This window comes from Epargyreus clarus, unplaced genomic scaffold, assembly GCF_041222505.1.
Source record: "Epargyreus clarus isolate Ecla_fem2 unplaced genomic scaffold, WU_Ecla_fem_2.2 ptg000016l, whole genome shotgun sequence".
In the NCBI taxonomy this organism is placed as follows: Eukaryota; Metazoa; Arthropoda; class Insecta; order Lepidoptera; family Hesperiidae; genus Epargyreus; species Epargyreus clarus.
The window spans coordinates 502429-556943 of NW_027332224.1; the positions used below are offsets into that span (position 1 = coordinate 502429).

A 54515-nucleotide genomic window follows, 5' to 3' on the forward strand; every position below is an offset into this window, starting at 1 on the left:
GATATGTATATTAAATCTTTTGCATTTTTTATATTAAATAGTGTGATTGGTTGAACTCAGAATGACGATGTTTAAACGATAAATGTTGCTATAAAAATTGTATGTAGAAATATTGAGATGGACGTTCGACTCATGTGGCACCACCGCCACACCTATTTCTGTTATAACAGTAGTGTTAAGCGCTGCTGTGTTCTGGTTTGAAGTGTGGTAAGAGAGACATACTTATCCGAGTCGTTCCAGCATAGCTCAGTTGTAGTATATGTAGCCAATTTCAGATATAAATCCAATTCTATCTGAGATCTATTACTGATGTCGGCGACCACTCGAGTCTATTATTAATACTTAATCTATCCATATTTTGCCTGCCAAAAAGCGAAATGACAATTTTAAATATCTCTCTGTGGTAGGCAAAGCTAGGATTGATTATTAATAACGGGCCTTTAAAGACAGCTACAGTAGTGACATCTATCGTATAAACATGACAATTTGAATAAAACTGAATATCAGTGTAAATGTACCTAATAGATTAAATAAATAATATTTTTTGAACGCACTTGTAGCATAGATAAATGAATATATCAAAAAATAATAATTAGGTTAGGTTAATTATAAGATTATTCAATAAATGTAGTACATATTGTTTCTTAAGATTTTGCGGGTACCTCCATGAGTTTTTTGAGTGTCAGTATCTTTTAAATTTCAAGTCTATATATCATAATGCCTGAGATACACACTACGGTGCACCGGACAGGCCAGGACAGGTGAACAGGTTCAGGTATACCTGTGCAGGTACACCGGACTGTGTGTGGGAATAGACCTGTGCAGTTCTTTGAACCTGTTCAGGCGACCGGCGCAAGATCAATTCTTTCGTGTAAGGCCGTATGTCCACCGTCACAGTCACCGAGCCGATGACGAGAACGAAATTATTCCGGGCCGATTTTAATATGACGTGACGGCGATAGTTTGTCCACTGCGATCGATATCGGTTTATTTTGTTCTAGCTGTCACGCGTGTGACAGCAGTGTTTAGACAAGATCCAACGTGTTTTATATTGCCGGCATATCGGCCCGTCAAGATCTCGGTGCCGATCTAGCGGTCACGCCGATCTACCCAAAATATCGGCGGTTGGGATGACTGTGCTCGGGTGACGGACGTGCGGTGGACAAGCGGCTATAGTAAATGTATGTACGCTACTTCGGCGCCGTCATTATTTATCGGTATCGGTTCGGTGATGTCTGTGGTCGATAGGCGGTGGACAAACGGCGTAACACCGTACGGCGCGTCACTGTCTTCAATCGATGACATCGCTACAGAACTGAACACCGTACGGTACACCGGAACGTCCCCGGTTACACCCTATCGACGTGCGGTTGACCTGTACGGGAAAACCTGCGCAGGTAGCCTGTCCGATAGACCGTAGCGTGTATGGCTTACATAGAAAGTTACAGAAACTTATTTAAACGCAAATTTTCGTAATAGTTGTGTCATTAAATATTTATTGGAATCCTCTTGAGAAAAGTTTGGTGATTGGGGAACTCTTGATAAATTGGACAGTCTTCCATTCTATTTTTATACATTTAATTCTATTATTGAGTTTTCATGATATCTATGCATTAAAATTTTATTTTCATTTTCAAAGAAGTTTTTATATGTGAAAGTCAAAAATATTCAAAAATATCCTCGAGAGTACTCTATTTATTTTTGTAAAACTTTTTCATTATTCATCTTCAACTGAAATTAAGGATATTCATCAGAGCTTGAAAATACTCTAGAGGAGTGGTGGCCGATCGATAGCGATCTAATCCTATCTAGGATTCATTGTCATGTCCATGGACGGCAGTGGCCACTTAGCAGGTGGACTGCATACTCGTCTGCTACTCCTATATTACAAAAAGAAACTGACCTCTTTTTTGTTGATCGAAATTCTTAGGGGCGGCAAAATAAATTTGCAATTGGTTAATATCACAGAGTTTAAGTAGTAAATAGATGTTGGGTATGATAAAGTTGGCTACTCTCCTCTAGAGAATAAGGTATGCTTCTATCAGCTACGAATCTACACATAAACATGTTTAGAAGTGATGCTTCTGGATGCTTCCTGACTATTTTAAGGACAGTGAAACGGTCATGCACAAATATCATTGCATTTATTTCAGACATCGTACATGTCCAACAAATAAATAACATTTAATGCAATACACTGTATAAGCGTATTTATATCTTCCGTAGCGCGACCGTACAGACAAGTGCCGTGTCAGTCAAAATATTGTATAAAAATATTTTGTCTGACGCGACACGTTCTATGCCTGTAGATAAATGGAGCCTTATCAAATTCTGTTGGTATTATATGCACAATTGCATTGTTGTATTTCGAAGTTTATGGGACCGAGTATTTTAATTTGTTGTACTGATAATTGTGTAGTTTTTGTTATTATTAGATGGTATGAAAAGTGTCTGTAATGTTTTAAAAATATTGTTTAAAATTAAACGTGCATATTTAATTCAATAAAGATTATATTTCAAAATGACGCAGTTATTTTTACCTCTCACTCGCTCTGTATAATGTGTGAGGGAGACAAATACATAAAAGGCGTTATTTGAATTAAATTTTTATTGAATTACGTTTATACAAAACATATTGAAATGTAACCAAAAGAAAATTTAACTAAATATGTATAGTATAATAATGAATGCCATTGCCAATTTATGTGTAATAATGTATATGTATAATGTATGATGTGTGTAGAGTAGATGTTAATGTGTGTGTGTAGATATGTAGTGTGTTTCCGATTGTGTGTCAGATGCCTTGTATTTTGAGTTTATTAAAAAATATTCCATAATTTTGTTTTATTATTTAGTATAAATAATTAATATTTTTACTGAGCACGACCCGATATAGCTATTTACGTAGAAGCTCGGAGTAAAAATATTCTTTGCCGCCCTTTCAGACGAGTTATGCCGCCCCGGGCAGATTTGTATTTGTGTCTATGGAGTAGGTCGGCAGCAAATAAATATACCATCCGAAGGTGGTAGAACCCTTTGTGGTTCGACTCCAGCGGCACCACCGCCACACCTATTTCTACCTAATAACAGCAGTGTTAGGCGCTGCTGTGTTCCGGTTTGAAGGGTGTGGTGTGGAAGGGAGGCAAGACTTCCGAGGCGTTCCAGCTTAGTCCTCAGGGGTAGCGGCGCATCTGTGGTCGACCTCAGGTAGGAATATCTAATCCTATGTGGGGTTGATGGGATGGGGGCATAAACTCCGTAATAGTGGTAGCTAATATTTTCCAAAAAATAAAACACATTTTTCCATTACATTTTATTAAATATCTACACATTAAAATATACAACGAAATGCAGGTAGTAATACAAATAATTTACAACGTACAATGCACATTTGTACTACAATTTAGTTGACATTTTGACAAAAATCAAGTTCAAGCTTATCTAATCTATCACATTTCCACTGAAAGTGGCTAAAATATTATATATTAACATAACTCAAAATATTATAAAATAACAAAGTTTTTAATATACATCTTAATATATAAAAATGGATGTTAAGTTCAAGTTATATAAACTCCGATATTGGTGAACCGATAATCATGAAAGTTGGTTGCCGTCCATTGCTGTCCCACTGCTGGGCACGGGTGAGTGGGATTGAAGACATAGTCCTCTATGCTTATTAAGGGCGAGTTGGTAGACACATTTTGAAGTAATTTTTTAAGAATTTACAAGCATGTATGTTGGTGATATTTTCCTTCGCCGTTTAATCAAATATGAATTTCTAATACACACATATTCGAAAATTCAAAAGATTTTTGAAGCCTAAGGTTAGAGTTCTAGGGAGCCAGGGAATCGAACCTAGGTTTTAAATGCTATCTTCTTGACAACGTCCCTAGATGGAACTGTAACCTCGATGGACGACCCGCGTAGCGGAGCTGTCACCATACCGGTCTGACGCGCAAAGGGTCCCGGGTTCGATCCCCGGCCAGACAGATATCTGAATGACGAATTTAGATTTCTGGGTCTGGGTGTTTGTGTATTTGTCTATGTGTGTGTCCATGGCACCCACGATACAGGGAATGCTAGTGTGGGGCTGTGAGTGTAGAATGCGTTTGTTTGTTTGTAACCTAATCTTTGAAACTTTCAACAAATCGCCATAAAAATTAGTAAACTTAAATTTATCGAAAATATTTTTATCCATTTATAGATTACATGAGGCTGCTCGAACCAGAGGCCTAAGTGCATTTTAATGATTTTTGACCTATCTGTATTCCTACCTATCTGTTTTCGTAATTTAAAATGCTAGTCCACTCTGAATATAGAAATGAATCGTGTCGCCATAGTAAATTGTATGACTACACCTCCTCGCAACAACTTCAGAGCGGACTATATACTTTTACTTTTCTCCATGGTGTAAATCTTTTTTGTAGTTAGACTACTCTGGTTGTAACAGCCTCAAATAGAGACTATGGCGACATACAACAGATGGCGTTAGAAGTGTTCTGAATCACGCTATCGAAGTTTTCTAAACATCTTGCATATATACAACCTCTAAGCTGAAACCAAGCATGAACTAACCTGTTAGATTTCCCTTTAAGAATCAGACCATTCATTTTTATATATACAGTAGTATATATATATACAGGCAGGACAACTGCCAGGTGTTGTTATATATAAGATATGCTCCTATTTGTGATATAAGCAAATACTTAGTCAAATGCATTCGGCAATGGAGGTTATGTGTCAATATGTCTTTATATAACTGAAGTAGGGCATATACAGTCCATCTGATAGTATGCAAAGGTTGCAGGAAGCACTTCATTATTAATCCATTACTGTCCCACTGCTGGGCACGGGTCTCCTCTCAGAATGAGAAGGATTAGGCCATAGTCCACCGCGCTGGCCAAGTGTGTATTGGTAGACTTCACATACCTTTGAGAATCATTATTTATGATCTCTCAGGTATGCACTTCCTCACAATGTTTTCGTTCACTGTTTAAGCAAGTGATAATTTATAATAGGCCCATAACTTTGAAAAATCTGATGTGTGTGCCTGGGATTTGAACCTCAGACCTCTTGAGGTCACGTTTCCACCCCTAGGCGTTCACTTCTTACAAGCACTGCAGTTAACTAATATTAAATGGGCACTACTGAAAACAGACATCTGTAGTCCTCTGAGGCAACACTGGCCGACATCACATAGAACTAACCCAATCTGGGATTGAATATTGATGTCCATATCGTCTTACCATCAGGTGGACTGCATGCTCATTTACTTCAATACAAAAAAGGCAGATCTCATTCTAATTAAACTTTCATTTTTCAAACTTATAATCAATTTTTCTTTTTCAACTTCTTGGTTATAATATCAATTTTATTTATATACATATTGAAGTAATTTTATGTAGGAATCTATCGCAGGTTTTCAATAACAAGTTTGTCCGTTCTAAACATATCTCCAATCACCACCTGTAACATAATTATAATAATATCTGAAGGTGGTAGATCCCATTGTGGTTCAACTCCGGCGGCACCACCGCCACACCTATTTCTGCCTCATAACAGCAACGTTAAGCACTGCTAGGACACAGCAGTGCTTAACGTTGCGGTTTGAAGGGTGTCATAAGGGAGACATACTTTTCAGAGGCGTTCCACCTTAGTCCTCAGGGATAGCGGTGCGTCTGTGGCCAACCTCAGTTAGGAATATCTAATTATATCTGGGGTTGATTATCAATGTCCATGGACGGCAGGAGCCACCTACCATTAGGTGAACTGCATGCTCATCTGGTACTCCTATATTATAAAAATAATAAGGGTGTTAGAACCTTCTGTAGTTCAGTTGTGGAAGAACCATTGCAGTGGTGTAACTATAGGGTGGCACGACTGGCAAATGCCACTGACCCTCGGCCTTACAGGGCCTGAGAGGCTGCGAGATCGAAAGTGGCCAAAAAATGTGTAGAAATCAGCGAAAAACAGGTCGCCAGGAGCAAACAATCACTAAAGTACGTATTTGCAAGCTAACTGTTCTTAAGGCCCCATGCAACGAATACGCCACGGGTTTTCTACGGTATAGTTAGGTTAGGAGACTGGACCATTGCCACAAATGGTCAAGCAAAGTGGGCGTCCTACTCTGTGGCCTGAGGGGGGCCTCCAGGAGTGGGGTGTACGGGTCTCGAGGTCTCCCTCTTTACCCGGGCAATTCTCAAGGGGTCGACTGCCCCCGGTGCTATGTTCCGCCGTTAGGCGAACTTTCGGAAATAATTGTGGGGGGGGGGGGTTGGAGTGTCTTCGCGCTGCCCCGAGTGAGGGTTGACGGACTCCCCTGGATGGTCTGGGGATCCTAGCCCATGAGCTCCCTAGGGAGCGCAAATGGTCAAGCGCTGCTGTATTCTGCTTTGAGTGTGGTTAGAGATATACTAATAAGAGGCCTTAAATGATTAAAATACACAGATCACTCCTAACAAGAAAGTGTTACCAGTTTTGGGAATTAAAATTGTTGCACAAATAAAATGTTGCCACATCTCCATGCTAAAAAGTCCCTAAAATGTTTCAAATACTTATTTATTTATTACGCAAATTACGTGGTAGTAGTTATTCATACATTTTCTCTCAAAATGTTTTTTATTTGTCAAGAATAATCCAATCCATCCAATTTCAAAGTGGTGAAGTATTTTTCTATTTTACTTATCAAAGTCCGAGGCGATCCAACTTACTTCTCAAGAGTAACAATTTAAGTGGCACAAATCTAGATTTAGGTCAAACAAAAAAAGCACAAACCTGTCGTTTGATCAAAGCAAAGTTCTGTTGAGCGAATTCAAACTCCTTTTTAATTATTTTGGGGTCTGTTAATGTCTTGCTTGCCTTGAACGCATCTTTGATTCGTCTCAGTGCATATGCTCTGAAAGTATGTAACACAGTTTTATTAAAATAAAATCAATTGATACTTATAATATGTGTCCGAAGGTATAACCTTTCGTGGTTCTCTGGCGACACCACCACCACACCTATTTCTGTTATAACAGCAGTGTTAAGCGTCGCTGTGTTTTGGTTTGAAGGGTGTAAGGGAGACATACTTTTCCGAGGCGTTCCAGCTTAGTTCTCAGGGGTAGCGGTGCATCTCTGGCCAACCTTAGGTAGTAATCTAATCCTATCTGAGGTTGATTACAGGTATCCATGGGTTGCAGTAGCCACTTACCATGCAGATATAAAAGACAACTATTTCTAGAATCATATAGTTTCTGTATTTTGCACGGTAAATGGACGGCATGCTTCTTATCTGCTTTAATTTTATAAAAATAACCCAGTTTTTTTAATGATTACATCTGGTTATAAAGCAGACGGACTACTTCATGGAATATTGTCGGCAATACATCGCCGGCTTTGGAAAATTACCGAGGAGACGTCTTCCAAAAAAATACCGCATCATTTCTATTTATTAAAAATTAAAACTCAAACTTAAGATAGAGGAAGAGATATTTATTGTTTAATAATTACTATATTATGGGGGGTAATTAGCAATCTAACCTCAGAATGGTCTTATCAATCAACATTTTAAAATCTTATCTCATGTTTATTTTATTGATTTACAAAACCAAATTTTAAGGTTATGTAAGTGATTATTTTCCCAAAAATAAATGTACATACCTGAAATTATAGTTGGGAAACTTTTGAGATTCTCGTAACATCGATTTGTATAGCGCTAGCACTTGATTTTTCGTTATATTAGCAGCCATTATTCCTATTTCACAAGAATTTCGTTCGCTTCAAATTCAATTCATCAAATAGAAATAAAATTAAAAATGTAAATAAAATAGAAAACGTTCCGTTTCACGCAAGCACGTTATGGCTTAAAACGATATTATAGTCAGAAATGTGTATTAAAATAATCACTTATATAATGTCCCATAAAATCACTAATATATCATAAACATAAAAATGAGTAATATTTAAATAATAGTAAAAAATAAAGTACGAAAGTATTTTTCATGAAAAAGTTTCATAGTCATCAAAGTTTTGTGCTTCAAAAGGAACGTTTTTTGTGATACCAACGTTTAAATTTTTACTGATTCCACGGGTATACAGAATGTCAGTTTAATCATTAGATAATTATTTAGGATTTTGAAATTATATAATAAAGTTTATAATCAAAATAGCAGTAGGGTTTTCTTCAAGTATATAATTAGTCAATACAGGTAAAATGCTATGTCACTTGTGTCCTAGCTTATAGTTTTCACAAACCAAAACTATATGCTTTTACAATTTACTAAATCTAAAAATCAAGTTAAAATTTGCATTAATTGAATTCGTCCTACTTGGATTTTCCGCCAATATTTTTTCTATTCTCGTCATATTTTCATGTTCAGCAGAACCGAATAAAGATAATTATCGATTTTATTTATCTTTTAGAGAATTTTAAATTATGTGAGCCATTATAAAAAATATATTCAATGTAGTGATGTCGCAGGCAGGTTCTTAGTTAAAGGCGTGTTGATGAGTTGATAGCTTTATTATGCTTTGCTTGCTTTGCTTTTTGTGATACTAACTTAATACTACTCTAAACCTATTTTATATTATAACGCCTTAGCACCACACTACATCAATTTCAAAATATTGCAAAAATGTATTTGTCATTTCCGGGTATTTTAGTTCTCCCACGCATAGTGGTAACCCTAAAATGGCTGCAGCCCGCAACATTTATCGAGCGGGCACTTTTCATATTTCGTTGTAAATATTTCTTATTAATTTAATTAGAATCTCATAGAATACTTCGAGTAATGAATTAAAGTTCAGTGTCAAGTTCTAACGTACTTTGGATCGTGTCGAGAAACAAGTGAGTTACTATTGACATTTAATATTACCTTGTTTTTATTTTGAATCGCTGCATCGTACTCTATTTGAGACTTTGTACGTGCAAGAAGTGAATTTAAAGCGTTCTTTATTCAAAATTGCATAGGTAATATAATTTATTACAGATAAAAAACAAGTTTTCATGGATTGTGTAACAGTCGGGTCACGGATGTATGTTTGTAAATATAGTTATTGCGTGTGTGCGAAAAAATTCAAACAGACTACCATTTATTTTTTATTTGAATTTGGAATTAGAATACACATCTTTCGATGGCTTCTGTGCCATAATATTCTACGCAGTTCAAATATTTTTTTTATTTACAGAATATAAATTAGCAGGATAATGTGAAGATGCTTTATATAAAAGTAACTTTCTAATTTTTGTTTACATATTAACAAATCCGTTTTGAAGTGAATCTTCAAGCACTATATAACACTGTTGTGGCATTAATATACACTAGCTTTAGAAGAGGAAAGTCATAAAAAAGCAGCCAATTTATTAAATAAAATACACAAGTAAATTTCTAAGAATCATGATCATCAACCTACTTTCTTATTGGTGGGAATATTCCGAGGCATTACAATGTCCTGACATTGTATACAAAATATTAGCATTGAAATCCTACTTGAGGTCGGCCACAACTTTGCTCCCTCTATCATAGATTACCTAGTAAAGATTACCACTCCTAACAAGAAAATGTACCCAGTTTTGAGAATTGAAATAGTTGCGTAAAAAAGTTTTGCCACGTCTCCGTGCTAAAATGTCCCTAAAATATTTGAAATAATTATTTATTTATTATGTAAATTATGCAGTATTAGTTATTTATTCGTAAATTTTCTCTAAAAATGTTTTTATTTGTCAATAATTCAAAAAGAGAACTTACTAATAAGCCGTTTGTGGCTTCATTCAATTTCAAGGCGGCGAAGTATCTTTACTAATCTATGCTCTGGTATGAAGGGATTCAAACCTCGAACTCCAGATTGAGAGGCAGAATTTCGAAACACAACTCTACCATTATGTACTTCTATCAACTACTACTTTTCTACTTGATATCAAGAAACTTGTAACAACCTCATAATTATTTATATCAGGTGTGAGTCGTTTTACTTGAGTCATTGTTTTATGAGCCAGGCTGCATAAATACTGCATATGTGTTGAAAATATTAAATTGAAGACATCATTTTTAAAATCTATTATACTTAGTTTTACTTTTATGTGTTGCCAAGAATAATATATGTAACATGTCATAAAGTTATAGTTTGAAGGTGGTAGAATCCTTTGTGGTTTGACTCCAGCGGCACCACCACCACACCTATTTCTGCCTCATAACAGCAGTGTTAAGCGCTGCTGTGTTCTGGTTTGAAGGGTGTGGTAAGGGAGACATACTTTCCGGAGCTTTTCAGCCTAGTCCGCGGGTAGCGGCGCATCAGCGGCCGAGTTAGGAATATTTAATCTTATCTGGGGTTGATTACAGATATCCATGTGCGGCAGTAGCCACTTACCATCAGATGGACTGCATGCTCGTCTGCTACTCCTGTATTATATAAAAAAAGGGAGACACTTTCTGGAGCGTTCCAGCCTAGTCCTCAGGGGTAGCGTTGCATTTGTAAGCGATCTCAGGTAGGAATCTAATCTTATCTGGGGTTGATTACAGATGTCCATGGGCGGCAATAGCGTAACATACCAGGTGGATGGCATGCCCGTCTGCTACTCTTATATTATTAAACTAGCCGACCCGGCAAACTTTGTACCGCCTCAAAATCTATTTATCAAATATATTTCATATAAAATATAGCCTATGTTACTCGGGGATAATGTAGCTTTCGAATGGTGAAAGAATTTTTAAAATCGGTCCAGTAGATTCATTACAATCAAACAAACAAACAATGTTTTCTATATCTTTACTAATATTATATCTTTTATAATATTAGTATAGAAAAAGTTATGTTTTCCAAACGCGCCAACTAGTATTACTTAAAAAAATACTTAAAGGAACTGAAAACTCACAAATTTTATTATGTGTTACATCGGCGCCCACAAAATCGTCCCACGCTATATATACACTCTGATCTGTCCTCCAAAACACGCTAAGTAGGTATTACTTTAATAACTGGCTAAGTGCGAATCGAACGCACACTGACGGTTCCGTAGCAAATTTCCATTTCTTTTTTATTTACCATATTACGGTTGTTATAGTGCGCGCCAGACTTCTAGCCCGCTCTGAAGTGATTGGGAGTAGGTGTAGTCATAAAATTTGCTATGACGACGCGATTTATTTATATATTCAAAGCGGACTAGCAGTTTTACGCGGACTATACCTGTTACGATACTATATAAAAAGCAAAATTCGCAAATAAATAGCGGCTTCTTGTATGACGACCGCCATTTATTTTCAAGCTATTTTTATTATTATTTTTAGTATTTGTTATAGCGGCCACCATTATACATTTTCTCTAAATTCAAGTGCCTATTAAGTTCAGAAATTGAGCCCTGTGACAGACGAACAGGCAGCGAAGACTTAGTATAGTGCGCCAAACTACTAGTCCGCTCTGAAGTTGTTGCGAGCAGGTGTAGTCGTACAATTTGTTATGGCGACGTAATATTTCTATATTCAGAGCGGACTAGCAGTTTTACGCGGACTTATAATAGGGTTCCGTTTTTACCTTTCGCGTACGGAACCCTAAAAAGTATAACAAAACTTGATTATATGCAAAATATTGAATATATTTAGGCGCAGTGACATCTTTGATTCGTTTTAACATAACGTGCTACGTGGATCTGAATCATAGAGTTATTTATATGGCCGTGAATAAATTAGTATTACAATATCTGATAAAACAAGGTCAGGCGCGGTTAAAACTTAGATGGGTGACCGGTTCCTTGCATTTTGTATAGGAGTAGCAAACGTAAAGTGAAGGTGATAGAACTCTGTGGTTCGACTCCGGCGGCACCACCGCCACACCTGTTTCTGTTATAACAGCAGAGTAGCGCTGCTGTGTTCTGGTTTGAAGGGTGTGGTAAGGGAGATATACTTTTTCGAGGCGCTCCAGCTTAGTCCTCAGGTGTAGCGGCGCATTTGTAGCCGACCTTAGTTAGGAATATCTGATCCTATGTGGGGTTGATTACAGATGTCTATGGCCGACCGTAGCCAACTTACCATCAGGTGGACTATATGCTCGTCTGTTACTTATATTATAAAAAAATTGGCAATGGAGACTCCGGAGTGGAACCACGAAAGGTCATACCTTCAAAACCGTCCCGAAGTAGTGTCCTGTTTTTTTGTTTACAAGGGGGAAAACTTCAAAAGGTACCCGGTGCCGTGGGAGCGACACAGGGTTATGTGGGATTCTTACCGCACTAAAACCCCTCCGGTGGCCGTCCTTGGCGCTGCTCAGAGGGCTCCGGGATCTCCAAAGGCACGCAACCGGAGGCAACCTCTTAGCGCGTTGCTCCGTCGGGCTCTGCCCAGGTGAGCTTGGCGCTCGCCACACTGTCTGGTGCGTACGACGGTATGCGACCACACATACCGCCGTCCTTCCCAGGGGCGTTGGCTGGACGGTTCGAGCTCCCACTCTTGCCGCCCGCAACCCCGGAAGTCTCCTTTTAGTCGCCTCTTACGACAGGCAGGGGATACTGTAGCCCTATTCTGGTCCCGAAACTACAGGGACACCCGAAGTAGTGTCCAAATATGGGTTAAGGGCATCATGACATAACATAATTCGAAGGGCATTTCGAATAAGTCGCCCCGGTTATCAGCATTTTACTTAGAAGGCCTTATAGATAACATTTGACACAAATTAAGTTTTACAAGACAGATTGAGATTAGGTAATGGTGTTTTAAAAACAAATTATATTTAATATCACTTATTATACATCATCATTAGCAGCTGGAGCGTATTAGAAATTAATTATCAATTGCTTCAATGTTATAGAAAAACATTGTGAGATAATCTACTCTCCTGGGAGCATAGATTAGTAAAGATTACTCACTCCTAACAAGAAAATGTACCCAGTTTTGAGAATTGAAATAGTTGCGTAAAAAAGTTTTGCCACGTCTCCGTGCTAAAATGTCCCTAAAATATTTGAAATAATTATTTATTTATTACGTAAATTACGCAGTATTAGTTATTTATTCGTAAATTTTCTCTAAAAATGTTTTTATTTGTCAAGAATTCAAAAAAAGAACTTACTAAAATAAGCCGTCTGTGGCTTCATTCAATTTCAAGGCGGCGAAGTATCTTTACTAATCTATGCCTGGGAGTTAAAAATAACTCTAAAAATGTGAAGTCTTATCATCAATTCATTACTATGTCCACCTGTGTCCTGACCTGAGAGGAGAGGTGTCCAGTAGACACAGGTCTCTCAGAATAAGAAGGATTAGGCCATAGTCCACTGCGCTGCCCAAGTGCGTATTGGTAGACTTCATGATTTTTTTCATTCAGATGTCCATGGGCGGCATTAACCACTTACCATCAGGTGGAGTGCATGCTCGTCTGCTACTCCTATATTATATAAAAAAAATATAATACGCACATTACTCAAAAATCAGAGGTTGATTTGGATTTGAACCTCGGACCCCTTGATTGAGAGGTCGCGTTTCAATCACTACGCCATCACTTGTAGGTGGTAGAACTCTTTGTAGTTCGACTCCGGGGGCACCACTGCCACACATATTTCTGTTATAACTGCAGGGTTAGGCGCTGCTGTGTTCTGGTTCGAGGTGTGATAAGGGAGACATACTTGTCCGAGGTGTTCCAGCTTAGTAGCCGACCTCAGGTAGGAATATCTAATCCTATCTAGTCGATTACATGTGTCCATGGGCTGCAGCAGCCACTTACCATCAGGTGGACTGAATGCTCGTCTGCTACTCTTATATTATAAAAAAGTACTTCCAGTTAGATGCAGTATAAAAAAATCATATTCGAGTACAGAATAGCGTGGTTGCAATATAACTAGTAAAATAGCAGGAAGTTGCTAATTTAGCGATTGCACCAATTGTTCCACTTGAAGATTAATTATTACGCGTTGGTATAGGAGACCTTGAGTCTAGATAGATCACAGACTTACAGCGTTCCAACTAGACCTCAGGGCAGTGGACTAAGGTCGGAGACCCAGGGTGGAAAGTTGGGCCCGCAATCTAAGCTCAATCAAGCTGATCTAATTTTACAAGCTTTTTTTTATAATATAAGAGCACCTGGTGGCTACTGCCGCCCATGGACATCTGTAACGAACCCCAGATAGGATTAGATATTCCTACTTGAGGTCGGCCACAGATGCGCCGCTACCCCTGAGGACTAAGCTGGAACGCCTCGGAAAAGTCTGTCTCCCTTACCACAACCGGAACACAGCAGCGCCTAACACTGCTGTTATTAGGTAGAAATACGTGTGGCGGTGGTGCCGCCGGAGTTGAACCACAAAGGGTTCTACCACCTTACCACTCCCAGGACCAGCGGCCTGTGGACCACTCGTCCCCCATCCCGTAATCTCACGTGAGATTTTCCAAAATATTATGCGTTGCGTAAATGCGTTAAAATGAGTGATGCGTTGAATTGAATGCGTTGATGATTGATGCATTATTGAATTTACTAGTAACTATTTACTCGCAATTTTATTTTGTCTATTGGTAAAAAAATTTCGTGATATTTGTCGAGACCCCCACTCCCCAAAGCAAAATAAGATGAGATTTGGCTCGACCCCCTCCCCTCTTAATGCTTCATCAAAATAAACTCCCAGATAATTTGCTTAACGGCGAAGGAAAACATCGTGAGGAAACCTGCATACCTACGAAAACAAAAAAAATCTCAAAGGTATGTGAAGTCCACCAATACGCACTTGGCCAGCGCGGTGGACTATGGCCTAATCCTTCTCATTCTGAGAGGAGACCCGTGCCCAGCATGGGACAATAATGAATTGATGATGATGATGATGTGGTAAGGGAGATCTACTAATCCGTGGCGTTCCAATAGTCCTGAGGGTAGCAACGCAACCGACCTCTGGTAGGACAACGCTATCTAAATTTGATAAGATAAAATAATATGGTCATGAGCGGTGACCGCTGCCGTCCGGTGGATAACATAATCGCTAGCTACTACATTAAAACTATGTAGCCTTAACCCGCGACTTCACTCAAAGGTTATTAGCTTGACCTGTATCTACCTATGAAAATATCGATATATCGATATAAATTAAAATATCGATATCCGCGTCGATATATCGAGGAAGAAATATCCATATATCGATAATCGGTAAAATTTTCAAAGTATTTGGCGGTTTTAAAATCAATAATATCAATAGCTTTTTATACAATATATCTATATATAGTAAATTATTTGAATTTACAATTTATTCCTTTTTAATAGGCAAACTTCTAAAATTTCAAAATATAAGAAGACTGCTGGAATAAAAAATATATTGTTTTTATATAATTTTCGATATTGGGTATTTTGTATCGATATATCTGATCAAAATATATCGGCCAAAACATCCAACATCCCTAGTACGTATGTTACGAAATATTTTAATTCAATTTTTAGTCGTTGCGAACGTTCCATTTAATTTAAAATTTTGAACACTTATCAAGAACCAATGATAACATACGAGTACGAGTAAAATAATTTTGTCCCGTTCTCCTCATCAGGATCGTCAGGATTTACGATTTTATATGTGCAATTTTAACGTGGTTTTTAGTTCTTAAATTATAATTATTTTTCGGGATAAAACAACTTAATTAATACTAATAAGCACATAACATTGCAAAATTAGAGGTATGTGCCTGGGACTTGAACCTCGGACTCCTTGATCGAGAAGCGAATTTCGACCACTAGGCTATCACTGCTGAGTTAGATAGAATAAAAGGTGGTAGAATCCTCTGTGGTTCGACTCCGGCGGCACCACCGCCACACCTATTTCTGTTATAACAGCAGTGTTAAGCGCTGCGGTGTGGTTTGAAGGGTGTGGTAAGGGAGACTTCCTTTCCGACGCATTCCAACGTCCTCAGGAGAAGCGGCACATATGTAGGCGACCTCTAATAGGAACGAATTTGGGGTTGATTACAGATGTCCATACGGTGGTTACCATCAGGTGGACTGCATGCTCGTCTGCTACTCCTATATTATAAAAAATAGTTGGTACAGCAGCTGCGTGGGACAGTAGTTGATAACAATTAAGTTTGTCTGATAGCGCTCACAAAGGCTATTGTAAAAAGTGCAACAAAAACTATGCGTACAATTTCCGGGAATTTACTGTAGCGTGTCCTTGTTTGTTAATTATTTTCTTCTGATAAGCGTCAAGTGATAAAAGTTTACTTTTATAATGTTGAACGTGAATGGCCAAATGGCATGAAAAAAATCGAAGAACAAATGTTTAATTAAAAACATTGGCGGCTGAATCTGTTAAGCGGCGCAAATATGCAGCCTTGGGGGATGGCTACATATTTGTGCCGTTTGCGGTAGAGACTCTGGGTCCGTGGGGGCCAGAAGCACGACGGTTCTTCAAAGAAATGTCGTCGCGTCTGGTTGACGTTTCTGGAGACCCAAGAGCTGGTGCGTACTTTGGCCAAAGAATAAGTTTGGCCATACAACGCGGCAACGCAGCCAGCATCTTGGGACTCTACCGGGAGGCAGTGATTTGGACTCATTGTTTTATATTTAATTATTTAAGTTTTAATATTTCTTTTTTTGTTTAAATTATATTTTTTGTGTATATTGTACATATATTTTAAGTTTGTAAATAGATAGATATATTATATATAATTATGTTAATTAAAGAATCTTATCTTCTCCCAAAAAAAAAAAAAAATTAAAAACAATATGTTGAAAGAATTCTCAAAAATGACCCAGTTTAAAAAAAATCTTAGTTAAAATAAAATAAAAGTATAAAATACTGCAGTCGGCCATCTCGTCTCGGCCAACGCTAATCGGGGCGAAATAACGTCATTTTTTGACGTATTGCTTGAACTTTTCTATGGGATATATTTTAATAAATAAATAAATAGATATCGAAGCGTGACGTCACGTCATGACACCCGTGAGCGTTTTCGCGCTTAATTCAAAATTTGTTTTAAAAATGCTGATATTTTCGTTAACACTGAATTTATTGCCGAAATTATACGATTTTTGGAATCAGTAGACTAGTACCTACATTATAAAATGGGATTTCAAAATTTGTCATCATGCCCATTGTAAATTATTAGAAGTTTGAAAAAAAAAAAAAATTATAAAACCCACGACGATTCAAAAGTAATTGATAAAGGATAAAATAATTAAAAAAAAAAACCCGACTTAAATGATTTATATGACGATAGATAATTAAAAAAAAACTTTCATATAAAGTTGATTAGATCTATCAAAGACACGTACATATGAACGTAACGTGAAATGTAACGTGAATAATTTGAGAGTGAAATATTGTATTTCTATGCTAATTTATAAGAATAAAGCTATTTTTTAAACTATTTTAGATATAACTTTAAAATAATTTACAGAGCAATTAAATTATTATAAATATAACTTTAAATTAAATTATTTTAAATATAACTTTAAAATAATTTAAAGAATAAGATGGATGGACGCCTCGGATCAGTATGAATCCCTTCACACCAGAACACAGCTTTTAGCACTGCTGTTATTAGGCAGAAATAGGTGTGACGATGGTGCCGAAGCAGTGGAACCACAAAGGCTTCTGCCATCTTCAAAACTTTTATTATTATGTTATAACTTTTTTTTCAGAAATAAGACCAAAAAAATTGTATTAAAATGTTTGAATTCGTAGGGCTTAATGTATATTTTTTTCAGAATTAAGAAATTCATGGCCCGCGATGGACACAAGCATTGGGATGATGAAGAGAGATTGTATTCGGGGGGAAGCAGCGATGACAGCCCTACACTCTCATACAGGTACCAAAACCCTAGCTTTTTATGTCCCACTGCTGGGCTTCCCCTCAATTGGGGGATGCCTGTGGCATCACACTGTTCTAATGTAGATTGGTGGAACGTACAAAGGAAGGCTGTTTTTGAACCTATAAGGTACTTTAATGTTGTTTAATTCAAGATTGGCATCTAATCGGGGTCATAAGAAGGGTTTTAGGACGTCCTAGACGCAACAAGACTAAAATATTATTGGAGTTGTGACTTTTTTGTTCAATCTAGACTAATATTATAAAGAGGAAAACTTTGTTTGTTTGTTTGATTGTAATGAATAGGCTCAAAAACTACTGGACCTATTTTAAAAATTCTTTCACCATTCGAAAGCTACATTATCCACGAGTAACATAGGCTATATTTTAAATGAAATATATTTGATAAATAGATTTTCATTTTTCCGGGTCAGCTAGCTTGATTTTGCCGGGTCAGCTGGTTTTTAATAAGCTCAAAATAGTAGGTACAGCCTACTGAACCAATACGCATATATTATATTATTTTATGCTTTTTAATTATTTTTTTAAGCGGGGCTGAGTTATCATATTATATGATTTTTATATTATTTTTTCCTTATTGTATGCCGTATGTCGAGCCTATGTTCACGGAACAATCACAATTACGCTAATTGCGTACTAATTACGTAATTCTAATGACCCTATTGTATTTCTCACAACTCGATTTGTAGAAAACTAACCGATTATAAAGAAGCTACGTTGTTGGCAGTTGATTTTTTAAAATTGAAGTTGGAAACGACCATGCAGTCCACTAAGGTCATGGACATCTGTAATCAATCCCAGATAGGATTAAAAAAAATAACAAAAACATCTGCACTCTGTCATATCCAACGTATTGGCGAATGACCCTAAACCCTTCTCATTATGACGGAACCTGTGCCCAGCAGTGGAACCATAATTGGTTGATAACATTAATAAGAAATTAATATATTTACGTATTAATATGAAGTTAATAAAAAACTCGTAAATAAGTAACACATAACTCTATGTGTTACATATACATTAAGAATGACATTGTTAACGACGAACTACATTATCTGGTAGTAAAACTACAATCAAGCAAGGTTAAGGTAGTAAAGATGTATAAACATGACCTTGTTTTTGTGTTGACTTTTGTGACGATCACACTATCGCGATGTCACGATAAACGTCACGTGACGTCACGTGCTAATGTAAATTGTTTTTAAATTGTATTATTCGGATGTAAATAGCCAATACCGTATAATTATAACATAATATTGATATTATGAAAATCAGTCGACGAATCCATTGTCCCTTGAATCTACCTTTCAGTACGATCTCAATAATTCTCGTCATTAATACACAATCTATCCAATGATCTTTGTATCAAAAATCAAAATTGGACAAATCATGTCTACTTTCGAATATAAATGTAATCTGACGAATCCACAATCCATTGATCATGAGCCAAATATTACGACGAATCTCCAATCCGTCCCATATAAACCAAATCCGAAATCTGACGATTCCGCAATCCGCCCAACGTAAACCAAATGTAACGACGAATCCTTAATCCATTGATCATGAGCCAAGTATTACGACAAATCCACAATCCTTCCCGTATGAACCAAATTCGACGAAATAAGAAGCAAATATAACGACGAATACACAATCTGTCCAAAAAGAACCAAATATTACGACGACGCCACAATCCATCCAATTTAAACCAAATCCGACGAATCCGCAACCCGTCAAATATGAACCAATATATTACGACGAATACACAATCTATCCAAAAATAACCAAACATGACGACGCCACCACAATCCATCCAATTTAAACCAAATCCGACGAATCCGCAATCCATTCAATTTAAACCAAATTACGACAAATAATTCGACAGATACGACAAATACCGCCGCTACACACACGCGGAGGAGCTCGCGCCGGAGAGGGAGCGCCGGTCCACGGTGACGGTGCTCGCCAAGTTCTTCCTGTTCTGCACCGCCATGATACTCTTCTGTGTGCTCATGTACATTCCGGTTTATAACAAGGCGAATGACCAGGTGCCAAAGGGTAAGTGAGATGGGTATATGTTTATCAGCTTTTTTTAGATTTTTTTGACTGATTTTGTTTGTATTAATGTTAGCTATTGACATGAGTGAAAAAGAGGTTTAATGACCAGACTATTTTGTAATTTAACGATATTTTTTATACATTTTGTTTATACATTAGTTGTAGATTATTTCATTTTTAACCGACTGAGGAGGGTATGTTTTTCAACCATATGTGTAATGTACGTAGTGCCCAAACTGCTGGACGGATTTAAATATATTAGGTGTCATTATATTGGTCCTAATTGTGCCATACGCTATATCATTTTAAGCCTAGTTAATCAGGTTTTTGTTTTTATTAATTATATACTTCTCTTTACTTCTATCGTAAAAACACGTCGTTCACAAATTTTCAGCCCCTCACAAACTCAATATTTAAAATAAAAAAAAAATATAATTTTACACTCAAAGTGCGTGAAAGTATTTGAAAACATATTTATATAATTACCTATATACTTGTAGTACAAACGAAGCGTTAACTAAAATGCTAATGTGTGCGGCGTGATTTCGCACTCCGCACACTAATTGGGGCGAATGTAATGAGCATATTAATGCGTGGTCACGTGGTAATTGCTGCTTATTGACCCAGAAAACGACTAGTGCCAAAATCATGAAAATGTTGAAGAAAACGTTTTATTGTTATAATATAGGGCTGTTTTTAAGGGGGCCCCTGGATACACATACGGGGGCCTTATTTGGTTGGTAAATTATATAAACAAAAATTAAAACTCGATCAGTAAATGCGAATTAGACAATTGAAAGTCATTGTGTCGTGTAAGCGAGTATGCTTTTTGGGGCCCCTCTTATTCCCTGGGCCCTGGGCATAGATATGGAAACTAGGCAAAGATGGTCAGTTAAAAACATTTTCTTATAAAAATATATATATATATATATATTCGGAAGCCCTAGAAAATTACTCATCATCAATAAACAGTAGAGTAACTTAGTGAATATAGTACTAAGTTCTAGAATATCTGTTTTAAGTTACAATTTTCTTTCAGCGGCCGTAGCGGGCTGGTCGATACACACAAATCGCGACACAAAGATATACGTACAACCAGACAACGTTACCACTGTACACGAACCTAAGGATGTGTGCCCAAAAGCCAATAGACATAAGAAAAACCACCTCTTCCTTCTAATTGTAGTATGTTCTTCCACAATCAACTTCGAACAAAGAGTAGCTATAAGAGAAACGTGGGGTAACTACACTAGTTATCTCATCCTAACTAAACTGTTCAAAGAGGTAGCTGAAAAATACAAATCGTATAACTACACGTACGACCTATACGTAGATACGGAATCGAAGCCGAACGTAAATATTAGTTTAGAGAGGAACAAACGAGAAATATTCGGTTTTGGCCAGTTATTACCGGAAGTCGCTAAAGCTTTACAGAGTAATTTAATAGATGATAAGACAGATACGCCAGAGGAAAAAAGATTTGAAGACGATGATGATAAAATGTTACCCGAATTTGATATGAACAAAGAAATAGGTGATCTCGATGATGACACAAACTTAGATTACGATTACGGAACAAATATTATGAAAATACCACCAAAAGGCTATGAAGATGGGCCTGATTTGAGCAAAGTGCTAACAATTTTGAAGCATACAAAGACATTCCCAAAGGAAGAGCTTCAGGAAATCACGAATCCAGATTTTAAATTAGTGTTCCTGTTAGGGTTGCCCTCACAAGCAAATGATACAGAGGTCCAGGATAAGATTGATGAGGAGGTAGAGAAGTATGGTGACGTCATTCAAGAGGGATTCGTGGATTCATATAACAATTTAACACTTAAATCCATAATGATGTTGAAGTGGGTGACTAATAATTGTAATGAAAGTGGTGAGTTACTTTTATGTGATGTAGATTAGTTGACTAGACTAGTAAGAAATAATATATCAGCTATTTTGGCTTTTTGGCTTTTTGGCTTTTTCTATAAGATTGAAAACGATCTGCATATCCATCCATCTGGTAAGTGATCAATGCTGCCCAGAGACATGTAATCAATTGTATATAGAATGCGTTCTACCTGAAGCTGATCACTGATGCATTGTCACTCCTGTGGACTAGATAGTCACTTCATCTGTAAGTCAGATGTCCTGGTATAACCCTTTCACTGAAACGTAAGAACTGATTCAAGCTAAAAGTAGATGTGGTGGTGGTACCTCCTTTGTCTAATCATGCTGGTGCAATGCATACCACCTTATCTACTTAAGATTGGCCACAGATGCTGCTACCTGTGAAGACCAGGGTAGGGAGGAAATGTCACCTGTAGGAACACCCTTCAATTAGCTCTAGACCCTGTGCGCACATCTCAACAGCCTGTTTTAGAGACACGTTAATTTGTTTACTAACGCCATCTATTGTACCTGACCTAAACTAGTATATGTCAACGTGCGATAGATGGCGTGCTTTCCACCAATCATTAACCAATTCCAGTGCGCTACATCCTGAAAACGGACGACGACATGTACGTGAACGTGCCCAACCTGGTGTCGAACCTGCGGAATCGGTCGCGAGTGCACGACGCGGGCCCCCGCGGTCCGCTTCGTCCTGAACACCTGCTCATCGGGGATCTCATCTGCGGCGCTCGGCCTGTACAAGACGCCACTAATAAGTGGTAAGGTTTTAGTTAAACTTTTCGCCAAGTAATCGAAATTCTATTAGTACAAGTAAAGCTCATTAAGCTAAATAGATTTAAACAAAAAATGCATTTATTTTCGGTACACATCCTACATATAAACGTTTACAAAATATCATTAGATTACGTAAAAAGCTTTACCGTTTATCTATTGTCTCTCTCTTTTTTGATTGCTGTTCTTTCAAACTATCTATGATAAAATTTTCTTTCTGTATTCCCTATCATACTTCTCAACCTTACCTTATTTATCTCTTCTCATTACAATCTCTGGTCTTCCTTTTTCCTTTTTTCTCTCTCTCTCCTTTTCTCTCATATCCACTTGCTACTTACCCTCATCACATCATCTCCTCCCACTCAAACATCTTCACAATACTCAAATATGTAACACATATACTCTTGCTACATCTCCTCATCTCATCACTCCCAATCACTTAAAAACATCTTTACAATATTCAAATGTTAAACATGTACACCCTACCCAACAGGTACAGCCCCCGCTACATGTACGGCGGTCGCGTGTACCCTCGGTACTTGTCGGGCACGGGGTACGCCCTGTCAGCCGACACCGCCAAAGCTCTGTACGCCGCTGCTTTAACCACAAACTACTTCCATTTAGAAGATATTTATATTACTGGTGAGTTTTTATTATGGATTTATTTATTTGTTACATTTTTATTATTTGCTTAGGCAAACTTAACAGATTTTATTCTAATCATTTGTGAAGCTTCTTAAGAAAATTACACTGCCATCCTGTGAAGTAGGTCGCTTGGTGTAAAAAAAATAATTTACTGATAGTTTCCGATATCTGAGCCACTAACAATCATGACTTATATGGAATTTGCCAGAAGTCTTATGCCGTGATTGCAGTTGCTGCAAACTGCAAAAGTTTACTACTTGCACTTTCTACAAATTTCAAATGTTTGGCTAAATTTTTTTGGTACAATTTGGTACACAATTCAAGTTTCTATCGCTCTATCCTCATATTTGAGTAATTTAGTTGGATTATGCTACATTTTTCTCGCACCCTATTGTGTCAACTTTCGTGTCCATCAGTAACTTTGTATGTCATTTTCCCCGCAGGTATGTGCGCAGTGCGCGCCCACCCGCGCATCACGCCGCGCGACGAGCCCGGCTTCTCGTACACGCCCGTGCGCGGCTCCGTCTGCCTCGCGTACGCGCGCCTCACCGCGCACCGCGTGTCCGCGCCCGCGCTGCGCCGCCTGCACCGCGCCGCGCACCGCCCCGCCACGCTCGACAAGTGAGACACGCGCACACACACACACACACACACACACACACAGCGCCTCACCGCGCACCGCGTGTCCGCGCCCGCGCTGCGCCGCCTGCACCGCGCCGCGCACCGCCCCGCCACGCTCGACAAGTGAGACACGCGCACACACACACACACACACACACACACACAGCGCCTCACCGCGCACCGCGTGTCCGCGCCCGCGCTGCGCCGCCTGCACCGCGCCGCGCACCGCCCCGCCACGCTCGACAAGTGAGACACGCGCACACACACACACACACACACACACACACAGCGCCTCACCGCGCACCGCGTGTCCGCGCCCGCGCTGCGCCGCCTGCACCGCGCCGCGCACCGCCCCGCCACGCTCGACAAGTGAGACACGCGCACACACACACACACAAACACACACACACAGCGCCTCACCGCGCACCGCGTGTCCGCGCCCGCGCTGCGCCGCCTGCACCGCGCCGCGCACCGCCCCGCCACGCTCGACAAGTGAGACACGCGCACACACACACACACACACACACACACACAGCGCCTCACCGCGCACCGCGTGTCCGCGCCCGCGCTGCGCCGCCTGCACCGCGCCGCGCACCGCCCCGCCACGCTCGACAAGTGAGACACGCGCACACACACACACACACACACACACACACAGCGCCTCACCGCGCACCGCGTGTCCGCGCCCGCGCTGCGCCGCCTGCACCGCGCCGCGCACCGCCCCGCCACGCTCGACAAGTGAGACACGCGCACACACACACACACACACACACACACACAGCGCCTCACCGCGCACCGCGTGTCCGCGCCCGCGCTGCGCCGCCTGCACCGCGCCGCGCACCGCCCCGCCACGCTCGACAAGTGAGACACGCGCACACACACACACACACACACACACACACACGACAAGTGCGACACACAAACACAGCTCCGAGTCGAGCGTACGCGCGCCTCACCGCGCACCGTTCCGCCACGCTCGACAAGTGAGACTCACACAGCTTCGTGACGAGTGTACGTCACATGACACGCACGACAAGTGCGACACACGCCCACAGCTCCGAGTCGAGCGTACGCCCCACTTGCCGCGTACGCACACATAACGTGACTTGCTCGATACCGACATACACACACACCTGCATACATTGCGTCAGATTTAAAAATTATACATACCACGATCCGCTCGATAAATAAAACGCACACATAGCGACAGGTTCAGTTAATAAAACACACACACTTCGATACTCTACAAGTGAGCCACATACATACCGCGCCACATCCGATACATGATACGCACGCACACGTACGGCAACAGACACACACACTTGACAAGTGAGCCGCACACACGCCACGAAACGCTCGGTATGTAAGTTGTAAATGCAAACCGTCACGACAAAGAAATTTAAAAACATATTTCTAGCAATGCAATTTGTCAGATAACCCCCCCACAACTCTTAAGATGGCCTCGCCTTAAGGAATGCTAGGGCACACAAAAACTCGGGATAAGATTGGGGATTTAGATTAAATAAATAAAAATATTTTAGTTTAGAATAGTAATATATCTTTCCAGGTGCGAGCGCATGCGACTAACGCAGGTAAGGAAGGACCGCATGCGTCCGAAGACTCCCCCAAAACGCCCCAAAGTGAACACTTGACACAAGTATTACGATCTCGCGGGCTATTTGCACGTGTGTAAATGACCTAACGGATAGTCGCACGCGGTTTGATAATCGCGCGATTTTTATTCGGAAAAACGCAACCGTGAAACATGAGCCGTTTTGTAGTTAAGGTATATTTGTTTAAATTTGAATGTACGGGTACCGAAGATCTAACACGAATCTCTTAAAATACGTAATAAAATATATTCATATACATTAAGCACATGAAAAAATAAAAAAAAATACAGAAAAACCTACGATTTATACCTGAATTAAATATTATAATTATACTGTAAGGGTCTGTATTTATTTGCGAATAGATCCGGTTAAATTGTCACGGATGATATGGTTCTTGACCGGTTTAAGCAATATCCGGACCGAGACAGTTACATAAAAATAATAAAAAATCGTAATGTCGCAATGTTGAAAGTATCGGCATAAATCGCATAATCGTAAAAGCAGCTTTTGTAAACCAAATATTTATTTTAATACGCCTAGTTTAAAATATATCTTTGAATTTTGAAGAATACTGTTAGGATCATTATCTATTGGCTGCTAAAAGAATCTCAATTTTTAAGTAACTATTATTAAACAGTAAAATAAAATATCGGTTTTATGTCAATATTGAAGAATAATAATTATATTTAAAATTTAAAATTATATTCAACGTTATAAAAATATATATTTACTTTATTTCATATTTAATACAGAATTACTTTTAAGAAATATATTTATAATAATAAAATTAAAATACATAATTATGATCCTAAAATTACGCGAAAATTATCAACATCAAAATATAATAAATAAATTTATTTAATAAAAAAAAATATCGCTAATGCAACGCAAATAGCTTTAATTGTTAATATTAATAGTTAATATAAAATTAATAGTGTTGTAGCTACGTATAGGGTGTTCCTTTTCATTAAAAAAGAAAACAACCCAACAACAAGTAATCACAAATGACAAGCTAATTAAGAAAGTATAGAGACTTGTATTTCGCCATCCACGTCTATTGAAAAAATCATACTGTATATTGTCAGTTAAAAATAATAAAAAAGACTACAAATAAGCCATTTTGGTAATAAGCATTAAAATTAATAAAAAATCCATCTGATATTTTACAAATTAGTTTAGATTTTTACGAGACTTAACATGTAATCATGGATTTGTAATTTATAATTTTGGATTAAAACAGTAATGGAGTTATAAACCTTGAATCCTATAAATCTTATCTAGTTCTAGACTATCTAGAATTATAGATAAAAACTATATTATTATATTATTGCTAATTGCGTTGCTTTAAAAATTTAATATCCAAAAAATATGTGCTATCAACGCAACGATTTTCTACTTTAATAATTAAGAATCTCATTTTAATTAAAATATTGTAGGATACTGTTGTCTCTCTTTAAAATTTTAATCTTGTAAATAGAAATAATAATTAATAATAAATTAAATATAATAATTCATCAACATATTTGTGATAAAATAGTTAATAATATCAATTATAACCATGCTTACAATAATGATAATTGAATTACAAATATTTAATTAATAATCAAAGTTCTTTAACCAAAAAGCAGATCGTTAAATATTACTTTTGTTGCTTTTAAAAATAATTGATGAAATGTAAATTATTAAAAAATACACGCTTATACATGGTGTTAAAATTGTTACATTTATACCAAGTAAAATTCTATAGTAAATGAAGATTTCTTTGATTACACACCAATATACATGGTGTCTAAATAAATACATTTATATGAAGCTAAAAATTTAATAGTAACATTTTTAATTACACACGTGTGTATGGTATACGTATAAATGAAAATTCCTTTCGCGCATATACATGGTGTTAAAAATATTAAATATATATTAAGTAAATACATAACTTGTACAGGTTTAACCGGTTTGCCTTATAAATGAATCCTTAAGCACAAAATAATAATAATTGCCTCAGAATAAAATATTTTGCCATACGAAAGTGTGTAGTTGTGTAGTGAATAAGATTTGTTTTAAATAACGTGGTGTGATAGTACTCCTGCCAAGAGGTGATAAAGAAATAATCTGTCAAAGTAATATGCCACTTTGGAAAGAAATAAATGTAAAAATGTTGAGTTTTTTTATTAAAAATTGAGTACATGTTGCTTATTAGGCAACGTTTGTTACTATTGAAGATTAAATCGCGTTCTTCCATTTTACTTAAGACAATTAAATATACAAAACATGTTTGGTTTTCGTAAATAATGTAAGTGACGTTTGGTTTCTGCTTGTATCTCGCTCACACACACCAAAGACGAGTGAGAGGGAAATAGAAATGTGGTCATCTTGGATTCTTTTAATATTATGAACGTGGATTTTCAAGTGTTATTCATTTTAGAAGCGGCATATTATATTTTGACAGATTCTTATGTATAGATTATGTACGGTCGAACAAGTTTCTAAAACAAACACTGTAAAATAAATACAATCAAAACTTTGCTAAATAATATGAGTGGTTGTAATCCGCGCTATATTATATATTTATTATTTATTATGCTAGATAATATGCTATATAATAAAAATGTATAGTACCTACACCAAAGATATAAGTTAATTTAATCCTATTCAATATAATATCTTCTTTACTAAGGGTGCTTCCAAAATCTCTCTAAATCTATCAGAATCATATATTTCTCTTATAATATAGTATAGTTTAAGTATATTGACGTACAAACGAATATGATGCCTTATAAATAATAAATTTACGCAATTATCAATTGTGGAAATAAATGCAATTGTGATGAAATTGCTTGATTTGTGGAAGAAAGAAGACAAAGAAGATGTGTGTTCCAAATATTTTTTGATTTATACTATTTTTATGGTGTATTTGTAACAAAAATATTGACATAATTGCCAAATAATGCGGTTAAACAATTATGTTGCGTTTCACACTTTCTGGATTCAATTTAAACCATGTGAAAATCTGGATGTTTTCTCTTTGTGTGTGCACCATACCCACGACATAAAATCTTTTAAGGGCAAGTTTTACTGTGGGTCAAAAACTTATAGCAGCTTATGTACATTTAGTTCAGTCCGTCTTAGGAAAAAATGGCTTATTGTTTATTTCATTTAGTCCACGTTAGGCAGTAATTAAATTTCATTATATATTTATGCACATAATCACATCATTATATTTCATCACAGTTGCGTTTCATTTGCACCATTAATATTTTTTCAAAACACCTAGCTTAATCTATATGCGAAGTCTATTTTGGTTTATATAGTTAATAAAAAAATTCAGTAAACTTTTCCATCTGGAAAATATACATTTTAAAATCCCACATATTGCAATTTCGTTTGTTCGTGTTTATAGCACACAAGCTTGTTGGTAATGGGTCCACACAACGACAATCAACCTCAAATAGAATTGGTGTCGATTAAGCTTTGCTACTGTTGAGGAATTCTTAACGATTCTTCAAAACAGCTGTTCACCGCAGTTATAAGACAATAATAGGTGTGATGGGCGTCCCCACGTAATTCCGAAGGGTTCTAACTCGTTTATTGATAGTCCCAAATAAACCAATTAAATAACCGCTATTACAAATTATTTGACTAAATCAAAATCACCTTTATTGCATGCACGCGTCAATACTGACACGCATATACCCATGATTCATATATGCTTCTGTGGGTAAGCTTACTGTTACAGTTTACAGAGTGTCCTGTTTGTAAGAAGTAACTTTTAAAATCACGTTGTACAATTATACTCATCCAATAAATACAAAACGTTTAATTATAATTATTTCAAATTATAAAATTGGAACACTTTAATACAAAATGAATAATAAATGTTAAAATAAAAATGAATTAATTCGGCGATTTCTACTTTCGGAACACTCTGTATATAACTCTGCCGGTAAAATTCGATTGCAGTTTTTTTTTACAATTTTATTAGCTTTTTTTTAATTTGCAATATTATTATTACCTATTATTTATTTATTTTACTTATTGTTTCCCATTAAACTCAATAAATATAGTGAAATGTTTATGTTATTTAAGTTATTTTAGATTCTTTCATTGATTTTATTTTTTTGTAATTTTATAGCAATTTTATTTTTTATCATTTTTTCGAACTTTCCAGATTAAAGAAACTCAAGGGAGAATGTATATTATATACAAGTACCTACGATTACTCGTCTCGAATGACTGTCGGTGAAATATAATTATTTTAGTATTCCACAATTATAAAATGTCTTGATATTGTAAAATTTTAATGAAATGACGCAATTTTATTATTTTATCGAAATTATTTACTGATTTGTACAATGTTGGCTCATTATTAATTTTATATCGTTAGACAAATATGAACTATAACAGAGTTTAATGTAAATATAATTTAAGAATTTTAGAAAAAAGACAAAACGAATAATGTAATAGTAGGAATATTAAATCAAATGTGCCTATACAATGATTATAAATTTAGTTATAATTATTGTATTATGGTTATTATATTCAAATAATAATAATTAAATTTATAATTTTAAAATAATTAAACATTTATGTTGTAAATAATTAATTATGAATAATTGGATAAATAAAAAGCAAATAGATTTATTTGTTAAAAATTGCTCAATTACATGTTTCTATTAACTTTGTAACATTTTTTTTACAATTATTAAATCAACTTTTATTTTATGAATTTTCAAATTAAATATTTTTTAACGATGATATTATGTGGTTGCTATTTTGCTTCTTATTTAGAACTATACATTATTTTATGCAAAAAATCATTTTAATCATCTCATTTATAAATGATTATTTCACTTAACAATTGTCACTGCACTTTCTTAATAATTTATTGCGAGAATTAATTAATTATTAATTAATTAGGCATGTTTTAGCGTGGTCGCAGCTCAAAGTATTAAAATATTTTCGTTTTAATGCATCCACTTCAAAGTATCATACCGTGAACATGTTATAAACGTGTCATGCAAATAAGGTTTTTACAGTGAAAAAGATTAGCCCCACTATGGTAACTTTAAAAAAAAACTTATACTTCGGGATGAAATGTTCACATATGCTCTCCGAAGTTACAAGCGATTCAAATATGATCATTATTTGACCTTAGAAAGGTTGACCACCTAACACCTTTCTTAACGAGCGATTAGACGTGTTAACGTCGAATGCCATCCGCTTGCTTACATCATCAACACGTTTGATACAATCAATAGATAGATTGATAGATAGATGATAGATTTGCAAACGCTTGTAGTATTTTTTTATTAAGCGAAACGTTTGTACGTGTTTGGAACTCGCGGCAAACCAAGTGTGTGGACGCATAAAATATTTGTTTGGTACGTTTCTGGCAAGGTCATAGCATGATACGGTGTAGTGGACAGACCTTTATAGTCATACAATTAAGACTGCATGTCTGGGAGATGTAATTTAGTGTTCTCGAATACTTGAATTTATAGTCCGTGTAAAACTGCTAGTCCGCTCTGAATATAGAAATGAATCGCGTCGCCATAGCAAATTGTATGACTACACCTGTTCGTACCAACTTCCGAGTGGACTAGCAGTTTGCCGCGGACAATGCGTATGGAAGACATTAGTTAATTAATTATTTAATCTCAATTTAAAATAAGTATGTTTTATAAATTCAATTTTCATTTTATTGTAAAATATTTTACTTATTTAACCATGAAATATATTTCATAGTTAAATAAGTAAAAAAAAGTAAATGATTTTATAAAATCATTTACTTTTATGGACTTTAAAAATGCTGCTATAAAAATAATTAACTATATAATGCCATAAGTAGGACAATAATATTATTAGTATAAGAAAGAATACATATATTTTAACAATAAATATTATACATATTGATGCCCAAGTCGGTTGCTAATGTTGGTTGCAACACATACAACAATTTATATCAAAGACGCTTTTCTGTAATAAACTTCACTTTTTGCCCACTTGTGGGAACAGACCCTTGCCCAGCCGTGGGAACATAAAACGGTTGCAGCTAAGTAGTGATATTTCAAAAAACATAAATATATAATTCTTGAATAAAATATGAAATTATTAGTTGTGATGAAGGAAAACATCTGAAATACTGACGCCTGAGATTTCTTTAAAAAAGTTCTAAAGGTTCTGTGAAGTGCACCAATTTACACTTAAAAGTTTTTCTCACTCTGAGAGGAGACCCATGCCCAGCGGTGGGACAGTAAAGAGTGGATGACAAAGAATTATATACACTTTTCAACGTCCTAAACCAATGTACATATTAAGAAGATTTTTTATTTACAGAAATTACATAGTAAAATATAATAAAAACATTTATTGTTTGTGTACACACATCATTTTTTCGGATCATTTTTATAATTACTAAAGAAAATGTCAATACTTTTGATTGATATAAAAAATTTCCTCTAAGTACTGGCCGCAGCTTTTTGAAAATCTTTCTCATTTTATTCATACCATACATCATAATCATATTATAAATATATATATAAATCATATACATAATCAACTTAACTATTCAATAATAAAAAATTTCGCTACAAAAATTATGTACGCGACGCATAGAATACCTTTTACATTTTAGAAGTCTTAAAAATGCGTAAAATATTATTTCATCAATTATTATTACGCTTTTAAAATTATTATATAATTTCCTCGAAACTTTAATATTTAATTTTGGAGATTTCATTATAATATGTATTAAAAAATCAAGCGTTATTTTTTTGTATTATTATTTTTTTAAATCAAGTGATTAATTATTTAATGCTCGTAAAATACAAAAGACCCTTAGTAAAAGATATTATTGTAAAATTAGGATTAAATTAAAAATTAAATTGAAATTGGAATGGTGACAGCTTAATGGATTTAATCCAATTTATTCTTTTTTATTGTTTAATAATTTCTGGTTAAAATTATAATCGTTAAATAAAAAAATGTTTAAGCTATAAAAATAGTTTAGAGTTATTCGTAAAACATGTTACATGTGCATGTTCTAACATGTGAGTAATAAGTCACATGTTATATAAATGAAATTGTAAGTATAACATGTTGTGTAAAATGAAGTATGAAGTTTGGTAAATGTTGTGTTGATTGTGATTTACGGTAGATGTGAACATAGTCTATTATTATTATGACGTATGAAAGGATATAATGTTTATATTTTTAAAAATTAAATTTCATATTGGATGTTATAAAACTCTTGGTGTAAAATTTGTGTATCAGTAATGCGGCGCTGGTATTCTGGTTTGAAGAATGTGGTAGGCAGAAATACTAGAGGCATTCCATAGACATCTAAAGTAGACACAACAGACTCTATGGGAGCTAATACATGACAATGTCGTGGCTCGTCGCAGGCAGCTCTCAGGGACGATCCCTAACAGGACTTGTCGCCCATGTATTACTTAAACACCTTAAGTTTATATAAACGCTTTCTACACTCACAGCCCCACACTAGGATTCCCTGTGTCGTGGGTGCCATGGACACACACACAGACAAATACATAAACACCCAGACCCAGGAACAGAAATCCAAATTCATCATTTAGATATCTGTCTGGCCGGGGATCGAACCCGGGACCCTTTGCGCGTCAGACCGGTATGGTGACCGCTCCGCCACGCGGGTCGTCGATATGAAATTAATTACATATATCAAATATGAATCACTTAACATCAATTAACTATAAAATAAAAAAATGCCTGTATCAAAATTAAAAGTTCGGAAAAATAATTGCTTCACACTACTACACCCTCCAAACCATAACACAGCAGCGCAACACTGCTGTTATAAGGCATAAATAGGCCCCTATATAACCACGAAGCATCCTTATAAACTATTTTTTTACCCTGCAGTGTCTATCTACAGTAAATCACAATCAGTTCTGGAAACAAAGTTTCCACGGAAATGGTGAGACTCCTTTCATGGGACCTGAATTAGTAGCGATAGGTTATCGTTATCGGCCATAGAAAGTTTAGGTACTGTTGCGTCGTTGTAAGAATGCTGCGTGTATGCTATTCTATATAAGAGATAGAAAATGTGAAATAGCGTAAGTCAATATGTTATTGAAATGTGCAATCATATATTCACTTAAAAGAATGGGTCAGTTTGCAATGTCGGAGTATATAAGTCACCTGTAGTATTGTTACTAAATACTCGATATTAATAATTACTTTATGTAATTCCTGCTTACGATCAATGTTTGATAATATCTTATATGAAGAAAATGTCAAACGTTGATCTTTGGTTGATAAAACAATGGATAGATTATTAATAACGGGTGTGCGAGACATCAATAGAGTTTATAGCCGTGTCCATAAGCTTGCCAAACCTCGACAAATCTCAAATTCAAACGTGCGGATAGGCATTGAGTTGATTTGTGTAAGTGTGCAAGTGCTTAAATGGGGATCGCTTACTTTTAACTCCCTAATAAGATCTTTGGGAGTAAGGAGTGGCTGCAAAACAGCGCTGCGCGGGAGTTCTATCCCGCGTTAGCTAAAGCTGTGCTACTTCCTATTGCCCCATCGCATGTATGTCAAAAAAATATTTGTTATGTATCGTAATCTATTGTTTTATTCATGTGTATGGCAATAAATGATTTTATTATTATTAAAGCCGATACAATGGAGTGTCATTGACAAATCAAAGACATTGCCACATGCGCTTAAAACGCGGCCATATGTTTGTGTATTTGTAGGGGTTTAGAGTTTGCGGTTGCTAAGCGTGTGGATGCATAAAATCTTCGAATAGAACTAATTAACAAATAAGTTCTAAGGGGGGTAACACACGAGCGACAGCAGCAGTGCTTTTTAAAGTTTATTTATACATGATTACTCCGACATTGTGAAAGTGCCCTTAATTATCTTAAATATTAGCTAAATTATAGCACTGGATTGTTATATGTATGTAGAAATAGACATTGCTTTAATTGATATAATTATGTAACGCGAGCGCCTCTGGTGGTAAAAAAGAGAACTACATTGTGTTTATAAAATAGAGTAAATATTTTATTTCGAATTTTCATTTAAAATAAATTATTGAAATAATTCTTGAAATTGAAAATTTAAATTCGTACAAATGAATGAAGCTAATGTCAATGTAGTTTCTAAATAAGCCGCCGTAAGCGCTAGTGAGAATTGCATCGGCGTTTGATTGTGCCTAATAAGTAATTAAAACTATTAAAAATAAAGTATCATATGTTACATTTGAATAAAATTTTAGAATTCGTGTAAATAAAATTATGAAAGATGTTGTGTAAAGTTAAAATTTGATTTTTGCTTTTTCATAGTTTATTTAAAATTCATTTAGCAACTTACCTCATTTTAGGAATCTTACGAACAAATAATTTTAAAATACATATTAAATGCTAAAATAATTGTGCACTGTAATAGGCGTCTGAGTGGAAAAGATTATTCCCCAAAATTCTTAGTTATTTAGTTACATTGAATCTCTTGAGGTGACTAAACATTTTGGATATATCGAGAACTACTCGTATATCGTGTTAAATAGATCTTTAAATAATATCAAAAAAGAATCTCATTTTTTAATCGCACAGGAGATAGAAAAGATATAAAATAATAATTCGATTATTTTGAAAACAATGTTATTTAAAATTATTATTACTTTCAATCTTTATAAGAATAATATCTAATAATTTAACTTGGACAAATTATGTAACAAAAATATCCGTTATTTTTTAATAATAATATCATGGGCATTATTAAATCAATAAAAAACTTCAAGTAACGATGTTACTGCTATTAAATTTAATTCAAATTCAGTAAAAAAGGAAGCGTAAAGAAAATTAAAGAATTAAATGCAATGAAACAAATTTATTTTAATTTAATCACAATATGGTTTATTTAAAATAATAAATGAAAGTTTAATATAATTTAAAAAATATTAAAATTCGATTGATAAAATGTTGACAGGTGAAAAGAATGAATTGAATTGAAAATAGTAATCCTTTTGTCATAAATCAATATTTACATTAGAAATAAATGATGTAATTATAAATAGTCATCTGTTTAGATTTAAATATATTTTAATAATACATCAATCATAATTAAATTATATAATTGATTAATTATAAATTAAATAGAGAACAATAATAGAACAATAGTTCAGAAAAGTCTTCATAATTCAGATTATTATTTCAATTTTACATTTTAAAGAATGTTGTGCCAAATAATGATTTTTGATTCATTTTTATTCAAATTAGAACCCGAAAATCAGCACAATGAATCCTACACCTTATCTTAAAATGTGTAATACCTTTGCTGACTGTCTTTTGGTTACTGTCGCCTGAGCGATAGTTGCGTAGGCTATGTTGTCGCTCAAGCTACTGAGTAGTTGCTTAAGCCGCTGTTTCTCGGGCGTTCAATTTATTATCTAATCGACGAGCAGCCCATGTGTGAGTGTGTTAGAAAGATACATCAACGGTCGATCGTCTAAGCGTCTGTACAGATGCCTAAGCTACTAAATTGTCGACTACTTAATCGCTAATGGCCATTATTAAACTACCTATACAAGTTTTATCTACTAAAGATCATGTTGATATTTGGTCGCCAAAACATTGGATAGTTTCATAATTAATAGCGAACGTAATATACTAATTGCTCAAACGATAGTAGCCGATAGACAGTAAAAATAAATAAAACAATGTATAATCGAAATATAATTGTAATACTTTTTTATATACATTTGCAAATAAGTTTCCACACAAAATAAATACTTTTTACGTAACATGACGTCATAAACCCCCACCACGTCTACCCCCCAAAACTGTGACGTAATCATATACCTAAATGAAATCTAGTTACTATATATAAATGGAGTTCTGACTATTTAAGGGTTATTTAAATAGGTATTTATTTTATTGTATTCTCAATAGATGAATCTTTTGAAATAGAGATAGGGAGAGCAATGGTGTCATATAATATATAGATTTGAACCTTTATTTACAATGACGTAAGTGCAAAGACCATATATTCGAGAGAAATTCATTAGAATGAGGTGCGTTGCCTTCAGCCCCCTCTCCCGACAGCGACACTGCTGCTGTCTGGCGGAGGTTACCGTAAACGCTAGACAATGTTGCTGCATAGTTTGGCACTTTTTAATGTTTTCTTTGTATAATATCGCCTCTTATTGGTAACCTATCCATTTGCCTACAAATTACTATCTTTGGTACATAATGGGATAGATAAATTATTGATAACGGGCGTAAGTCAGCTTCAGATATTTTGCATTTACGTAATTGTAATTCTAAAAAGGTGTTTTTGTGATACGAGTATAGCCAATGAGAAAAAGATGCAGCTCCCTGGTGTACCGTGTCCGGGATAGCTCCAACAGCATCCTGAAGATGATAAGCAATAGAGTAGACAGTAGAAATATTTCTCATTGCAGTTTTCTATGTTTAAAATTGTAATTGTAATTCAAAAATGAATCTTTTTTACTTTAAATAAATTATATTAGTGTTCATATATTAAAAATGAAACGAAAATTATTATAAAATTTTTATTTAAATAATTATTTTTTTTTTTTTTAAATAATATATATTATGACACGGTTGCAAAGTGATGTAAGAGCCATATATTGTGAAATAGTATTTTTTCATATAGATTTAAAATGAATGTTCGCAAATGTAAACATAGCTTTGCCTTTTAAACAAAACGCATAGTGTTCTGAAATGTGATGATTTATACGAATAAATGAATGAAAATTGTACTTTTGTTTCATTTATATTGTTAATAAATGAAGTATTTTATCGCAATTCTGAACGTGATAAAACTCTGTAATTCCCCTCCGGCTACACCACCGTCACATCTATTTCTGTTATAACCAGTGTTAAGCGCTGCTGTGATCTGGTTTGTAGGGTGTGGTAAGGGAGAGATACTTATCCGAGGCGTTCCAACTTAGTCCTCAGGAGTAGGGCGCATCTGTGGCCGACCTCAGGTAGGAATATCTAATTCTATCTGGGGTTGTTTACAGATGTTCATGGGCGGCAGTAGCCACTTACCATCAGGTGGACTGCATGCTCGTCTGCTACTTCTATACTATAAAAAAAAAACACCCCTAACACGATTCCAGTCTGCCGATCGTCTTGGAAGGCAATGTAAGTGGTTTTATCTACTCGTCTGTTCGGACTAGCATTGTTATATAGTCTGATAATATTTTTTGTGCGTGTGGCAAGATGCCATTGGCAATCATAATGTTGCTAGGTTGACAAAATTACCTAAGAAGTGGAAAATTTAATAGATTATATTCATCAATATTTTACATAATTATTATTAGGAATATCTAATAATAACGTGAATATTAATTTTATTGACTAATACCGTAAAATATCTAAAAAATGTAAATCTAAAAAGTTTTAAAGATCATAATTTTATTAAATAAATTTAAAAACCAAAAATGTTTTATGTGGCATAATTAAAAATCTGTCATGAATACTAACAATACAGTACTGTCTTCAAAAACCGCCACATGCACAGAAAAGTTTGTCAGATTATAGGTACTCGTATTATATTACTGTTTATAACTTACTATTAATTAAATTAAGAAAAACTAAGTCAAATTATAAATAATAAAAACACCAAAGTAAAATATAAATTATTTTATTGTCCAAAATTGTTCACTGAAAATAATTTTGATATTGATACATATAACACGACCGAAGATTTAAAATTACAATTACAATATTAATAACTTATAGAATTTTACATTTTATTGAATTTGAATTTTACCGCTAAAATATTTTAATAATTACACATTATGACGATCATATTCTGATACAATGAAAAATAAAGAAGCTGAATTTATTTAATTTAGGATTTAATAGCAACCTTATTTAAAAATGTTTGATGAAACAGTATTAAATATTATATGTTTAGTTTTTTTAGCGACAGATAAGGTTGTTAACATTATTCAAATCATGTTAATTTATAATTATCATAATTTATAATCGTCCCCCATGTAATAAAGCAATAAAATGACGTGTAATTATAGTGACTGGCAGGAACGAATTTGCATTCGACATTCAAATTGTTACAACAATACAATTTTGACTAGTTTATTTTTCTAATTTCAAGACGGAAATGTGACAAAATCGTCCTGTAAGTCTTTTGTGTGTATTTTTATAAGATTGAATTGGTAATGACCATACATTTCACTCGATATAAATGATCACTTCCCATGGACATCTACAACCAACTCACCAGGAGTCCTGACGATCATAGATGCGTTACCCTCCCGAGGACTGAGATATTTCCCTCTAATAAGTAGCCGGCATCCACACTTTTCTACCGAAACGTTAGCTACTTCACGTTAGAAAAAGTGTGGCGGTGGTACCTCCCCGGTCGAAACAAAATGCTTCTACCACCTTTCATAATTATGAAGTTATGGGAACGTTCCATTTAACAAGTGCAACTACGCCTATCATAATTATTAGAAGAAAAAAATAATTAAAATCAATTATAATTTTTTTTATTATCCGTGTGAAAAAATGCTGCTTCGACGTTTATAAATTGCATCTAATATAAAAATTCCTTTATTAATATTTTAGCGCATATAATTTACATTTAAAACAATAAATTATTAAAAAAAACATTGATTGCAATGTGGCACCATCGTTCGGCAAAAGGCGCCAGCTTAGTCGTTGCAATTATTAAATAGAACGCAGTGTACGAAACATGATTAAGTGAAAAAAATGAAAATTAGTGATGATTTTGATTATTTACGCTTAAAAATCGCATCCGAAGTTGCACAAGTAGGAATTAACGAAATAACGGATTAATTCGTTGGCTCTGTCATCTGCTGCTTCGCGCTCGAAAATGTTGAGGTATGACAAATCAGTTGACAGGAAGTTCTGAGTTGATTGATCTGAAAAAAAAATCAAGTTGGAATCATGTTTTTTAATCTGCGATGCGTTATTCGCATTAAATAATTATGTCATTATCAATCGATCTAAAATATGTTATTATGTTAACTGTCGATTGACAAGTGATAAATCGAATGGTTCATTTATTGCAATTCTTCAATGAAGATCATTTTCAGGAGTAAATTACAGTACCGAATTAATCCTCTCAGGCAGGTCCGGATTTAGAGGTCTAGAGGCCTTGGGGCAACAAAGAAGTGGGGGCCCCCTGGCCCCAAATTATTTTCCGAATAAAATGAACAATTTTTTCAGTTGAGTTTTTCAATAAATATTTTATTGTGAAATGCAGGTAGATTCTTCTAGTATTCATGTTTGTACAAAGTACTGTAAATAAAGGTAAAACAGCGAAAAAAAATCAAAGGAAAAGTTTTTTTTTACTAGTGTTTATTAGTCGGAATTAAAAAAAATACCCGACGTCTCTATTGTGGGGCCCCCTCTTTTGTGGAGGCCCCGGGGCTGCCGCCCCGGTTCAGGGGTCCTAGGCAATGCAATTTTCAGGGCTTTTTCTTTACCATTTTCTTACTCTTAACTAACTGAATCGTATGATGTTAATACGTATTATGCCTTTTACCCCGCGTTCCTGGTTACGATTGCCGCATAAGCATAGAAGTTGGTCTGACAATAAAATAACCTAGGCAGTTGCCAATTCTGCTTAATGAATAATCCGATCCTGACCCATTTAAAACGCGTCGATAAGCGTTAGTGTTCCTGCCGACGTTTTAGAAATGTTTAGGGCAGGGGCTTCCAAAGTGTGCACCGCGGCGCCCTGGTGCGCCGTAGAAAGTAAAGAGGGGCGCCGTGAGTCGATCCTCTAATTATTGGATACCACAAATATTGGCGTTTTGGTTATCGATTCAAAATTAATATCCAAATTTAACAAAGATATAAATATTTTCATTCCGTTTGCAACATCATATGTATGTGAAGCTGGGTTTTCAGCTGTAGCTGTAATAATGAACAAATATTGTACAATTTCATATTGTGGGATTTTAATTTTCGTTACGATCAACCTAACGTAACTACTATTATTGTAGGTACCTATTTCTTTCGACTGTCTTCAAATAGTAAACTAGAACAGGGCGCCGTGAAAAAATATTAAACTTGTAACTGCGTCGCGGGTTACAAAAGATTGGGAACCCCTGGTTTAGGGTAAGGTTAGGTTAGGTTAAGGTTACCTTTAGGATCGATGTTGTAGATAGGTAATGTGGTGACGTATGCGAAGGCTTTCACTCGGCAGATGTTCATGGGGTTTGCTGGCTTTAAGTTCACTGTGATGATGATTTCAGCTGAAATAGAAGATAAAAGTTAATATATATGTATGTGATATAATTTCCGGGGAAATCCAGCTCTGTCCTCAGCGGCGCATCTGTGGCCGATCTCAGGTAGGAATGTAATCCTATCTGGGGTTGATTACAGACGTCCATACGGCAGTAGCCACTTACCATCAAGTGGACTACATGGTCGTCTGCTACTCCTACATTATAAAAAATATGCGTTGTATTCATAGTTTTTTATATTATACATTTTCTAGTTTTGTTTCGTTGTCACACAAATAGATGGCGTTGTAAATTTTGCGCCAAACTTCTAGTCTACTCTGAATATAGAAGTAAGTTGCGTCTCAATAGTGAATTGTAGATATCAACGGACGAAGACACCGCGGGCCCCCTGGCACCCTCCGCTGCCCGCTCGTTGCTACGGAGTATATGCTTGTAGTTTTGTTCTACCGCATTGGCTCCGACTACACCTGCGCGCAACAACTTCAGAGCGGACTCGAAGTTTGGCGCGGACTATACACAATAGGCATCATGACAAATTTTGAAATCCCATTCTATAATGTACGTAAATGTCTACTGATTACAAAAATCGTATTATTTCGGCAATAAAGTCAGTATTCACGAAAACAATAGTATATTTTTATAACTATTTTGAATTAAGCGCGAAAACGCTCGTGGATGTCATGGCGTCCGTTGGTAACGTCACAATAGAACATCCCATCCCATGCAAAAGTTTTAGCAATTCAGTGACATACCCAAAAATGACGTCATTCGCGGCCTGATAAGCGTTTCAGACAAAATGGCCGACTGCAGTATCTTATACTTTTATTTTATTGAAAATATAATAAATTTTTAAGTTTTTTTTAAACTGCGTCGTTTTTGAGAATATTTTTAGTATATTTTTTTACTTAAATCATTTATTATTTGATTTTTCAATACTGTCATAATGCCTATTACATTTTATTGAATTATAAATGTCAAACTTACGGTAAGTTCCACTGTAATCATACGTGTATATAACATCTTCTGCTTGAGGGTAGTGCTGCACCAGCTTCCTGGTGGACTGGAACACCAGCCCACGACATCTAATGGCTAGCACCGCGTTGTTGGTGCTCAAGTTGTAGCTGAAAACAAGGTATAATGCTGAATTCATCATTTGTGATCACAGATTAGTAAACATACTTCACTGCCTTGAAATTGAATGAAGCCAAAAAATGCTGATTTGTCAGTGATTTTTTTTTAATTCTTGACAAATTTCCCCTAAAAAACGTTTTTAGAGGAAATTTACGAATAAATAACTAATAGTGCGTAATTTACATATGAAATAAATAAGTATATCAAATATTTTAGGACATTTTAGCACGGAGACGTGGCAAAACTTTTTTATGCAACTATTTCAATTCTCACAACTGAGTGAGTAATATTTACTAATCTATTGTGATATTCATAAAATAAATAAAATACGTTTGTTTATTTTATGAATATCACAATAATTAATTTTATATTACATTAATTAATTTTATATTACATTAATTAATTTTATATTACATTTATTAATTATCATGACAAACAAACAAACCATTTCCACAATCATACACCCTACACTAGGGTTACCTGTGTCGTGTGTGCTATGGACACTCACAGGCAAATACACAACACCCAGACATAGAAACCGACATCTCAATTCACTTAGATTTCTGTCTGGCTGGGGATCGAACCCGGGACCCTTTGCGCGTCATACGAGTATGGTGACCATGCTGCAGACCAGTATGGTGCTCCTCCACGCGAGTCAATAAGGATTTATTATAGTGAAATGAAATGAAATGAAATGAAATATATTTATTTTGTATAGGCCAACGGCGGCACTTACAAATTGTCAGTTACAATATTTTCTTAAACTACTACCGGATCGGAACGCGACCTCTACTGAGAAGATCCGGTAAGAAACTCAGTGGGTTTGTCTTTTTTAATTTTTAAAAATATTTATTCTCTTTTCAATTTTTTTTTAAATGCCATTATTTTTACATATAATTAATAAAGCAGTACTAATATTAATTGAATTAAACGAATTTATAGACTTCTAATAGAGTATCAGATGCAGGGTCGGATTTAAGGGAGGGCAACCGGGGCGGCAGCCCCGGGGCCTCAACAAAAGAGAGGCCCCCACAATAGAGACGTCGGATCTTTTTTTTAATTCCGACTAGTAAACACTAGACAAAAAATCTTTTCCTTTGATATTTTTTTTCGCTATCTTACTCGTACCTTTATCCACAGTACGTTGTACAAACTTGAATACTAGAAGAATCTACCTGCGTTTCACAATAAAATATTTATTGAAAACAAACAGAACTCAACTGAAAAAATTGTTCATTTTATTCGGAAAATAGTTTGAGGCCAGGGGGCCTCCACTCCTTTGTTGCCCCAAGGCCTCTAGACCTATATTATATCAGATTTATATTACAGCCACGTAGGCACAGGTCGTGAAAATAAAAATATAAAAATATGTTTTTGTTGTCTAACTCATTCGATGTCTCTAAATATTAACGAAAACAGAGTACTTACAAAAATTCAGAAACCAAACATTTGTTGTGATTCCTGATGATGAGGTTATTATCCACGTTTGACGCATTGAAGAATGGTGTTTCGAAGGGGAAGGCGTTGATGCTGTACTGTGAGGGGATGTAGTTAGACACCTGGGGGTTGCAGTAGGAATTGGCGGCCAGGTTTCGTCGGATACACTCGTAGTTGCTGTAGGGACATGGTCGGACGATGTCTGATGGTGCTGCAGGAAAGATTACAAGTTTGTTCTGTGATTATCGTCAACATCATCAACCCACTTCTTTCCACTTCTGGGCGCGGGTCTCCTCTCAGAATGAGAAGGATTAGGCCATAGTTCACCGCGCTGGCCAAGTGCGTATATTGGTAGACTTTATATACCATTGCACACATATTTTTATAAAATCTCTCAGGTGTTTTCCTTCGCCGTTTAAGCAAGTGAAATAGAATTTCTAATACGCACATAACTGAAAAATCAGAGATGCTTGCCTGGGATTTGAACCTCGGACCCCTCAGTCGAGAATCCGCGTTTCTTAACCCTAGTGGAAAGTTGCTATCACTTCTTTTGTTTTTATAATGTCAAGTATTTTAAAAGAATAAATATGATAAAAATTACTCGTATGAATATGAAATAACTATAAAATGACTTATAATTTTTTTACAGTAGAATCCTTCGTGGCAATTGTTGGTGGCCGTGGTTTAACAGGAGAATTGTGGACTCCGGCGGCACTACCGTCACATCTATCTCCGTATTATAACAGCAGTCCTGCTGTGTTCCGGTTTAAAGGGTATGGTAAGGGAGACTTATCTTATTTATGCGAGCTGTTTCAACTTTAGCGTAGCAATGCATCCATAGCCGACCTCCGATAGGAATCTAATCTTCACGTGGATTGATTACAGATGTCCACGGGCGGCAGCCACGTAAACCATAAGGTTGACTGACTATTAAGAGATTTCATATTAGTTTCTCAGTCTTAACTCAGCTTTTAAGCTAGAGAAGGTGGTGACATCGTACGAGCTTTCAACTATTAAATAATAAGGTTCAAAGTCTATTAATTCCCATTTTGCCAGCGAAGTGTATGGCCTAATCGTTCTCATTCTAAGAGACCCGTGCCCAGCTGTATTACAATGGGTTGACGAGGAAATGTTGTGAAAAAAACTCACCAGCAAAACACGCTGGTAGAACCAGCAGAAGGTACAGAAGCTGAGACATCTTGGAGACCACTTCGCGTGACTGAATCTTCTAGTCAATGCGAAGAACTCAACGATAAAATCGATTATAACGATTCAATTTCGCGTTATTGTTTTTTATGAAAACCAATGAATGGGATTAATTTGTTTGGACAACTGAACAAATTTTTGCATAATGAAAATGGTTTTACATCTCTATTTCGTCGTTAATAAACTTTAAATTGACCTCTATTAATATGAATATAAAGACTTTAGTTCAGTAGAGTGTTCTGATAAATGTTTTTATTTATTAAAGTGCGCGCTGATGCTTTTAAACAATGGATTATTTGTCACATAATTAAGACGATTGTAATATTTTTCACTCATATAAACCGTCTATTTTGTTTCTATTTTAATTTACATTTAAGTATTTAATATATACTCTAAAGATTTTATAATTCTCTTCCAAGGTGAAGCAGTTTTGCGTCACGGTGGAATGGTGTGCGACGACCATCTCAGTGCTCAGTGCCTACTACCATCTCTTAAAACAATAGTATTTTAATCATACATTGAAATTTCGTATCCTGACCACGTTAAAGTAAGATTGTTTTTATAATATTAAAATAAACAGTTTTGTGTTATGTCGGTCGAAATTATTCATTCTTTTTTGCAGGAATTTGCATCTGTATTAATTGAGCGGAACACTCATCTGGAAATTTGCATCTGTATTGTATTATCTGTATTTTAGAAAAATAAAAGAAGCCTAACTTGCTCCTTATAACATTATCTAACAACCTGTGAAAGTCTCATAAAAAATATTATTTAAATTAAATTAAAATTCAATTAAATTTTTAATAATTGTTTATTGTTGTAGGTACCTTACATACTTTCATAATATTTGCTTTTGATAAAAAAAGCTGTTATTTTGACCTTACAAACGGACATTTTAATTATATTTATTTGTATAGATTGTCATTAATAATAGTCCGTAATTAACGATATTGTTTATTTTTCTGTGACGTTAGTATTGAACCCTAGTAGGTTATACAGGACATTTGCAATACGTCAAATTATTTAAACAAATGCAAAATTAGAAGAATTAGGTATGTATGACGTCAAGTTGTGCAAACTTTATTATCAATAATAGTGTTATTCGCAAATAATAAAACAATTTAATACTTATTTATGAAATAGAATTAGCAAACGAGCAAGTAGTCGACTTGGTGGTAAGTGGGTCATATTAACCTTAAATAATATTGTTTTATATAATACTAGCTGACCCGGCAAACCTTGTACCGTCTCAAAATCTATTTATCAAATATATTTCATATAAAATATAGCCTATGTAGGGGAGCTGGTCGCTCACGTCCGTAGGCAGATGACCCAAGGTAACCCTACACGTGCTCCCTGGGTGGTGCTAACGAGCGACAATATATCACCTAATAAAGATAGTGTGATACCAAAGCGGCCATCACAGGCCTAGGAGGTGCTCAGCACTTTCCACAAAGAGTGAACGTATGCCGGCAGCAGGGCATATAGATTGAATGACAACTGCGGTGCGAAAGGAAAGGGGAAGCCATCGCACTATATTTCCCGTGAAAAACTGCAATGGAAAAGTCTCGAAAAAGTGTATATAGTAAGGCATGCGATCCGGAAACCAACCGGCGCCTCTGTGCGTCCAGGGCACAAGGTGTGAAATGGGCTACTGGCCGTTCTGAAGTTCTCCACCAGGCTCAGAACGGAAACTGTGCTACTGGTGAGACGCATAACAACAAAAAACTGCCTTGCAAAGATAAAAGGATGCTCCGTCTCGCAACTTGGAACGTAAGGGGCATGTTGGACAATGGTAAAAAGGAAATAATAGACAAAGAAAAAGCTGACTATAACATCGACATTCTTGGCATCAGCGAAACCCACATGCGTGGTTCTGGTTTCTTTACCACAACGAGAGGCAATACTATCTACTTCTCTGGACCAGAAGATGAAAGTCGAAACGGCGTTGCTATATCTCTGTCTCCCCGTTTACAAAAAACCGTCATCGCTTACAAGTCAATCTCCGATCGTATCATAGCTGTTAAACTGAATACAAAGCCATGTTTACTGAACATCGTTCAAGTATATGCACCTACATCAGCATCATCCGAAGAAGCACTCATAAACTTTTATAACACCCTAGACGATACTCTTCGCGAAATCCCTAAAAGAGAAATCACAATAATAATTGGAGATTTTAACTCAAAAATAGGAGATACAAAAAGTGATGACCACATGAGGAACATAGTGGGAAAGTTCGGTATAGGAACAAGAAATGAGAGAGGCGAACGACTCTTGCAGTTTTGCGCAGAGAACTCACTTACCGTCATGAATACGTGTTTTCAACACCACGCTCGACGTCTATACACTTGGGTCTCTCCAGGAGATAGGTTTCGAAATCAAATCGATTACATCTTAATACAGCAGAGATGGAGAACATCAATCTTAAATGCTAAAACGTACCCTGGAGCTGACTGTGGGAGTGATCACCAGCTACTAGTAACAAAACTGCGCGTTAAACTTAAAATCTGTCATAGAAACATCCAAAGTAAATTAAGACCTCTTAGCAAAACCGAACTCGAACGCTTCGAAACTAGTTTCTCTCACGAAGTTTCAAAAATACTAATGTGCGGCGATGTAAACACGGACTGGGAAACATTCAAGGATGTTTTACTTTCTGAAAAGGCCAAAGCTAGAGTACACCGACCAAGGCTTCAGCGTAAATCATGGCTGTCTCATGAGACATGGAACGCAATCGAACAACGGAAAAAACTGAAAACAACCAAAAACAAAGACGAATATTCCCACCTGTCTGCAAAAATCCAGTTGTTATGTCGAAGAGATAAAAACGCCTATCTCAACAATATATGCATACAAATTGAGAACTGTGCCCAACATCTGCACACTGGAGATCTATTCAAACAAGTCAAAGTACTTAATAGGGACTTTAAACCTAAAGCATGGGCTGTTGAGAGCAAAGATGGGAAATTAATAACCAACATAGATGAAGTAATCTCACGGTGGAGGGAATATGGCCAAGACCTTTATACAGATAGTGACGTTGTAGCAGGATCTCCCGAAAACAAATGCATATCGTTAGAACCCGACATACTACGATCGGAATTGCAAAATGCGATCAAAAAGTTGAGGGAAAACAAGTCCCCTGGAAGTGATGGCGTCTTTGCAGAGGAACTTAAACACCTTGGAAATGAAGGACTCCAGTTTCTACATAACATCTGCAATTTGGTTTGGAAAGAACAAAAATGGCCAAACGACTGGAAGGAGTCAATACTTATCCCACTGCATAAAAAGGGTTCTACAAAGAAATGCGAGAATTACCGCACGGTGGCCTTAATATCACATGCTAGTAAGATCATTCTGCATATAATACATGAACGTCTCAAAGGGTACCTTCAATGGCAAATTCCCAAAGAGCAAGCCGGATTTGTCAAAGGCCGTGGTACTAGAGAGCAAATTCTTAACATCAGACAAATTATTGAGAAAAGTCGTGAGTTCCAAGTACCTGTGATCATATGCTTCGTGGACTACTCGAAAGCGTTCGACTGTGTTAAATGGACTAATATGTGGATGGTCCTACAAGATATGGGAGTACCTGACCACCTCATACATCTCATACGCACACTGTATGAAAACGGTGAAACAGTCATTCGTGTGAACCATACCATATCCCAACCATTTAAACCGCAAAAAGGTGTACGACAGGGGTGCATTCTCTCACCAATTCTCTTTAACATCTATGGCGAATACATAATGCGGCGCGCCTTAGAGAATTGGGAGGGGGGTATAACGATCGGTGGTCAAAAGATCACCAACCTGCGGTATGCTGACGATACCACATTGTTCGCGTCCTCAGAAGATGAAATGGTGCAGTTGATTGACAGAATAGAGCGAGAGAGTCGAAACTTCGGACTTTGCATCAACAAAGCCAAAACAAAATTGATGGTAGTTGACAGAGGCAACAAGCTCTCTCAGCTCACTGCACTGAATGGTTTGGAGATCGTAAACCAGTTCGTCTACTTAGGATCTATGATAAGTGACCAAGGAGGATGCGAAGCAGAGATAAGGAGAAGAATTCAGATGTCAAAATCTGCCATGACAAGTTTGACAAAAGTCTGGCGAGATAGAAACATATCCAGAGCTACAAAAATAAGGCTAGTTAAAACACTAGTTTTCTCCATTTTTCTCTATGGCGTGGAAACTTGGACACTGCGAGCAAATGAAAGGCAGAAAATCGACGCCTTTGAAATGTGGTGCTGGCGGAGAATGCTTCGTATCCCATGGACAGCAAAAAGAACCAACATCTCAGTATTAAAAGAACTGAAAGTAAAAACAAGGCTATCAACCACCTGCCTCCAAAGAATTCTGTCCTACTTTGGTCATATAGCACGCCGGGGAGATGACTGCTTAGAAAAAATCATGGTAGTTGGGAAAGTGGAGGGAAAAAGACCTCGGGGAAGATCACCAACTAGGTGGTCTGACCAGATCAAAGGCCTCACCAAGATGTCTGTTACGGAGTGCTTTAGAAAAGCAGACGACCGAGCACACTGGCTGGATATGCAGCACACCTGCATAAAAGACTTCCAAAGCAGGCACGAACTTCAGTCATGAAGGAACGACTAAGAAGAATAGCCTATGTTACTCGTGGATAATGTAGCTTTCGAATGGTGAAAGAATTTTCAAAATCGGTCCAGTAGTTTTTGAGCTTATTCATTACAACCAAACAAACAAAGTTTTCCTCTTTATAATATTAGTGTAGATAGGAGTATAGGAAGACCATGCAGTTAACCTGGTGGTAAGTGGTTACTGCCGCCTTTTAGCAATCTGTAACTAATTCAAGATAATAGTCCTGAGCTCTGAAAGGTAATCAAAATTAGTATTAATTATACATCAAAAATCGCATGTGCTTCACCAATTCTCTATCACCTTCTATATAAGTTTGAATATTAATCGATTGAAATTGTAGGAGAATTCCAAAAATTTCAAACAGTTCATAAGTTTCGTAATTTTGACCAAGTAGTGTCTATGCTTCATTTCCCATTAAACAAGTCAAACATATTATGTATTAATAATTAATGAGTCATATTTATTTCCACCAGAAGAATATCGAAAAATATTTGTTTTAATGATTAATACTGCGTCTTATTTCGAGAACATTTTTATTCATTTTCCTTTATAAATTGTCTTTTAATGATCACTTTATTCCAAATAAACCTCCATAACAATCAGAGCCACCTATTTTCATATTTTCTTTAAAATAGTCTCAACGGGTTATTATTATAAAAACCAAAACCAGTCTGCTAAAAAGAATGAATTATAAAATGGGTAGTAATATACCCTACAATATTTAGGTAAATCCACCGACTCCTCATAATAATGTTAAAATCCGTCCGCTGTAGGGCGTAACACAGAATAAGACATACTTATGCTCGGAAAACATTACCTTCCGCTCTTATGTAAATAGTTCTTAATAACTTTAATAGACATTATTATCTTCGATCGTAAGATCTAAGTACTTTTATGGTGGTAGAACACTTTGTGGTTCGACTCCGGCGGCACCACCGCCATACCTATTTCTACCTAATAACAGCAGTGTTAGGCGCTGCTGTGTTCCGATTTGAAGGGTGTGGTAAGGGAGACAGACTTTTCCGAGGCGTTCCAGCTTAGGGTTCGTACACAAAACTGCGATGCGACGTCGCATCGCAAAAATCTGCGAGCTCCCTCGACGCATCGCAAGAACTTGCGAATTGATTCGCATCGCACAGTGGTTGTTGTTGTTGGTCACCCTGAGAGACGCTACGCCGCACGATATCGCATCGCAGCAATTCGCATCGCAATTTTCTGCGTTGCGAATTCGCATCGCGTCGCATCGCAGTTTTGTGTTCGAGCCCTTAATCCTCAGGGGTAGCGGCGCATCTGTGGCCGACCTCAGCTAAGAATGTCTAATCCTATCTGGGGTTGATTACAGATGTACATGGGCGGCAGTAGCCACTTACCATCAGGTGGACTGCATGCTCGTCTGCTACTCTTATATTATAAAAAAAAAATAAAAAAAAAATAACAAATCAAACACAAAAATAGCTTAAAAATCAATTTTATTCATAACTATCATACATTAATAATATTCAATAATATTAATTAATTAAATACAGTACATATCAACACAGCTCACACTCACCAAGGCATTATAACGCATAAATGCAGATTTAGCACAATATAAATAACTTGCAGTAACCTAATTCATTGGCGTAACTAGGGAGGGGGTAGCTTAAGGGGGAGGGAGGGGTGGACACCCACTCTAGAAATTTGGACTAGCTCTGAAAGCATTGCAAGGGAAAGATTAAGTTTTGCGTTAAATACCTCCCAAAGATAGGATAGCTTATAAAGGAAAAGTTATTGTAAATTAACTTTGAAAAGCTATAAGTACGCATTTTCAGACTAGCGAATTTTCTCTATACATTTCTGTGATAATTACAACAATACCTTAAATTGCAATTTCAAAACAGGATTTTTGAAAAACAGCTAATAAAATGTTAGTTACGTCAATGGTAATTTTGAAATAAAAATCCGATTAGTAGTTTTACAAAACATTACGCCATCTTAGCATGATTTACTCGAAATATTTTGAGATGATATATAACATACAACTTTGTATATAAGATTACAACTTTGGATTAAAATAAATATATATTACATAATTAAAAATGTCAGATAAATTTGCTGTTGCCTAAAAGTGACAATTTTATATTCATTTTTGTTCATTCCTCACTGGCTTATTAGCCAATTTATAATTTTTCGAGTATCTTAACATATTCAAACGTGACGTCATAATACTATAACATTAAACTTCCTAGTCACGCCTCTTTTTGCTAGCCCCGCCTCCTTTCGTGTGACACTATGTATGCCCTTATGAAGATTAAGACAAAATTTAAGATTGATTATTTTCAAAAATGACTATTTATAAAAGGCTCTTAAAGATTTATTATTCCGATTCAACCCCCAGAAAACCTACCTATCTCAAAAAAGATAACCAAACGATTATACAGACAAGAAAACTACAAAAACTTTGGTAAAACCAAAAAAGTATTGAAAATTTTTCATATTTTATAGTAATCTCGTACATTCGTAAACATAACACGATTTTATCATACAGCATTAAGTCAGACATTAATCAAACCAAAATCATCCGCTAACGTTTTTTTAAACTCCAAAAAACCAAACCATTAGATAACTTCAAATTATTTAAATTACACTTTATTCACGCAACATACAATAACATAAAAGTCTAACAGTTTTTTTTAAATATATATAATATAATTACATATAAATATAACAGGCTACGATACGAAATAAACTTAACTATGAATAATAAGGTGAATCTCTATTTAAACATATAATATAAAGTGAAGAATCCACTGTGGTTCGACTCCGGCGGCACCGCCGTCACACCTATTTCTGTTAAAACAGTGTAGCGCTGCTGTGTTCTGGTTTGAAGGGTGTGGTAAGGGAGACATTTACACGAGGCCTTTTTTAGCCCTTAAAGGTGTGGTCGACTTCAGATAGGATTTTAATCCTATCTGGGGTTGACTATAGATATACATATACCACACTTCCAACGAGAACACAGCAGGGCTAAACCGCTTTTAAAAACCAGAAAGTAGTGTGACATCAGTGCCGCCGTAAGACTATTACATACAAGATTCACCTTAAAAACAGCAGGATATCTATATCTAGCATTATTATATGTATTGTTGTTTTATTATAGAGATATTAAAAAGGCACTTTGAGGAGAAAATATAATAAACAAATTATTGAATACGTCAAAGAAAATACAGGAATATATCTGAAAATTATGTAGATTCTTTTAAATACAATAAAATTATATTAACGACCCGCGTGGCGGAGAGGTCACCATACCGGTCTGACGCGCAGAGGGTCCCGGGTTCGATCTCCGGCTAGACAGATACCTAAATTATGAATTTAGGTTTCTGTGTCTGTGTGTTTTTTATATTTGTCTATGTGTGTGTCGGTCGATAGCACCCACAATACTGGGAATCCTAGTGTGCACTGTGAGTGTAGAAAGAGTTTTATTATTTTTAAGCAATAAAATGAAAAATGAAAGATTTCTTCAATTTATTTTATTTATAATTTAGAATGTGTCTACTAATTTTAGTACATTATTAAAAAATATTTTAAACACAGTGTATTATTAAATTGCGGGTTTCTGTACTTTTTTTAAGTATTTTTAGAAGAAAGAATCTCAATAAATTGAGACTATACCATAATCAATTTAGGAGAAAATTAATTATAATTTAGTAAGTAATATTTTTAAATATGAATAAAAAATTGAAGAATAAATTAAATGTTTCGTGTTTCATTAAATTGAGGCACTTTAGTGAGTACTCCATTTATTTATTATTACCAATTATTTTTAAGTAATATTAATAATAATAAATTTCAGATATATTTCTGTATTTATAGAAAAAAACTAAAAAAACCTGCTAAAATATTTATGTGACCGTATGCAACGCAATGAGAGCGAAATTCGGTTATTATACAGAAAAAGAAAACAAAATATAATTATATATATACATTAGTTATCCAATAATATATACACATACAATTTGAAACATATGGAGTGGGAAACGATCATGTAGTCCACCTGATGGTAGTCACAAAGGATATCTTTTATCAATCTCAGATAGGATTGCAGTCCTATCTGAGATCGGTATAGTGTTGCTGCCCCTGAGGGCTAAGCTGAAAGGCCTCGGATAAGAATTTCTTTTACCACACCCTTCACAACAGAACACAGCAGCGCTTAACAATGCTGTTACAACAGAAACAGGTGGTGGTAGTCTAAATAAATAGAATTACTACCCTTCAAACTTTCATCCCCTACATGTTGCTACCCCTGAGGACTAAGCTACAACTCCAAACGCTCTATTATTCAGTAATAGACAAAAAATGAAAAAAAAAACTAATTGCAATAACAGTTTTTTTTACAAATAAATGAGATTCCCTTCACACTACCGAATTCCGCTCTCAAAAACAAACAAAAAAAACTAAAATAGTATGTAAATATTATACAAACATACACAAGAAATTATATTGGGTACAAAAATTAGTCGCTACCACAATTATTAAAGCATTGAAAAAATTACAAAAAAAAAAAGAAAAATGAAAAATAAAAATGTTAAATTACGGATTTTGTTACTTACAACGTGTTTTTGGTTGACAGATGCAAAGACATAATAGAAAAGTTTAGAATACAAATTTTGTTAATTACAACGTTGTTTTGGTTGACAGATGCAAAGTTGTAGAAAAATTTTAGGAGATAAGATACGACGTCGCATCGTGAGTGCTGTGATATCGTGTCGTGTACATTAAAAAATCATGTCGTGTCGTTCTCATGTCGTCCACCGTAAGCAACACGACGAAATGTCGTGTCGCGATGTTGCCGTGTCGTTCATTATAAATATCACGTCCGACCTTACATCGTGAGTGTTGTAATGTCGTGTCGTGCACTATAAAAACATCACGAAACGATATCTTATTGTGTCGGTCTCATGTCGTCCATCGTAAGTAACACGACAAACTGTCGTGTCGCGATGTTTTCGTGTCGTTCATTGTAAATATCACGTCACGATGTGTTGATATTCAAAAAGTGCTTTGTAAAGAACCTATTTTGAATGAAAAATTTGATTTGATGTCATGTCGTGTTCAACGTAAACATCACGACACGACATTACGTCGTGGCGACATTACAATTTATTACACGACGTCATATTGTATGTATGTTTTAGCCCTTATTCATATTTTCAATGTTGCAATATTATAACCAACCATATGGACCATATTGCAACAGACAACCCCACGGTGTTTATCTTAGAACATATTACTACATACATATTTCACAAACATAATATATTCTTTTGTTTTTATTTTGTCATCTCAATTTTCAAATTTTTTTTGCCTAAGATTCGACCACATTTCCTAAATATACAATTTCAATTAGTCACACAAAAAAAGAAGTTACACTTCTTTGAAAACACTTGTGTATTTTTAACACAGCACGATGTTACTAGCGGCTACTTTCGTCTTTTTGCCAAG

The 54515-nt window shown here is 35.8% G+C and overlaps 3 protein-coding genes across 3 annotated transcripts; 1 reads left to right on the top strand and 2 right to left on the bottom strand.

Annotated features, from left to right (window-relative positions):
• Nucleotides 1-4117: 4117 nt before the first annotated feature.
• bcn92 (LYR motif-containing protein bcn92) lies at nucleotides 4118-7772 on the bottom strand. The gene is made up of 3 exons (XM_073081475.1): nucleotides 7645-7772; nucleotides 6778-6898; nucleotides 4118-5469 (listed from the first exon to the last, which is right to left on the bottom strand). Exons 1-3 carry the CDS (start codon nucleotides 7731-7733, stop codon nucleotides 5413-5415), a joined length of 267 nt encoding a protein of 88 aa, XP_072937576.1. The 5' UTR covers nucleotides 7734-7772; the 3' UTR covers nucleotides 4118-5412.
• Nucleotides 7773-8792: 1020 nt separating this feature from the next.
• On the top strand, nucleotides 8793-32422 carry LOC140748768 (uncharacterized). Its single transcript, XM_073081637.1, has 9 exons — nucleotides 8793-8830; nucleotides 17641-17742; nucleotides 19645-19817; nucleotides 20857-21705; nucleotides 22303-22483; nucleotides 22990-23138; nucleotides 23585-23762; nucleotides 25330-25354; nucleotides 29544-32422. Exons 2-9 carry the CDS (start codon nucleotides 17654-17656, stop codon nucleotides 29616-29618), a joined length of 1719 nt encoding a protein of 572 aa, XP_072937738.1. The 5' UTR covers nucleotides 8793-8830; nucleotides 17641-17653; the 3' UTR covers nucleotides 29619-32422.
• A 6056-nt stretch (nucleotides 32423-38478) lies between these two features.
• On the bottom strand, nucleotides 38479-44508 carry P25 (silk protein P25). Its single transcript, XM_073081625.1, has 5 exons — nucleotides 44349-44508; nucleotides 43191-43410; nucleotides 41616-41752; nucleotides 40530-40640; nucleotides 38479-39299 (listed from the first exon to the last, which is right to left on the bottom strand). The coding sequence occupies exons 1-5, from the start codon at nucleotides 44395-44397 to the stop codon at nucleotides 39160-39162; spliced, it is 657 nt and encodes a 218-aa protein (XP_072937726.1). The 5' UTR covers nucleotides 44398-44508; the 3' UTR covers nucleotides 38479-39159.
• Nucleotides 44509-54515: the final 10007 nt, after the last annotated feature.

What these genes read in the sequence shown, in the direction of transcription:
- bcn92 (XM_073081475.1), bottom strand. Translation starts at nt 7,733, where the DNA reads ATGGCTGCTAATATAACGAAAAATCAAGTGCTAGCGCTATACAAATCG. An exon ending in TTTCCCAACTATAATTTCAG is followed by an intron (nt 6,899 to 7,644) that starts GTATGTACATTT and finishes ACATACTTTCAG; the next exon opens with AGCATATGCACTGAGACGAA. An exon ending in TTGCTTTGATCAAACGACAG is followed by an intron (nt 5,470 to 6,777) that starts GTTTGTGCTTTT and finishes ATTATGTTACAG; the next exon opens with GTGGTGATTGGAGATATGTT.
- LOC140748768 (XM_073081637.1), top strand. Translation starts at nt 17,654, where the DNA reads ATGGCCCGCGATGGACACAAGCATTGGGATGATGAAGAGAGATTGTAT. An exon ending in GAATGACCAGGTGCCAAAGG is followed by an intron (nt 19,818 to 20,856) that starts GTAAGTGAGATG and finishes ATTTTCTTTCAG; the next exon opens with CGGCCGTAGCGGGCTGGTCG. An exon ending in AGCGCATGCGACTAACGCAG is followed by an intron (nt 25,355 to 29,543) that starts GTAAGGAAGGAC and finishes CGAACTTTCCAG; the next exon opens with ATTAAAGAAACTCAAGGGAG.
- P25 (XM_073081625.1), bottom strand. Translation starts at nt 44,397, where the DNA reads ATGTCTCAGCTTCTGTACCTTCTGCTGGTTCTACCAGCGTGTTTTGCT. An exon ending in TCTACCAGCGTGTTTTGCTG is followed by an intron (nt 43,411 to 44,348) that starts GTGAGTTTTTTT and finishes TCTTTCCTGCAG; the next exon opens with CACCATCAGACATCGTCCGA. An exon ending in CTACAACATCGATCCTAAAG is followed by an intron (nt 39,300 to 40,529) that starts GTAACCTTAACC and finishes TTTTTTTTTCAG; the next exon opens with ATCAATCAACTCAGAACTTC.